The sequence below is a fragment of the Prinia subflava genome, chromosome 2 (genome assembly GCF_021018805.1).
Source record: "Prinia subflava isolate CZ2003 ecotype Zambia chromosome 2, Cam_Psub_1.2, whole genome shotgun sequence".
Taxonomy (NCBI): Eukaryota; Metazoa; Chordata; class Aves; order Passeriformes; family Cisticolidae; genus Prinia; species Prinia subflava.
Genome location: NC_086248.1, coordinates 12831016 through 12903104, shown reverse-complemented (window position 1 = coordinate 12903104; position 72089 = coordinate 12831016). Strand labels below are relative to the sequence as shown.

Sequence of the window (72089 nt, the reverse complement as noted above, 5' to 3'; positions counted from 1 at the left end):
TGGAGCAGAGATTCTTCTGCAGCCCATGGAGAACCCTTCAGTGAAGCTGGTGGTGCCTGAAGGAGGCTGTGACCCTGTGGGAAGCCTCTGCTTGAGCAGGCTGCTGGCAGGACCTGTGGCCCCATGAAGAGAAGAGGCCACACTGGAGCAGGTTTGCTGGCAGCACTTGTGACCCCGTGGGGTACTGAAACTGGAGCAAGCTGTTCTTGTAGGACTGCACCCCATGGAAAGGGATCCACAGGGCAGTTCATACTTTGCAGCCTGTTACACTGGAGAAGTTAACCCTCCATAGGAGCAACCCCACACTGGAGCAGGGGAAGAGGGTGAGGAGTCCCTCCCCTGAGGAAGAACTGATCACAGACCCCATTCCCTCTCCCCTTGGATCACTGGAGGGGAGAAGAGAGAGAATTTGGGAATGAAGTTGAATCTGGGAAGAAGGGAGGAGTGGAGACAAGATTAAGTTTATTTCTCATTGTACTACACTGATTTAATTGGTTTTTTTTTTTTTTTTCCCCTGAGTGGAGTCTGTTTTGCTAGTGACAGTCACTGGTGATCGATCTCTCCCTGTCCTCATCTCAGCCCGCAAGCCTTTCATGTTTTCTCTTGCCCACCCTGTCCATGAGGGGAGCAATGGAGTATCTTTGCTGGGTGTCTGGAGTCCAACCAGAGTCAACACCTACATTTCTGTTATGTGACATGACAACAATGATATGGTTGTGCAGCTTTTTGACTGTGCCTTCACCTGTCACACCAGAAATTTCTTTCCCTAATCTTGTACTCTTTATTCTTTCATTAGTCACGCTTCTGTGAGTTTTGATCCCTACCTCTACTTATTCACCAACTCTGAGAATTTGATATTTCTAAAAATAAAATCCAACCCCCTTGAGTTTAATCCCGTGCATCCTACAGCCCAGAGAGTTTCCCATGATTTCTGCAGCCACACATTATAGCTGAACTGGATTTCCTTCTTCCTTTCTAAAGATGTGATAAAGTATGTCTCTTTATCCTGTCATATTCTCAACAGAATACTTACCTAGTCTTATCAACCTTGTCTTAAAAAAAAAAAAAAAAAGAGACAGATTGCCGTTATCTTATCCCAGTACCAAATAAAATAATAAATAAGTGTACTTTCCTGTAAGTGTTAATCCAGAGTTTCTACAAATTCATTGTGGAAAGGATGTAAGAGGAATGGCATGGTCTGGATGTTATCCTGAGCAGACAGTGTTATAGTAGGGAACAAAATCTGAGACTACGTCTGTATTTAAGTGTAAACCATTCTTCTTTGTTAGAGAGAAAAGAAAGAGGCATTTATAAGGAATTGAAGAGAAAAATACAAACCTTCCAAATACCCAAGACAACAACTGTAATTTTGGTTTATCTCCTTGTTTACTGAAACTGACTTATTAATGTTTAAAATGCCCTTATAATGTCTGCAAGCAGTTCACTAGAGTTTTAAATAATGTATATGGTATTTGGCTAGAGCTATATCCCATATTTCTATTTGATAAATCTAGATTATATTTCCTCCATGGTGAGACCATGGCTGAAAGTGCCATATTGATTGACCAGAGAAAAAGGGAATTAAATAGTACTCACCCTCCTAAAGAATGTGAAATTACTGAATGGTGTCTTGCATCTTCCCACTTGTAATCTCCCAAGTGGTGAGATTCAATGTTTTCACATAATTTTTAATCATCCTTTCCAAAATTAGAAATTTATTTCCTTTTGGAGAAGAAATGTTTGAATAAAGACCTCAGAATATTCATTCTCCTGAGCAGCCCCTAGGAGTCACTATACACTAAATGCTGCATTAGAAATGGTGCCAGCCTGTAAATCTTTTTCAGGATCAAATGGTAATCCATCCAGTTCTGTTAACAGACGGTGGTACATGGTGTTGATAATGTGATCATTGTCTGGTGAGTCTAAAATAGGACAAAGGGTTTGTCTCATAAGAATATTCTGCCATTCACAAAGGTTATCACAGCTAAATGAAACATTTTTAAGAACCATTTTGTATTTAAAAATTAGAATTATATGAGAGTTAGGTAGATACTGGTAAACTATCCCATGTCCATGATTAGGAGGATTTTGTATTGAGTGTTTCTGAGTGACTGTTATGTTACAGGAAAAATAAATGCATCTACTTGAATTATTTTTGCAAACTTTAAAACAGGTACTTTGATTTTAACTGTTGTTTGTCTTAACTTTGTTTCTTCTAGCAAAGGTGTCATCATTGGCTGACACATTGCTGATGTGTCTCTTACTCAGCATCAGCCTGCAAGATCAGCTTTTATACAGCACAAACAACTGACCTTCCCCTTTCTCAGCACAGCCTGTTAATTTAGAGATGTCTAGAAACAAACCTGATAGTGGGAGGCAATCTCACTTAACTGAAATTACCTCATTATAATAAAAATGTCCTACCAAAACTACCCTTGGAGTTGTCTCAGATCTTTTGTCTTATTAATCTTCATCAGAATAAATGGAAAATATCTGGCAACAGCTTTCTTTGCCTGTTGCATTAAGTTGGTGTGATGTACTTCTGACTGAATTGCTGTAAATCAGATCATGCAAACAAGATATGTCAGTGATTGTCAGTAACTGCTGCAGCACAGGGTGCCCCACAAAAAAATGAGATGTGCTCCTATGAAACAGGGGAAGCTAACAACTTATTGCGGCTGTTCAGGGGGTGACAGTGGTGGAAAAGAAACAAGGAAAACAAGAGAACAAAGAAAAAATTTACTTACTAGAGCCAGTTCTACTTCCTGGTACTTGTGCTAATGTCACAGTTTATTTGCCTTGCTGTAGTCAGTGTCTTGCTGTCAAACTGTGTACACAGGTGCTTCATGGATGGAAAATTCTGCCTTGCCTGATGCTGTAGCACAGCACTATTTAGGAGGATTTGGCAGTACTATTAGAAATTCTACAGTGTGTCAAGTAAAACTGATCCTTTTCCCTTTCTCCTGAAAGTCCATTATAGCTGAAGAAACTGCACAAGGGTTAGCTGATCCTTTGAGAGGACTCTTGGAGACAGCTTAAGAGTGACAGAGTGGACATTAATGGAATAGACACATAGGAATAGACACCTGAAATGGAAGTGTGCACTACTGTTTTGTTCATAAGAGAACAGGGTGATTATTTCAGATAAGAATAAAGTTGAAAAACGTTTTCCGTTTTTTAAAGTTTGATATATTCATGTAAGAATTTTCTCATTGCTAAATACACATAAGGAAATTAATATTATTAAACTGCACAAAACCCTCCAAAACAGGGTCAAAATACATATTAACAGGCACATGTACTACCCAAATGGAAAGGATTTTGCTCATTATTTTCAATTTAGAACAATAACACCTTGTGGAGAAAGAAGTAGCATATAACAAGTGTAATCAAAATGGGAAATCATATTCCAACATCAGATCAGAGAGATGTGGCACTTAGAGACTTGGTTTCGTGGTTGACTTGGCAGTATAGCTTAGCAGTGGGACACAATAATCTCAAAGGTTTTTTCCAACCTAAATGGTTCTATAATTTTAGTAAAAATAAAATATTTCATCCCCCTGTGATTGTCTGTTACAGTAGTAGAGCTAATGGAGTGCTTTGCACGCTCAGTTTGCAGTATTAATGCAGTGTAGCAGCTGTAATATGTGAGGTGGTCTGGGACTGCACCTGCCACCTGCAGTGGGCCAAAAAACACATTTTGAAACAAACATTGTTAAAGTTAACTGCTGGAACTGCATTGCAGACTGGCAACCCAGATGCATGAAGAATTCTGCATGTAAATACAGATTGATCTGGCACGGAACTACTCTTTCTTAAGAATTATGATTTGAGAGAAAAGACCGTGCTGAATTTGGAAGACGATGAAAAATTAAAGGGAAAATTCAGTGAACAGGGAAAAGGGGAAGTAAGGCAGGACAAACAGGAGGCCAGATGAGAGGTTCAGAATCAATTTCTTGCCTCACGGCTCCCTATTTACTCTTTTACACTTGTCAGCCAAGCAGTGGAGTTCAGATTTCCGGATCATGACTAATGTGGAGCTGAGAAGAGAGACAGCCCATCCAGAAAAGCAGTGCTTCAGGAGTGCCAGAGGAAAGCTGTAAAACAGCTTGACCAGCCTGGAGAGCTGTCTCATGGTGACCAACAAGAGCCAGTGTAAAGCAATGGAGCTCTACAGTGCCGTGTGCTGCCTGACACCTCACAGAACTATACCCAACGTGTAAAGAAGCAGGAGATGATCCACTGAAAACATGAGAATGAAACTTTTATTGCCACTGTCAACTCCTGATGCTGGAAGTGCACTTTGGCACAATGTGCAGCACTGCAGAGCAGCAGCTCAACCCAAGAACCAGGGATGCAGGCACACCTGCAGTGTTTTACACAGCAGTGACAGCAGACCAAGGAACCATCAGATATTCTTTCCAATCTGTAAAGGATCTGACAACAGAGTGTCCATGCAGCTAACACACACTAACCTGAAAGTGATTCAAAAGGAGGCAGAGGATTCTCTTTTGCTCTTTTACTAGTCAGAATGAGCTTGCAGAAAAAAGAAATTACTTTTCTGGAGTAGAGGCAAAAGGATGACCAGTGTTGACAGATAAAATTATGTTCTATCTGGACATCTAATGAAGATGCTGTCAGAAACTGATAGAAGATAGAAACACAACTTGAAGAATGGTGGCTCATTAAGAACAGAAAATAATTGCAAGCTGAGGTATGTGAAGAGCATGAAGAGCAGAATGATGACCACCATCTCTTTTAACAAGAATATAAGTGGCTCAAATGCTATGTGTGCTCATGTTTTTAAACTGATCAACTTTGCAGGATATAGAAATCACACTCTTAAACTGCCAGCCAATTAATATACTGATTAGGAAGTGGAAATAAAAATGAAAACAAACAAACAAACCCACCAAAAAACCCAACCAACCAACCAACCAAAAACCAAAAAAAACCAAAAAAAACCCCCACAACCAACCAACCAACCAAAAATGAATAAAAGAATAAAAAACAAACAAACAAACAACAACAACAACAAACACCACCTAAACAATCAAAAAAGAGTGTAGTCCTTCACCTTCAACTGGAGGAGCTGACATTGTGAAAGCTGACCAGCTGGAAAGCCACGGTAACCCATGGGTGAGCTAACTGTTGGCATACAAGGTTCAGCCTTCCAGTTAAAGAACTAAGTCAGTGGCAAGCATCTGGAGAGGTATTGTTCCTATGCAAGGCATAGTCTTAAAGAGCAATCTGTTATTCCCCAAGGTTATTCAACAGAAAGAAGATCCAGAGACACCACAGATGGAAAAGCAGATTGCTCGGGGTGTACAAAAGACATTATACTGTTGCAGCATACAGTTAATCTGCCTGCAGATGGGTAAGGCCCCAGAGAAAATGTATGTTAAACTATCCCTTCGATGGAGCTCACAGTTCATTAATCTGTGACTTGGTTGCATCTTAGTTGAGGTCATGAGAGGAAAACATGAGCAGAGGCTCATTGTGTTGGGGGATACAAAGACAATTCTCTGCTTCAAAAATCAGGAGTACTGTAAATTCAGTTCTATGGCTAGCAAAAGATAGAAAGATTTTGTACAGACTTTATCAGGATAGTAATAATACCTTTGAATATGGATAGTTTTCTAAATAAAGATTAGTGAAGGATATGTTGACTATTTCAGAATTAATTAATTTCTCTAGGAAAAAATGCTGAGAAAACTGACCACAAAAATACAATTAGACCAATAGATGTGAATGAAGCTCAGTACAGACAGATTTAACATGATTTTTCATTACTAGAATTGCTAAGATGAGCTTTTTACTTCATTTTACATTTCAAAATGTAAAATAAACATTAACATCTGAAATTTACTCAGACCAGATTTTGTATGGTTTTTGATCTTGGCATGTTTTTAATAATGTTCTAAAGAAGTTTCTCATGCATATCTAAAATGAACATGTATTCAGGGTTTCCAAGAAACCTAAAGAAAAACCTTTTAAAGGTGTGATCATATTGAAAACCAGTGTAACATTTTATAAGTCAAAATATTGTTAAAGGTCCTTTCAAAAGACTGGAGAAGCCAAAATTGTTCTGCAATGGTCACAAAGAAAACAACACTTCACTTGTGTAGAACTAGCAGAGAGATTCAGGTGGACTCCACAGCCAAAATAAAAGATGTGTATTTAAAAGTCCTCAGGATCCTTTGTACATTTTTTTCCCCTCCAAATAGCTTTACACCACAGCAAATGAAGCTTGGGTAAATGAGTTATCTACTTGCCTTTGAATGTTAACAGTCTTCTGACATCTGTGATTTTTAAGAGTTTCAAGATTTAATAAAAATGAGCATTAGCTGGACAGAAATATCTACATTTAGCTCATTTAGTAATCATGTTTGTGACTTAGCCAAACCTGCAGTTATAAAAAAAGTTTATACCTAGTAGATGTTGCTTGATATCTTTCACAGTTACTAATGGTCTGTAAAGTGCTTTGTCATGCTTGTATGGTGTAATCAATCATCCTGTTATTTCTTAAACCCTGGCAAAAATATATTGAACTCTTGTGGCTTTTCTGAAGTATTTTAAGCAATCAATGTCCATATACTAATGAACTCAAATTTTCTTCATTTTTATTACTTAATAAACAAATAACAACAATTCCTCTTATTGTCATTACCTCTATTAGCCATAGGTTTCTTTGTTTGCTTATTGTGGAGAAATAACTGGGAGTAAAATTAGAGGAAACAGAGAAGTTATATTCGTATCCTAACAGAGGTTATAATGCTACAGAAATTATAGGGTAAATTACAGTTTCTGCTCCCTGGATGGAATGCATACCTATTCCAGGATGATTCTGCATATCCACAGTCTGCACCCAAAGCACATCCTAAGGGAGATGGAACTGAGTAGGAGCAGAGTGGAGGCACCACAACCAGGCTGAGCTGAAATCCTCTCAGGGCCAGGAATTCAATGGTACTTTGCAGCTGAAAAACCACATAGCACCTGTCAGCCAGGAGAGAGAGGAGGAGATGTCCTGCTGCTGAGCCAACAACTGAGGTGAAATCGCTCTCCTCAGATGGACTTGGTTCATTACAACTGTCTTGGGTTGAAAAATGTAACCAAAAATGTGTATTCTATTTTCATCTGTTGAAATCAGTTGGGAGATATTGTTCTTTATCTCTTGTAACTCTAGGGGTGGAAAGAGGGCGGATGCTTTCTGCTAATGGGACACCTGATAACACCAGATAAGGCAGGGCCTCCTTATCTCTTCCTCCACCCATCCTCCTCTAAGGGACATCCCCTGTGAATGGGCCATTGAAGGCCTCTCACATGACTGATAACATCACCTCATTCCATTGTGAGATGCTCCACCCAGGGGGAGGAGCCAAAGCTTTTCCACCGGGATAAAACCAGCAATCCCAAACACCAAGATGGGCTGTTTCCACTGGATTCCCAGAGGATGACTGGACCCTTTCTTAAGAATCATCTCTACTTCAGTGGAGCCACATCTGTCACTCTGGGAGGACTTACTTCAGGCTGATCCAACACCCTGACCAAAAGGGTGTCAGGTTTGCATTCTGACTCTGTTAGTGGTCCTTTGTACTATTGCATTTATCTTATTTTATTTTTACTCTTTTTGTTGTTTGTTTCTTCTCTCTCTATTAAAATGTATTTCTGACTTGGAGTCTCACTGGTTTTGCTTTCAAACCAGTACAACAGCCTAACTGTAATATTAACACACACTTCAACCCACAGGTACTCCCTCCAGGGCACAGCCACACCTCACTGGGGGTGTGCTCTAGATCTTACTGACTGTATCTTTCAAAGCAAAGCAAGAGAATTTTACACCAAACCTTAACAAAGGTCTATATTACTAGAATCACACAAGCTTCAGCTAAACACAAAGAAATAGTATAAAAAGTAATTTGAGAGTGGAGAAAAGTTAGGGAAGGCTGCATCATAGCTGCTAGGATCAGTCAAAGGGCTGTACCTGTCTGCTCCCCCATAGGGACACATATCGGATAAGAACCACATTGTGTGTACTGAATGCTTTCATTGGGGATTAAAGCATGTCTGTGTGTTTCTTTAGATATGTTTTTGCAGTCAAATACTGTCAATGACAGTCCTTGAATTTGAACCTGTCCCAAATTTGTATTAATAGTGTTATTCCATAAACAGTTGGTGTGAGTTCTTCACGAGCACTGGCAGTCACTGGCGGCAGGGAACACACCCAAAGGAAGAGCAAGACCTGCTGAGGGGTCATAAAGGGGAAAGACCCTGTAAAGAATCTCCCTTGTGCTGTTGGGGTGTGTCCCTGAATGAGTCAGTCCAGCCATCCTCTCATTCAGCAGGACTGTTCAGGGAAGTGTCCCCACAATGGGACACTGACAGACTGCACATGCACAAGGGTCTCAGCTTTCCTGGCTTTCTGACAGACAAAACAAACACCACAGATACAGAAAATCTCCCCACTCTAGGAGTCAGGGTCTCCCCTTTTCACATGACATTTATCTTCCCTTACCAAAATATTAAAATTCTTAACCTGTAGTTTATACACATTGTTGAATACATCTCTGCCTCTTTCTTTCATAAAATATTTTGATTTCTTACTGTTGCCTTTGCTTAATGAAATTTTATCTAAAGTCGTCCTCTCCCCTGATTATGGAATTTTAGCTGTGAAGAGATGCGATTAACTCTTCCTCAAAACTTGCAAATTAATACTTTTTTCTCTTTTGCTTGGTTGAATTATCTCAAGATATAGAAAGTTGCAAGCAATGAACACATATTTAGAGATTATTAGGATGTTTCTTTTTTCCCATTTTAAACACAAGTAGGTCAGGATCACTTGTTCCTAGACAACATTGAAATGACCAGCCAAGATCTTGGTGTATCTTGACCCCTCATAATGAGATCCTGAGAAGAGTTTTGATGGCAGAATGAGCCATCTTAGGCGTATATCAGTTCCCAATGAGTATAGAAGAAACATGCATAATAAATCTGCAGCCAACTTACTTTTGTCTGTACATCTGCATACTTGCAGAAAAAAAAAGCAATGAATTTCAACAGAGAAGTCAAATTTTTGCATTTGTCTTTTTTCTCAGTGAATCATATTCTCTAATCTCAATCATATTCTGTAGTGAGTGGTTATTAATTTTTATTGTTAATAATCCCACCTATAACCCTGTAAACTTAACTGCAAAATGGATGTTCTCATTACAAGGTCTAAAGTTTCATCTTTTACTGAAGGCAAATATGTCACTTAATAAAGTCATAATAATGATAGTTTATCCTACACAGTCTTGAGTTAAATCCATCATGGACTGCCTAATAGTTCCTGGCAGATTATTAAGGTTATTAAAATGTGTCTGGATTAGAATATATTATGGACTACATCATGCTACATCAAATGGATATTTTATATGTATTAAAAATATATGTATAAAAATAATATCGGTAACTGCAGTGCATAGCACCTCAAAACCCTTCTCAAAGAACCAGTGATGCAATCTCTCTGTGCTTCATTTCCTCCACTGCAATGATTTTTTCCAGTTTGAGTTGCCTGTATAAATGGAAAGTCCTTCAGGGCAGAGACTGTCTCCTGTTTTCCTCTGCTCACAAGCACAATGGACCTTGATTTTCTGTATCTCTAGGCTTGGTGACTAATAATTAACTAATTCACTCAATTTACAATAAGAACAGTTTTGAGCTATATAACATGGTTTCTGTTTAAATTAGTTTCTTTTACTGAAATAACCATCAAAACACCTTACTTCTTTCCTATGTGGCAAAGTTTGGAATAGATAAATGCCAAGTTTCCAGAAAAACTAAGATCTGATTTTTAAAATAGATTGATTGCAGGGACTCCGTGTATTAGGAGTCTTCTAAGGCAACTCTATTTTTTTTTCCAAATATTTTCACAATATTTTAAAGGTTTTTTTAAGAGGAGCTACTCTGCTTTCTTTGTATTGGTAAGTCGTTGCCAAGTATTTGCCTACAAATTTTGGTTTTTAAATTTCATTTAATAACTAGGATGCCTTTTCAATATAAAGTGTAAATTTTAAGTCCAAAAGGTTTTTTTTTCTATTTTCCAGTTTATTAGTCATTATTTCCTTTCATCTAAGATATGGTAAGTAGTGACTTTCAAGAAAAAGAGTTGGACCTCTGACTTATGACTTGAGAATTATATTCACAAATCTAAGAATATTTCTTAGATAAAGTGCTAAATTTTAATGGTATAATTATGTATTCCCTTGGCCTGGCACATAGATCTTGTCAGATGGGTTTGAAGCTTAATAGGGTCTTTTGTTATTTTGTTACCCTTAGCTTCTCCTATGGATAATAAAGGTCTTAAAATTTTCATATTAAAGAAATATGAAAAAATTTCACTTGCTGAAAGTTGCTTAGCCATATGAATATCAATGTCAACAGCAACAGAACTGTTGCCAGAGTAGGATGGATCAGCATAAGGAATGGTTCCACTCTTGGCTCAGAACTACACTGAGAGTGTTCTAGTGCAAATGACTAAAAACATATTTCTTTCTTTCAGAACATCTGACTATATCACTTTGTCCAACTGCAAAATTTCAGAAAAGACTTTTGGTCAGATTGTGTCATTAACAGATTATAGATTCTTGCAAGCTTTACTGAATGTTTGGGTCAGAGAAAACACAGAACTCTAGCAACAGTTCCAGACACCTGATTGACAGAGCCCTTTATTGTGCTGCTGATTTCAGGGGTGAAAGGAAATATGCTATGCAGATGATACCAGCTGTCTCTGGTTTTTCCCACTGAATATTGTTAAAGGTAATATAAATATTCCTTTTAATATTACTTTCCTGGGAAAGTAGTTGTTGTAATTTCCTTTAGGCAGTGATAAGAATAAGACAGAGTAGATAGGTTCAGAGAACAATATCCCTTTTAAAATGTGACCCTCTCCATAGATAATGTGCCTTTGCATTATAGATGGAGAAATACACAGTTGTGAAGTCTGAAATATATTTTACTAGTTACACAGAAGGCTCACCTTCCAAGTGTTTTTACAAGGATATTATCATAGCTAGTCACCTCACTGCAAACTTAGTTACTTCAACAGGAATCATTTCTGGTTTGTCCCTTTCTAGATGTATACAGCTTCTGCAACATCTGCACACACAATAATGTGCTTAGAGTGCTTATGCATTTTGAGCAGGGCCTGATTAAAACTCATGGAATAGTAGATGCCTCTATACAAAAATTCAGTATAAATCCTAGCTTATAAAGTCCTTCTGTGTCAATGTAATAGCTGCCAGTATGGGAACTGTCACGGTTGGAGGTGAGTCAGCAACAGCTTGCAGCATGTATACAGACCTCCCAATCACTCATAGAGACAAGACAAAATGCAGTAAAAAAACCCCAAACAAACCAAAAATGTTTTAAGGGGAAAAAAAGACAACATCCATACTTTACAAATGAGATTTTGCTTAAGGATCTGGAGTTATGATTCATAGCATCCTGGCAGGAATCCTTCAGGTGATGCAGCATGCTCCCTGCACAAGACTGAGAAAAAGAACTGCTTTAACAGATCTTTGGACTAAGAATCTTAGTTTTAAGACACAGACCTCTGGAAGTTTAGAAGGGGTGAACAAGCAGCATGAATTTTTCTGTGCAAGCAAGGTTACACTTCTAAGCAGATGGCAAAAGACTCTCTATGAGATTTGACACGAATACATTACTCCCAATTAATCCATGAAACCTCACAACAGTATATTTGAAATTAGTATGAGAATGTACTTTTCTTGATACTTTTTGGCTTGAAGTCTTTTATGAAAAGAGCATTGTCACAGAACAGCAACAGCAAGCAAAGTGCTTTGGGCTCTTGTGCTCTCCTCCTTTGTTGGTGCCTGTGCTCTCTGAGTACTCTAAGCACTATCATCAGCAAATTCCAGGCTTAATCTGAAGCCAAATAAAGTTATTACAATCTTTAACATTGACAATCTTTGGACACACTCTGTAAATACAGATGGGACCTGTCCCTTGTTAATTAAAGGACTTGAGACATTTTCCTACTTATCAGGAAAATTTTGGATCAGTAGGCAATATTTTCCCTTTCTTTCTCTTTCTTGCTGACTGTATTTGTAGGCAGAGACCTCTTCTCTTTCCCTCTTTATATACTGCACAGTTTAATTTTGTATAGTTACCAAGTTTCTAATTAACATGTGAGTCTGTGCTAAACTAATTGCTACATGTATTAGCTGTTTTTCAGATATTTAATTGGAGAATAGTTCTTAAAAAATAAAAAATAAGTGCTCCTAGTAGCCATATTCAACCACAAACTTTCTCAGGTCAATTTTATCTTCTATTTTCCCTCTCTACATTTATCCTTTTACCTTTTTAACTCTCACTGACCAAATGATTCTATTCTACTCTTCAAAACTACAGCCAGCTGCAGGGATTTCAATAAGCAATTTTCTCTAAGTGCTTTCTCCTGTGATGTCTGCACCTTTCCTATATACCTCACAATCTTTCATACTGAAACAGAAGTTTTGTGACCATTCTGGCTAACAAAAGAACAAGTGACAAATCAGACCTCATTTTGATTGTGTGCTTGCTGTGAGAGATTCACGTATTCAGAGAAAGCTCTGCACAAATTCGTACTTCATCCTTACTGGGAAATACCTCCCTGTATAAAACCACTGCTGAGCTAGGGCATGGGTGTATTCAACATGGTTCTGTGGCAGCAGACTGTACAATGGTAATGTCTCTGCAGTGGATATCTGCTCTTCTCCATGGCAGCATAGCTATAGCAGGCTGAAACAGCAGAGAATACCAGTCTTGGGACACACTTCTATCCCAGATTCTGAAGTGGTTTTGGATATGGCAGTTTTGGCCATGCTGTGTATGAAAACTGAAATATCAACCTGGATTGGTTTTTACTATCCTTAGAATACTACTAAAATGCAAAAGTGTGCCTCTAGATTATATTTTTGACATTATTTCTGGCAACGACTGAATTTCTACTGTATAAATCTATAGTATTCTGTAAGTATTAGTAAGAAAGTTAAACCATATTGCTTTTAAGTCGAACAGGTGTTTGCATTTGGATCCCATCCCAGTATTAAACCTTGAGGGACACCCCTTGTGCCAGCCTCCAAAACAACCCTGTGACACTGATTACAATCCTTTGGGATCTGCCATTCAGCCAGCTCTCAATCCACCTCACTGTCTAATTATCCCACCCACTGAGTTTGCCTGTGAGGTTGTTGTGTGAGACAGTGTTAAAAGGGCTGCTGAAGTCAAGGTAGAAAATGTCCATTTCTCTCCCCTCATGACAGATGGCAATCAGGTTGGACAAGCAGGATTCACCTTCAGTGAATCCGTGCTGATTACTCCTGATCACCTTCTTGCCATTCATGTGGATAGAAATGGCTTCCAGATTGATTCTTAACTGACTGAAAAATAATCTGAATTATTTTTCAAATACTGGATAGAAACTGACAGGTGTAAAGGATTAATGACTGATGGGAATGACACTAGGATCATTTTCCAGATCTATTATATTATTATGTATTATTTTGTGTAAATTTTAATGCTACAAAACTGGTGAAAAGCAGAAGATCAGAACCCAATTTAACATCCTTTTGTTATATTTAGTTTTCTGATCCCTCCCAAGGGTGTTTTCCCTCTGAAATAGACACAATATATAATAATATATTTGTTACATAAACTTTATTCATAGTTTTCAAACATCTTTAAAACTAGAGGTTTTCTTGGAATTATTTGAATCTGAAAGTATGTAAGCAAATACTTCTCCAGATGCAGATTTACTGGAGACAGGGGAGGAAGAGATGGACGGGACAGGGATATTGACCTCCCCTGCCGAGAGCAGCTGGTCCAAGCTATTTTGCCATGTCACCATGTGTTGCACTCCAGTCCTACTGTTGTGAAGGTCACTAGTAATTGGCCAGTAGGCAGACAAACAAATCAAAAAGTTCGTGCTATTACACACTCACATGATTTGCTGAATCAGGAACTTCAGCAATAAACTCAGCAAAACAAGTTTGTGGGAAGGTGGGAAGCCAGAAATCAATGAGCCTTGAGTATGGGTCATAAATATTTCTGTAGTTAATATCATAGTACCTTACAAAAAGGCACTAGGCTGTGGTATTTTTAATTCTACCATCATGTGCTGCCACCTGCCAGACATTGCCACATTTATCCTAACCAGCTGGACATTTCTGAAGCTGCTAAACACAGACCTGCATTTCAAATCGAGGACTGCTTCCTTTTGCAGGTGCATTGACAAGACTGAAATCTCAGAGGATGCAGAAAAAGGAGGTTTTTCAGGTTAGTGGTCTTTTTGCAGATTACTGGTCTTTGAATAAGCACAACACATGCTATTTCCTCAAGTGTGTTTAAAAGATCAGCGTCAAGTCAAAAACTGAGTCCGATTCTATTTTTCTATACTGATGCATTCACAGTCTTGATCTCGTATACCTCTTTGAATCTAGGAAGTTGGAAAAATGTTTGTAGGGATCATTTTTCATCTTATGGTGGCTTTTCTTCCATGTGCCTTTTTCCTCTCTTCTTTGGTGAAAGAAGAACCAAAAAATTAAAACTACCAAACAGAGAAAGGGAAATTTCAAGTACACACAGGCTGCTATTTGCAGTCATTGATTTGCTTTCTGAGAAAGATATGACAGCTATGAAAGAAATCTCCTGTCACTATTCCCTTTCTCCCTGTCACTATGCCCTTCTTGCCTGGTGCTCTATGTGAAGAAGGAAGAGAAATGGAAAATCTTGTGCAAGTTTCTGTAATGTGTTGAATTCTGACGAGATGTTGACTACGGAGCCTTTCTAAAATGTTTTCAACAGAGTACCACAGCAGGTATAACTTGGAAGGGACCTGAGGACAAGTCCATTGTGGAGAAGATACACCTCAAAATACCAACAGTTCATGTTGTAGCACTTTAAAGAATCACCAGCTGTGCATGAGACTAGCCCAAGGCAGGTCAGGTATAACCCTGGAGAGACTGCACCTTAAAGCTAAAGCTTCACTTGGAGCAGATACAACCCTAAGGGAGCCCCGGGCCAGAGCAGGGGCAATGGGAGCAGCTCACAGCAAGGTTAAACTCCATCCAAAGGGACCAGCAGTTGAGGTTTTTAATGGATATACCTCTAAATTTTTTATAATCCATTATTTGCGTTGTTATGAGAGTTACAGGTAATTCAGGAGCCACCTGAACCAGTGGGGGACAAGTCTTACAGGAATAGTGCAAGTGCAGCAGAAATGCCACCTGAGATGGCTTTGGTAACACATTAAAAACCCTTCAGGCATAGAAATAGGTGTAAAGAGTCTACAGGATGCCTCTCAGGTGTTCAGATATTATGCATGGGCTTAGTGATCCCCAGACCAGAGTTCTCAGGAGAGAATATTTTGAGCTGAAGAGTCACAGTCTCAATGAACAGTTTGATGTGTGCAGTGACACAGAGAAACAGCATTTTGTCATGGTTTCACACAATGGAGTGAGGAGAATTTTCAGCTCTATGAGCTTTCTTGTTTTTGGTTGGCATTGGGCAGAGACTATAATTTAAAGGCATTCCAGCCAAATTTGCCACTAAAACTACTCAGTATTCTCCCACTGACCTGAACCTCACTGATGAGAGAAAATTCTTGTCTCTCCTTCTAGCACAATGCTCTGGTACTTCTAATACAGTTATTGTAATCTCTGGCCCTTGCTCATATCTGAGGTTGACAAACTCACAGCAGGCCAATTCAGAATAGCAGGATGAGCTGAAGTCTCTGTTGTTTATCCCTGAAGCTACTGTGATTCTGGGAGGGTTTGCTGACATCTGTGAGGCCAGAGGGAGCCTTTTCCAACCTCAGCTTACCCAGCACCCTGCAGCACATAACAGCCCTCCATAGTATCCATACTCAAATATGCCTTTTAGGGAGAAAATTACCATTGCAAAGTTTCTGGCAATTTGGAGACCTTTAAATAGAACACCAATTTACACCAGGCTGAATTTCAGTCTTTGAAACATTATTATCTGCCAGGCTGCACAGAGAACCATCAGATTCCTTGCTCGGTGTCATTTATTGGAATAGTGTCTCTTCCTTGGGGAAGCTCATTTATTACTTTGGCTGAATCTGCTTTATTGTTATAAAATTGTACTTACTTAATGTGTACCAGCAAAGAGAACTTCTGCTTAGATGATATTAAAAAATGGGAATTAATCCCCAAGGGATTAATTCTAGCAAAAGTCTGTTGTGAAAGATAAAATTTTCGTCTTAGAGACCATACATAACCCATTCATTACAGGGAGTGAGTCTTGGAATGATGTATTTTCCTCATACTTGTGACAGAAAAGCAAAGTTTTCTGAACTTCTTCTGATAGCTGGAGAACATTTTATGTGTCTTCAAGAAAAGGCAAAAATTGAAGCATTAAGAAAGGATTATCTCTTCAACTGCCACTAAATTGCTAGTTCCATTTGCTGTCAAATTCATTAGAAGTCATGAGTCAGGCCTACTAATCTGGTTTGTATTGCTTTCCTGACATAAAACATCTGTAAATCTACCGAAACTGATACTATTCTATGAATTATTGTTGATTAATTCAATGAGCACTACCAATTTGCATTAGGGAAAAAGAGAATTATTTTCCCCTCACTGATTAGTGAAAAAATATGTTATTTGCTTAGCCTTTCATAAATCAAAATGAAAACCAAATCCACAAGATCTCCTTGTGTTTCTATAGCCTGAATTTACCTCATTCCACAGACACCTATAAAAAGAGTATAGCATTAATTTCTGATGAATTCCAGTATCAAGCTTCATTCATGGTGTCTTAATCAGCATATCAAAGCTATCATTTTATGTGATTGGTAATTATTTTTCACTCTCATATTTAAGACTATTCTCCTCTTTTCTTTCCATATGATTAAAAGAATAATATATCCTATTATTTTTCATTCTCCCTTTAAAGCTTTTCGTAGGGAGAATGCCAATATTATCACAATTAAAATGAAATGTTCAAGCAGAGCTGTTGCCTTCCACATCTCTGAGCTGTGTAGAGCTAATTGCTTTAATTGAACTAATGAATTCAGCCTTCAGTATTCTATGCAGATATTCCTTTACTTCAGCAGCTATATTAAAGGTTTTCTATCAAAAATTACATTACTTTGAAAAATTAATTTGTCTGCATATTCTGAAATATCCATGTTGATTTCTCCAGTTGTGTGTCTGATTGTATCACACTTTGTACTATTTACAGGAGCATGCACAAAGTGTTGAAAATCACAAGGATTTGTAGTCTTCAGTTAGAAAAGCAATGTTCTTGGAGGTAAAATCTATTTATTCTTTACACTGAATATTATTGTGATTTTTTTCCTTTGCACACTCCCTGCTGGTATTGCACTAAACACCACTTTGCTGGTAAGGTTCACAGAAGGGCCCAGAGCTGAGGGCAGATTCAGCTGCTATTAAAGCTGACGTGATTTGGGCTGTGGCTGAGATGAGCTTTTTCTTTTAGAGTTTGATATAACTCATTTTTTACTCAACCCTACCCTTAAGGTCCAATTCGACTATACTCTGAATTCCATCAACAAACAGACATTGTCTCCACCTGGGTTGGGTTGGGCCCTCGAGGGCCTGCTAAGCATGTTTACACCACGGGCACAGAGGACATACATTATTTTCTTTGAAGAAAGAGAGGACTTTAACTTTCAGAAGAGGCAGCTAAGACTGATATTCAATATCACCGTGTTAAAAAAATAAAAATGTGAAATATTTTTCTCTGAGTAAAGTTGGAATCTGCTTGTACTAGGGTTTTTTTTTTTTTTAAGATAAGCTTCTTATATAGATATCTACATTATTTATATTAAACTGAAACTATTTCATTTGGTTCATTTGTTGAAGGAAAGAAACAGCAAAAATCTTGAAAAAGTAAATCATGCAAGTTTCTTAGTACATTTTTTAATATAAGTAGTAAACACTGGTTAATTCAGGGCAAGATTGATTTATTTTTTAGAGTATAATGTATCTAGCTGACACAATGCTACCAAGGGATTTTATTTGACTTTACATTATTTTATTTTATTTGGTATTCTGTGCTGCCTAAAGGCTATAAATAATCTAAAAACTACAGTTTCTAGGAACCACGAAGCAACAGAAAATCTTTGAATTAAGGAGAATTCAGTTTAAATGAAAATAACTGTCTTTTTTTTTTTTTTTTAACTTTGTGGAGTGCACAAATTTCTGCTGTGATGTATGGGAACTAACTACACCAAAATTACTGTAATTCATAGTCTTAAACTAGAATCAAAGAAATGCCTTGTTGCATTTCTTCACAGCTGTGTAGAAGTGTATCCCACCCTCACAGGGCTACCTAATTCTCTCCAGGTATAAAGAGAGATGCATGTCTTGTGTATTGAGTTAGGTATTTGAAAAAGATATTAAAAACTGTAACATCAATCACATTTCCTTTTAATTTTATGTAATTCACAATATAACTTCAACACTTTTCTTAAATAATGAAAAAAAATTATGAAAGAGTGTGAAAGGGAAAAAAATCAGAATAGAGTTCTAACAGCATTTAAAAATTTTAATGGAAAACTTAAAAATTAAATTATTAATTCTGCTGTATTATTTATATGCTTGTGAACTATTTTTTTCAATGTGATTGAGTATAGTTCATATTAAATCATCTTCTCAATTTTTGATATGTAGACTTATATTCAACTGTTTTTCGTAAAACAGTGTTATACATCTTGTGACATTTCCCCCATCTGCACCTAGAATTTTGTCTTTTTCACATAAAACTGTGAATTTTTATTTCCATAAGGTCTTGTAAAATAAACAGAGCATTATGCCCACTGTATTAAATAAGACTTGTTTCCCTTTGAATAATTAAATTCAAGAGTTTCTAGAAATTCTCAGTGTCCAGTATAAAAAATATAGGATCTCATTTTGAAGAGTGTTTATATTGCATTTTATACATTCAAAGCACAATTCCTGTTGACTGCATTTGCACTTTAATAAATCAGACCCTACAGACTCTAGAAAATAAGAAATGTGCAGTTGATACTGCACTCTGAGTTTCACTGATTTAAGTACAATCAGAGAACTGTATTCCCATGCAAGTTCTCTGCTGCCTTTGTCACCAAGTAAATGCTTTAAGATTCTTCTTGTTTTTATCCAGAGTTACAACGGTGTAAAATTTATGTCCACTCTGTGGGTCACAAAAACTAATACAAAACAACTAGAGGCAGCTGTGAGTTGTCGTCCATTATGAAAATTAGCATGCTAGACAGATGCACACTTACTTAATGAGTTTCACAGGTATTTGCTTACAGGGGAAGGCAATCTCTGTGCTAAAGATGGCCAAAACCTCTTAGGAGAAATCTAAGCACAATTCTGTGCAAACGGAATAATTTCAAAATTTTGGCAGATTTTCATGGAAAATTGAAGGTATTTCATCACTCAAATTTCTCTATTAAAACAGGCTCTCTTTAAAAAGAGAAGGAACCTGTTAGTAGAATGATATAATTGTTTCATGGCTTTATCATTGTAAAAGCTGTATTGCTTAGGCTCCCTGTTTGGAGGAGAGAGTTTTTGCTCTTCTTAATAGACTGAGATAACATGCATTGCAAATGTCAATCAGATTTTTTTTTTTGTTAACCTATAACCAAGTATAAATACCTAGAGATCTAAATTTTTGCTGTACACTAATGACACCGTATTTATTGCTGATGTGTCCCTTCCACGGTGGAAAGTATTTCTAACTCTAGCATTAAATTAGAAGAGACTGGCAGTGTACAGCTTCCAGACACCATGGCACACAGTTTCCAGCTCTTTCTTGAAGTTATTAGGAATGGCTTGATTACAGCTCCAAGTGGCACCTTATAAAGATTCTGTTTCTATCATTTCTTGTACTTTTCTTGAGTAGTGTGTCTGGAGTGGAGAAAGAAATTTTGAAGACAATATAGCTCATTTATAAAAGCCACAAGAAAGTGCAAATGAAAACCCAGCACAGTGGCATGAGGCCATTGGTATATTGTTTTTGGTTTAGTTTAAACCTTCTCACCAGTCTACATATCCCATTGAAGGAATGAAATCCCAGTATGGAAACTTGGCCTGCATTCATTGTCAGGTTTAGGGAAAAGACATACTTCTGTCAGCTCTTCCTCATATCTTAATTAGTAATATAAAGCAACAGTTAATATGATAGATTTTCAATATACAAATGGAAAATGGCAGTGATTCAGCCACTGAAAACATCTGGGGACATAATTTGCTGCAAACTTAAAATATCAGGTGGATCCCAGCTTCTGCTTACATGAAGCAAGATCATGAAAAATAAATGACATTATCATTTCATCTTATTGCTTCTGTTTTATTGAATTTTATGCACTGAAAACACAAGTGTTTTTCATTTCAGATGCTTTTTGTCAGAATGCAATGGCAAACTAGAGTCTAAGACTTTGTTACTCTAGGATAGAAAATAAATAGGATATTACTCTTAGTTTCTATCTGTTAGCATTTTATTTTCAGACTAAGGACATATTATTTGGAGTAGAGCATTGACAACAGTCGATATCAAACTTTCAGGTTTATAAATGACTTCTGTGTGTAATGCCTTAAAATCTAGGGTCTTTATCTTGATTTAAATATTGTAGGGTAATGTGGTATAAACCCTTGGTAGTAATAGCCACTACATACTGAAGTTATGTCTGGTGTAGTATTCCTTTTGTGGCTTCTGGGAAGAATCAAAATAGATCTTCAGGTCTGAAAACCAGAACAAATAAAAATTTATTGCAGGTAAGCTGTAATAAAAATAATGTAAAGCTCTCTCATGAAATAGGTGTCTTTACTTGTCAAGGTATTCAAATTAGAGAGAGCCTTAATTTTCAACAGCATCTCTTTTTCAATATTCTGGGATAAGTTAAGATCATCATCTCTTATGCTTTTTTACTCTAATTGGATGCAGAACAAAAATTTTTGTCAATCTTGCTGACACCTGTACTAAATTCCTTTGTGGCTTTGAATGTGCTTTCAGATATAATTCAGAATATTAATGATGATTTTTATAGCCTTGCATAGTCTGAGATTTGAATTCTAAGAGCTTATTGTCATTCTTCTCGATCTCAGTTACTTAGATGGAAGGTTTGGACTAGCATGCTCTTAAATACTTGTGTAGCTTTAATATGTTGATTATTCTACAGTTATCTGTTATTAATTGTCTATGTAGTATAGCCATACATACGTATATTTTTTATACATATAAATATAAACATACATACACACACACTCTTTGCCATTCAAGTAAAGGCAACAACAAAAAATATATGCAAAGGCAGTGTAGTGGGTTGACCTTGGCTGGATGCCAGGTGCCCACCAAGCCAATCTATCACTCCCCTTCCCAGAGGAACAAGGTAGAGAAAATAGGATGGAAAACATCTCACAGGATGAGATAAGGCAGTTTTCTAAAGCAAAAAAGTGAAAGTTAGCACGTGCATAAGCAAGGGGGAAAGAAATTTCAATCTGTACCTCCCAGCAGTGAGGGATGTTCAGCCAATTCCCAGAAAGCAGGGCTTCAGCACGCACACTGGTTGCTATGGAAGGCAAACATAAAATAACAATTGCCCCCAGTTTCTCCTTGGTTCCCTAACTTATATATTTGAGCTGATACTGTATGAATATAAGTCGTATATTTGAGCTGATGGTTAATTTGGATCATCTGCCTGGTTGTGTCCCCTCACAGGATCCTGCCCAGCCCCTTGATGGGGTAGGAATGTTGGAGACACAGCACTGTGCCAGTGCTCAGCAACACCCAAAACACCAGTGTGTTACCAACACCTTTCCATCTTGTCTCCTAATATTCACTGGTAAGGACTTACAGACCAGCCTTGTCACCTAAAGGTTTATTTGCATCATCAGGCTTTGGGTCATCACTACAGGCCAGGTGTTCAATGGTTTCTTTGTTCTGTTTTTTCCCTGTGGTCACACTACTGCTCTGTAATAAAAATAATAATTAAAATACAAAAAGCTTATAGGTGTAAGTTTATGTTCCTGTATTTTTCAGCCCTATCTACATATATTCTACCTTTTTCTCTCTGTGTTCTCTGTACTCATTATGATGAATGCCTTATGCAAATTAAGAATTTCTAATCTCTCTACTTCACTGAGAAAGCAAAGTAGCACTTCAGAATTCTCATAATCAGTCATTTCAAACCTCATAAATGGGCATTTCTATTTTTAAACAAAACATACTTAGCTTTCTGGAATTTACCCACCCAGAATATGTTCCCGAGGCTAAGCACTATCTTATGCCAGATCCAGGCAGCCCCTGACTTTTGCACAGCTAACCTAAATACCACAGCGCTTTTAATATATCTTTGTAAAAGAAAAGTTCTGGGGAAATTCGCATTTTCACTTCTTTATTGTGAATTAACAGAAGTCTTTCCCCACTAAATATTATTCTACCCAGTCCTGATTGAATCTGTTGAACTTTCTGTGCTACATCTGCTGCGATTCCACAATTAGTAAGACACTACAGCAGTGACATAGTGTGAGGCAGTGTGAGAAAACTGCGCCTGCTGATCCCAAAATGCTGGCAGAGCTGTGCCAGTGAGCACACAGCTGCCCTGGCAGAGAGCACAGATCTGTGCAGGAGTGGAGAAGAATATTTTCATGGGATTGGAGATCTATGTGGTGTGGGAGCTAACAGGAGAGTCTGTGGATGACAGGGGGGTTATCACTGAATGGACACTGGGGGTGGTTGAGCTGGAAGGATGCAGAAGCTGAAGCTCAGAATAATGGTGGTACAGGAAAGAGCATGCACCCTATGAAAAAGCAGGAATGAGTACTTCTAGCCACTCTGTGGAAAAAATCAACAAGAGGAACAACAAAACCTCATCCAGTGCCAAGAGGTGGTTGACATCTATCCTTTGAAAGACTCAGTACTGTGTGTCCAGCATCCAGGAAGGGAGCAGGAGCAACATCCACCTATGGACAGCTGAGTGTGTGTAGGGAGCTGGGATTCCCTTCTCTGCCCTAGGGATGTGCCCCAATAAAAGACTTTTCTCCCATTCATTTTTACAGGGCTTAGTACAATTCTGGATAAGGATAGTTTTGCTATGGGTAGGAACTGAAGTTATGACTATTCCACTGCACATGATTTACATGCCAGCTTGTACCCACATTTTTTCTTTTCAGTTATCTCTGTGAAAACACTAGCATTATCTTAATGCACTCCATATGAAGTAGTTGCCCTTTCCAAACTGTTCTAAGAAAAGTCAGAACTGATCTAATAAGATCCTAGAATCCTGTCATAGAGTGATGCCAACAGCTACATCTGATGTGATTTTTAATTTAAATATCCCTCAGTGCATTTCTAGAATTAACATACTTTTAACAATATAGATTGCTATTAGATGTAACTATACTTCTACTTAATACAGAGCTGCTTGAGCAAGCAAGCACCCTATTAATGGAGCACACAAAATTGCTGTCAGAAGTGGAACAGAGTGTGCTTTATTTGAGACAGAAGTTTGGGTAATGCTGACTGGCCTACATTTCTGCATAGAAAATAGTGAAAAGGATACTGTAGTAATTTGTCTAAGGGCTACATAAACTTAACTAGAAATTTTTAGTCCCACAAGGGTCCAAAACTGTATCTGGAAACAGTTATTTAAATATTAATTTCTACCGTTGTTAAAAAAAAAAAAAAAAAGAAAAAAAAGAAAAAAATCTAATTTTGTAAAAGCTTTCATATCTATGGAAAAAAGATGATCATAAATTTATGAATTACTGGTCTGTGGTTGCCTCACCACCTCTTTTAAAGTTAAACTCAGCCTCTAAGTAGCACTGAATTAATGAATGTAAGTTTGAAACAATGAATGTGCTTTACTGTGAGGCTGAGTTTTACTTTTTGAATTATGTGTATTATCAACAATACTTAATTTAAGAAGAGAAGGTTTTTTCACTTTAATCCCTGAAGGGGTTGTTTTTCCTTTTAAGCAATAACAACTTTGAGATGTAATAATGGCTATCCATAAATTGCTCAATTTTGTCTTCATTTGAATTGTTTCTTACAGGTGTTAAAATAACCATGACTAGTTTTCTTTTATTTTTTTTTCCAAATTCTCTTTTTTGATGCAGACTGAACTGAGAAACTGGGGGAAAAAAGTGCTTGTTTAATCCTTTTTTCTATTATTTGCCAACAGCAAGTTCTTTTTTTTTTTTCTTCTTTTCTTTTTCTGGTGATATTGAAAAATAATAGCGAAAAGCATGTAATTTGATACTGAATGCTGTCAGATAAAATTGAGTAGCAGCTGCCAGATTAATTTCTTCTACTAGTTAGTAATCATAGTCTAATTCAGCCACTAGAGTTAAAGATGCAGGTAGCAATAATATTTGCCTTGGTTTAATACTTCTATGACTACATTGTCAGCATTTCATATAAGACACTGTTAAATCATTCCTTATCATCAGTCTATTTCCTTCCCTCCCCCCACCCCCTGGCTTCTTTCTTTTCCTTCCAGGATATTTCCTCTTTCTGTAATGACAAAAGGAAAAGGTAAAATGTGTCTCCGTTTCTCTCTTTGGAATAATCCCAAGGCAGTGTGATTGTGTTTTAGCTCAGGAGGTTTGTCTCCAAATTCTCAGTTTAAATTTGACCTCAGGCTTAATGGGGCTCACGTAACTGTGGGAACAATGACCGTAGGAGGTAAACAGTTTTTAATTATACTGTTCACAGAGCTGGTACCATTAGGGCACCATCCTTAGATTGCAGTTCTTCAAATGGTTTTGTTAAATGCTACATTTTTCATAGGTCATGCCATCCAAACAAGGAATAAAAGGAATTTTCTTGGTCAACATTTTACTGACAGAAAACTAGAAGTTAGTCAGATCTGAGGGGGTGTTTTAATGCATTGTAGTTATTTCACCTTGATGTTGGCATTATGCCTGGGGTACAGCTTTCTACATAATGAAGTGTTCTTTTATTATTACTTTTTTTCTTCATCATCATCATCATTTCTTCTTCTTCTTTGTCATTTTCATAACCATCAATTATGGTTTGCAGATGTTAGTTAACACTATTGTAAAAGCCAGTGTCCCTAAAGTGACATTTCTTTCCTATCATTACATGTATTGCTTTCCATTTGAATTGACTGAATTTAGAAAGGATTAGATATGCTTGCAGTTTGTGTATAATAGCAACATACCAAAATTTGTTGAAATCTCTTATAGATGTTTTACTTAGTGTTTCTGGTTTCTGTGTTGCTTGCTGAATTTAAAGTTCTGGATTACACATGCTTGCATCAGAAAACATTTGAAATTTCTGTGTATATTTTGAGAGGTTTTTGGAGTAAGCTACTTTCTTCCAAACAGACTTTTTCCTTCCCTGAATACCTTTAAGTTTTCTTCTCAGACATAATTCCAAGAAGAACCAGGTTACAAGTTCACTGGTAGCCAGAGCAATGCCAGGGCACTGGTGCAAGTCTGGGAACTGGACTGTCTTGCAGGTATTTACTATGATTTTAGCACTTTAAATAATAGCTCCATGTATTCATGGTCAGGTGTGAAGAGGTCAGGTAATTTTCTCAGCTTGTGATTTAAATGCTGGCACTTTCAGAGGTTAAGATACCTCTTTAAGTAGGCCACACGTCCAGGAATACTTCTGTTTTCCATTAAAGCTATAGCTCTTTTCAAGCAGAAACACAGAAGTCTGGTAAAGGTTTTTTTTTCTACTCTTTCAGACATAGTAACTGGTTACTGATTTACTTGCAATTTTGTAATATCAGCAGTACATCATATAATGATATGCTCTAAAATGGTAAGAGTCTAACCATCCTCTGTATACAGAATTGTCTATTTTCTGCTCCTACACCTATATGTTTTTAGAAAGGCTGAGTTATTCTGTAAGACCCTGTATAAGCCTGAATTACCTGCTCTGTGAGTAGCTCTGTTCAAACCAAAAGAGCACCTTCTTTGTTGTGCACTGTAAATTGCAGCATGGACCAGAATGCATCCTTCTCTTCTCAGCTCTTACTAAAGCTGCAAAGGAACTGATCACAGGAAAGAGCCTCAACTTGAAGAATTTTGTAGATAATCTGGAAAATTACATGCGTTCACAGATGTGCTGCAACCTTGATCTCTTAATAAATGATCCCAAAAGGTTTATAAAAATGGAAAATTGATAAATTCTTTTTTTTTTCTCCTTCCTCTTCTCAGCAGTGAATTCACAATGTCAATGCTCAGTTTGAAAATAGAGGAATGATTAGTGCTACTAGCAACAAGAATAATGAGAACAAAATACTGAATAGAGCAGAGGGTTTTTTTGTGTGCAGCACCTCTGATAAACCAACCATAAAACAGGGCTCTTATTACTCTGGCAACTATTTTAAGAAAAACGTTCCCCTGCTGAATTTTTCTTTTGACTTTAAACATAACAATAACCTCACATATTCAGCAGAATTCACCTCTCAAAGCCACAATGCTCTCATGCTTTCTGCTTCCAGGAAATAATGCACTGAAGTGTTCTCATGGTCTTGGCAATCAATTAGAAGAACCCATTCTCAGGGACTATATATATTTATATATAAAAGCTAACAAGTTGCTCCTTTACTGCTCCTTTAGAAAAGTGTTTCATTGGTTGCACTCTGTTTCAGATACTAGACAGGCTGCATTTTCTTTTTTCCAGTGGATCTACTTTTTTATATACTTCTCTTGTTCATGGCGCTCAAGAAGAATGCCATTGTCAAGAATACTTTTTCAAAAAAGAACTTGGGTCATTAAATTGTGCAGAGAATTCCACACCACAGAATTTGAGTGTAATGAAAACCACTTGACTGCAGACATTTAGCAGCAATATTCATAGCCAGAGATGGACAGCAAATTAGGCCTGCTGTGTTACATACATTGTCCTGCTAGAGTGAGGCACATTAACTGAATCCAGCTCTGCAGTCAATAGATGTCTTTCCTCCTCTTAAATGTATAACTCACTGAGGGGCAGCAGAGAAGGCAGAAAGCAGAAGGGGAAATGGAAAAAGAATCTAATAATTATGCACAACACATTTTAGATGCTTATTATCTATGAACTTTTGCTCATTCTGAATTTTAGATCTCAACAGCAAGTTTTGTAGTAAAAATAAAGTTTAGTTATACTTAAAATATATATGTATTGATTATGATGTTCAGAAAAATATACGTAGTTATATCTTTATTAAAAATTACCATTAACAGGTAAACTAAAAATCTATGTTAGAATAATATTAAAGCAACAAAACATTTCATTAAATGGCTGAAGATCATTATTTGTTTTTTATAACTGACTTAGAGAAGAAAACCAAAATTCAGACTTTCCTTGTTCAATTACATTTAGTAATGCAATTACATCTTGGAAGTGTCAAGGAGAATTTCTCAGTCATTTATTTTCAAAATAAAGTATTTTAAAAGTTTATAAATTGTTAAGTTTGAGTTTTCATGTCAAATTGAGTTAAATTTTCATGTCAAAGCAGACCTCATATTTCTTACATCAAAACAGCTGCCAGTCTGTCTTTCAGAAGTTATTTTCTTTCTCTAATATACAGCTTCTGCTTTCTTATTGATGCTACTTAAGCAGTTTCAAACCAGTTTCACAAAATCTCAGATGGTGACTTGGACAATATCTTTCTATATTTATTATTGGTCAAAGCTGCCAGCAGACAAAAAGAAATAGCCATCAGAGACAGAGATAGGAAGTTCAGATATAAGAGAGAGTTTTTAAGACCATTATGAAGTTTATACCAGCTTCCATCTTACATATATTATCCTACTAGTGGTCCTTTCACACTCCATTTAGCCATCCCTCGTGCAGTTAAGTACCTTGAAAAGCAGCGTGCAAACAGGACACAGGGCTACTCTGTCAGTCTGTGTTCTGCTCACAGTTCTGGGAGCCATGCCTGGCTGGGACTTTCAGGGACTCCAGAGGTGGCTGTCAGCACATTTTGAAATAAGTAAATAACACTTTCAGGATTATTCAGACATTACAGACAGAATTGTGTTATGCTGTACTTTTGAGGTCAGTTTGCCCACATAACAGTTCTCCTAAAACAGCTTTCCTCTTTCCTCAGTGCATTTTTCTCTATCAATATATTTCCTGCTGCAAGATTCACATGAAAGTATATATGAATATATGAAATCAATAAAAGTACTAGTTTCATATATTTGGCTGCTTTTCAGTGAACAAATAAATAAGAAAAATCTTTCAAGCCTGGCTACTTGTACTATAAAACTAGATTTTAAGGTGATGCAACTTGTGTAATATACCCAGGATGAAAAATATACATCTTAAAAATAAAATCTTGGTACAGGCATACTTTTAAAAGTGAAATATTTTCCAATTAACAGTTTCTGGATGGATGTTTAGAGCCACAGGTATAAAAGCAATGTCTTTGTTCTATTTTTTTATTCTAATTTCTTTCATGAGTGCCATTTTACAGCATTTAATTATTTAAGTAGTGAAAGATCCTTTCGCCATTCAGTTTACAGAATGGATGGTTGTCTCAGAAAGAATTAGGGAGAGGGGAAAGCATGACTCTATGTGGGTTGCTCAGTGTATTATAGAAATTGAGTAAAACATGATTGTCATTTAGCAGAAATTCCATAATGTTGTTTGGTGACTTAAAGGCCACTAAATTAAAGATATTGTTCATGACATAATTTGAGACATTAAGTATAAAGCTGAAACCTATTTTGTTAGCATGTCTTTAGGAAAGTTAGCTTATTCAGGACACACAGTCATTTGCACTGTCACTTTGGTTCTTGAAGGCTTTTGAGCTCTCTTCTGCAGACATGAGTATGCTGCAGTTCAACATGCCCTGGGAACCTCATGGTGATCCATCAACAGGTGGGCGAGGGTGATTCAAGACATACTGCTAAAAAATAAGGGTTTGTTAGCCCCTTTTTCATCTCAGTTTCATCTCTTGTGAAATGTAGACACTTCTATCTGACTTCTCGTATTAATATAAAACCCACCTCATAGATATACGTGAATTACAGGTCTGTCAAAGGAATCTATTCCTTCACCTCTCACAGTAGGAGCTATAAATAGTATAGAATTTCAGCATATAAGACACAACGTTAGACAAAGACTATTAATATTGACCTTAAATCTTACTGTTTCTTTCAGCTTTCTTAAGGTATGATTTTCATGTTCGTGTACTCTAGTGATTTAACTACAGTTGTGGAAAGAAATATACTTATGAGCTGCAACCACTGTTTCCAGTTTAGCACAGCAGTGTCATTTCTCTTTGGAAGCCAAGGTATAGTTGGTTGTCTTCTGTTGAAGTGTTAAAGACATTTATAATGAGTGAAAGCACATGTATGTCCTCAGTCTGTCTTCAGAAGTCAGAGTGGGGCCCTCAAGCAGATGATGGACTGAGATAATTTGCTCTATATTAGGTCTTAGCAGCTTGAAAGCAGGGCAAAGCACCTGATGGCAGGATCAGCATAGAGCACTAACAGTAATTATGTGACTGAACCAATGATTTTATGAGCAAAATGTGAGCAGTTTTTTCTTGTCTTGATGTCATGCTGCTCCACTACAGGAAAACTAAGTAAGTTTAAATCTTATCCATGTTCACAACATTATGAACCTACTCCAGGATGATTACTTCCTGCTGACTATGATGAATTACTTCAAAGTATTCAGAAATTAAGTTAGGTACATCCCAGGCTCAGAAATGAGCTTCTTCTTTATCACACTCAAGTTACACAGATTTGCTTGGTCAATAGTCAGACTCAATGATGTTGGAGCTCTTTTCCAACCTGTATGATTCTATGGTTTGTGAAAAATGGTGTTTTTCAAGGTCAAACTAAAAATTATGCCTTTCTTATTTAAAATCAGCCACACTGCTGCAGCACCAGAGCATCCTAAAATACCCAGCTGTGATCTAAACACTACCAAGTGCAAAGAAAGAAAGAGCAATTTCTTTTATGGTTTATGGTTTAAACTAGCAAGGGAAGTAGTATCCCCCTTCCTTCCTACTGCTTTTATTAGTGAGGGGTTGAAATAGCAGAAGCAGGCCTAGACCAAGGACAGCAATCCAGCTCTATCAGCATGATGTCTACACAGATATATTACCCTGGAAGGAGTGCCACACAAATGTCAATGAATTGCTTGTGGACCCTTACACCAGTGTGCCTGTGCTCTATGCTTGTAGCAGCAGATCAAGCAGCATGAGGGGTGACTCACAGTCAGAGCAGTCCTTTGCTGATCCTGCCCCAGGTCAAGTCTCCCAAACAATTCATAGGCACAGAGACAGACTAAAGGTTAGCTTCAGAGACAGCAAATGGCCTCTCACGCTGTTTGTTTTACTATTACAGGCATATTTGCATAAGCCTGTTTAATAATATACTGAGTACTTATGAGGATAAAATGGGGAGGATTCCCTCATTTACTAATTCTGGCAATACTTCTTTAGCCATAAAACTGGACAAACCAATTTTCTTCCTTGTGGCTCTTACCTATTAATGTCATCTCTCCAAAAAAGGAGAGTTCTGTTTGAATATCAACAATCAGATATTGCTGTAGTTGCAAATTCTTTCCAGTTAGGGTAAGAAAACTGTCATTTTAGAAGTCCTTTGAAGGGACTCATGTTATTGAGGTGTATCAAGAAAATAACCTTACCGGCAGCAGCGTTGTCCGGGCTTGACATTGGGTGTGAAACCAAAAGAGGTCAGGAAGTCAGAACTGAAGTCACTGCTCTATAAGCAAATTCAGTTCAACCACTTTGGCACAGTGGTAGGTCTAGAGGTTGATCTGCTCTTGAAAGTTTTCTACCTGTGCATTTTAATGCCTCATTCATGCAGTCAGACTCACTGGATAACGAAGAAGCTCTTACCTTTCCTATGAAGTGACCCCCAGAGGGTTCAAGATCTAGCAAATGGCACAAGAGTTATTAAAAGTCTTGATATGTTTCCTTCTCTTCCAACTTACCTGAATCCTGGCTAAAGTAGTTATGAATTCCAACCCTTTATCTCCACCTAAGGCCTTGTCCATGATAATTCTTAGAAATATGAAATCTCCTATGGAATTCTTCCCTCTGGTTTCATCCTGAAGTTTCCTTGTAACTAACCTGTTTTAATAACCTCCTTTTTAAAAGTATTAATTTTTATTATTTGTTTATTATTTGTATCTTTTACTACAAAGAAAGAAAGGTTGAAAAGAAATTAATACATTCTCAGAGAGATCTGCATAAAGCTGCAGGACTATTAAATGAAACAGTGAACCCAAAGACTAGTTTATGCCTTTAATTGTGAAATTAAAGTAAATTTGTGGGAACAGGTTTACAACTCATGACAAGACATCTGTTTTTCACAGTGGAAATCTGTTTAAATGGAAGAAGTCATTGTCTTAATAAGTTAGTGAGTTCAAGATCTTGGTAAGCTTTAAAACAACTAACCATTTACATGGATAATGGGAACACCCACTGCTATATTAGACAGAAAAGAAAGATTTTGTTCAGAATGGTAATAAATCTTCATGGTTTTATACCGAAACATATAATTAGCTGTCAAGCAATAAGAAACAATTTACATACAGCCCAATTATTCTGAAAGAAATGTCCACATGACTAGGATTTTAGTTTGTTGATGAATAAAATAGCCTAAAAAAACAACAGAACCCCAAAGTATATCTGCAACAAGTCAAACATGAAAAACAACTGAATGTTTGGTGAAATGAAAAGAAAATGTGGTGTGTATCAATCAGAATCTCCAGCTCTATTTGCAGTAATATTTAAAATTAAATTGATTCCTTAGAAATATTTAAAATAAAAATAGTATTAAAAATATACATATACACAAGCATCAACTTCTAGAGAGCTGTCTCTTATCACCGTGGGGCCTGACCAGAAAATGAGATTCTGGAGACTGATCTGGGTTCATCGGGCAGAGCAGGGCAGGAAGAGCCTTTATTTACAAAAACCCACTCTTATACATTTCCTATGAGGCCTGTGGATTGGAGGATGGAATTCCCACCTCCCCACCAGATTGGCCAAGGAGGCTGTCATTCAACCTCCCCTTCTCCTTGAGAAGGCATTCATAACAAGGGCAGTGTTTACAAAGACATTGGTCCTGTGTTTACATTTACGAGCGCGAGAAACTGCACATTTCTCCTTTAAAATGAACGCTCGGCAAACCAGGAAAAAACCTCATGGCAACAGTCTCTGAGGCTGACTGCTGAGGATGCCTCAAGGGCAGGTTGCTGGGTTCCTTCAGGACACCAAGGCTGGCTGCTGTCACATGTGTCCCTCCAGTGGCACACAGGATCTCCAACTACAAAACAACGCAGGAAGTGCTGAGGGATGAATGATGGGATCAGTCCTGGCTACCTGCAGAAGCTACTGTTACACAGCATGTGGTGCTTTATGTCATTGCATATTAGGCACCTAAAGCAGATCAGTGGGACATATCCTAATCATCCTTATTTATCTTCATCTGTGTCATTTATAGAACTTAGTGTTATTTTAGAAAGCATAGAAAGATATTTACAGATGTCCATGGTGTCATTGCATGGCAGTGAACCTACTACACTTTAATGTCAGATGTTTACTGTACTCACTGGTAAGAAACTATTACATACTTCAGCACTAGTCTGGTTTTGTTTAAATAAGATATCTTCGACCATCATAATGCATTCACCACAGTTTTGTCTGCATGAGAAGGCTGCAATGTGTAACATTTCTTAAATGCAATTATAGGATCTTTGTGTATGGGTCATGGAACTATAATTGAGTCTCCTTCAGTCAGATCAGTTGATACAATTTTTAGAGAAGATATTCTGCCTGATTGTAGTCTGACCAGTGTCCACCAGCATGCGGTTGTCTCCTGATTCTTCAGTTCTCAGTTTGCCTTGGAAAACCAGAGTACAAGCTCAGGACCAGGTTTTACATTTGAGCATAATAATTACCTTTAAGAACCCAGAGCTCAGTAAGGGGTTAGCATTGTATTCCTGCTAAAGATTATGGACTAAAAATAATCTAAATTTTAAATAATTTAAGTTTAAATAATTTCTTCAGCCAAGCATGTATTTTTTGATAGTTCTTATTTTAATTTCTTTTTTCTTTCTATTCTCTTTGATCATCTCAAAAATTGTGTGAACCACAAGACGGATATTTATTAAACTCTCCATAGGAACATAAAGCTGCAAGGGAGCAAGCTTGCTTTTCTGGAATCTCTCTGAATCTTCTCCAATTAGATATTCACATTTAACCATACTAATCAAATAAATTAAATGTTATTGTTTTGTGCTTTAGTAGTAGTAGTAGTAGTAGTAGTAGTAGTAGTAGTAGTAGTAGTAGTAGTAGTAGTAGTAGTAGTAGTAATATTAAAATATCAGGCAAAGAAACGTCTCCATCGTTTGCTTTAACATATTTTTAGGGAAATTACATTGAGCTTTAAAATGCTGTGAAATTTATTTCCATCATTAGACTGTTCCTCAAGATGCAGTTCAATTTTCTTTAAAAGGTAAACAAGCCAAACTCATTAGCATTTTGATGAAATTAAGAGGAAAGGTCTAAGAACTTGATTGTATTCTAATGTAAAATAGCAATTTAAAGAAGAAAAAAGTGTTAGAAGAAAAATTAGTACAGATTCAGAGACTTGAAAGTTGCACTGGAAGGGATCTATGCTTCACTGTGCATGATGTACCCAATACCTTTTTGATAAACTATTTTATAATTGGGTTTAAGATCAGGAGTCAGAACAATTAAAAAAATATTAAACTAAACTAAACAAATAACAGCTCCAATCCCCACAGTTATTAAGTATTACTTAATTTCACTTTTGAAATAAAGTGCTTGAAATGCATTTTTTAAAATTAAAACTGCTCTAAATAGACTCCAGTTCAGTAATGGCTATATGCACAGTCCAAATCAAACATTCAGGAAATCACATTGTGAGAATGCTTCCATTTCATTACATTCAAAGATAAGCAGCAGTCTACACAGGGTTTATTTGTTTTTTGAATTTTATAGATGGTTTAATTTCATAGATGAACTAAGAAGTGAAACAAAACATTGCACTTTCATTTTTAGACATTTTCTAGAATTTTTCTTTTTCCCAAACAGGAGAGAGGAGGAAAATGCCAGGTTTATATGATCAAAACTTGTAAATTCATTATTTTTTTCACCACAAAGGTAATTTTCAGCCCATTGGTTAAGAAATTTTTCAGAGATGTTCAGAAGCAGGCAATACTTTCCTTACCTTTTGCAAATCATGACTGATCTGCTCATGATTGTAGCCTGAGTTGGCTTGTTTCACATTTCCAAGCACTGTTCTCTCTTCTAACTCAGCTTAAATTCAATATTAACTTCGGGCAACTCAAAGATCCATTTGTTTTAGAAAATAGTCATTGTAAAATATTTGTTCAGACACAATGCTGAGCCCTCAGGGTTCAAACAGAGCTGAAGACAGTGCAAGAAATATAGACAACATTAGTAACTCACTGTGCCATGTTAGAGAAACACCTAACACCTAACCATATGAATGGTTACTATGGAGATCTATTCTAAAAGACTTGACTGGTCTGATATAGTTTAGGCCTTCCTTTATTCTCATTAAAGGCAACAGAAACTTTGAAACCAACTCTTTTCAAAGCGGTATTTTAGAAATCCCCCTTTTGAAACAGTAATCTAAATGTATATGCCAGCTGACTTCTCTTAACTTATAAAAAGGTGTGGTACTGAAGAGGGCTGAGTTTCTTGAATGGTTGGCTTCAGACTCAAAACATTCTTTTTTCTCCTGCACTGAACCATTGTTTGGGCTCTTAAATGGCAACTGCTAAAGAGCACCATCAGTCTGGGGAGCCAGAAGTTCTGATTTATTTCAGCCTGCTCCCTTTAACTGTGGTACCTGTCTGGAAATAATTTTCAAAATATTCTTCTTCCAAATTTCTTTTGTCTTTAGTCTTTTAAGAAGAGATTGCCATAGTTCATATTCAAAAAAATCTGACCTGACTAAAGATTTATAAATTCATATGAAGACACATACATTCACATACTTTAAAGTTCTGCAGTAATTTTAAACATAACAAACCTATCTGGACACGAATGACTCGAGTTCCTCTAGGAAAAGAAATAATTTGCAAGATTTAGTGGGTTGCAAATTCATATGCACAAGATAATGTTTAGAATAGAAATAGGAAAAATAATGATCATTCATTCAGGATATCAAAAGCAAAATTCACAGAATGAAATCAAGAGAAAGAAAAATACGTTCTGAAAGTGTTTAATGAAATGTTACAAATAGGGAACTGCAAGAAAAAGCTAACGGATATAAATCTAGTACGAATCAATTCTCCTTTCCAGTCATATTCAATCTTCATAAGATAGTTTTAATAGGCTCATACCTTTCTGCCAATTTCAGAAAAGACTTCTACTGATCAATAGCATTTGTTTCAAAGAAGAGAGCAAAGTGAGGGGGAGATGCTGTAACTGGAGGCACACTTTTTCTCAGAAGTAGGCTGAATAATGCTGTAAAACTGTGTGACACACAGAGGCAACATACCAGATAATCATCAGTGCTGTCTGTCACTCACGAAGCTTTCATTTCCAATGTACTGCTTTGCTTATTTTCCTATTTAGTGCCTTAAAGAACACAGACTAGTTCCTACTGTTTGGAACAATGTATTTTCTTGATTTTGGGATAGCAAACTTTATATGGAATTTGCCTCAGAAGAAATTTCTGTAGTATTGAGATATGGAGACAGGACCCTGGACACAGTACACTTCAGACCACATTCCCTACTGTGAGAAGCCTTTTTTTTCTCAAATCCAGACAACAGACTGAGACACTGCAAGTCCTACTTTTATGTCTGGCTTTCAGAAATGACCTTATATTGCTTCTGGTTCTGTTGCTCCAGTCCTCAGGATGTCTGTTTACATGGAAAACCCTGTGCCTTTCAAACAGTTTTTCTTGATTTATTTTTTTAAAGATTTTCCTCAAAAACATTCATTGTTGTTATTTATTTCTCAGATCATGCTTCAAAAACTTTGTGGTCTAAATAGAGAAATAATTTTATGAGCTTCATTTGTTACTCTCCAGACAGTTCCCATGGCTTTCAGCATTGAATTTTCTTTTTTTCATCATCCAATATTTCCTTTTGTTTCTCTTCCCAGACCAAAATTGCACCATTACTCATTATTAGCTCATTGAATTCACAGCTGTACCTGTAAATAAAAGAAAGCAGGGAGTGTTCCCTGGCAGAGAGGTGACATTAAAATTCTTTATATCCAGAACAAGGTGGCCATGCCCGGGCTCTTTATTAAAAGTGACTGCTGGGCTAGGAGACTGGGACAGTCCTAGCTGAAACCAGGCTAAAATGAGGTAAGGACCCCCACCTGCATGAATGATCAAATTCTGGGGCCCAGTACAGGACACTGTTTAGATTAGAGCCTCCTGTTCACCTCCTGTTCCCATGAGAATGGTGGTGGGATTTGGGTTTGGGAGGGTTTTGGTTGTGTTTTCATGGTTGTTTCCTTTTTTGTTTTTTTTTTTTTCCCTTTGTTTTTCCTTTCTCCCCGCCCCCCCCTTTTTTTTTTTTACCCTTTGTTGGTGTTAATGATACTTTGTTTCCCTTCTGTTATCTGTTTATTAATGAGTTCAGGAAGAGTGAAATACTCCCCATGACCCAGGCACTACTCTCTGCTCTTCCTGGAGAACAGATTGTGCTGCCACCTCTGCTCATTCAGGGATTACAGCTAATGATGAAGGAAAGCACAGATCAAAATAAAGCTTAAAAATCCTTAACCTGGGGTGTTTCCTTTGTCCAGGACTAGGAGTCACTCACAGATTTTCTGTAATGGGTTGTGCAACACCTGGGCAAAGTTCTTGTGTGTTTTTGAGATTTTACACTGCCTACAGACTGCAAAACAGGCAGCAAGCACTGTCCAGGGCTGGCAGCCACAATCTATCTTAGTCTCCAGACAGCCTAACAGACATTGATTTTGAGATCACAGACCCTGATTTATTGTGCTAATCATAGAATCATAAAGTTGTTTGGGTTGGAAGGAACTTTAAGATCATCTCGTTCCACCTCCCTGCTGTGGGCAGGGGCACTTCCCAGTACACCAGGATGCTCAAAGCCCCATCCAGTGGCCTTGAACTCTTCCAGGGATAAGGCATCCACAGCTTCTCTAAGACTTCTGTGGGCAAACTGAGTTGCCCAGTTTGACCTAAGAGGATAATGTTTCTCTTAAACTGAAGTTAATTCACATCCTGACTACCTCAGAGTCAAAGGAACTCAGATTTGCTTTCAGTTGCTCATGTTGCCATGCATCTTCAAGCAGTTAATCCAGGATGTCCTCAGCCAGTACCTGGCTCTGAGAAGTCCAAGTGCATGGCATTTGTAACAAAAACAATGCTTGAAAGTGCCTTGGATTAAAAATCTCTAAAATTTTGATACTTAGTGGTTGCCAGGCAGAATCTGCTGACATGCTAAATAAAAAGTCATGGTTGAACTATATAACACTTTGAGGGACATTGAATATTTGAGTACATCTGACTCATATGGGTCAAGTAAATTTTTGAAGCTTTCCTGCTGGCAGATACCCATACTTTCTAAGTTTTTTCAGCTTAAAAATAATTCTTGGTACCCATTTGTCTGTACAGTGTTTCCATTGTTGAAGCATAGTGGTTTGATGCCTGTAACATAACAGTTTATCAAAGAGCACAGTGTAGATATTTGTAAATAAAAAATCAAACAAATAAAAAACAATCAAAAGTTTATTCTAAAGACTAAATGCAGTTGAATCTGCAATGAAAAGCAGACTGTGGGATTCATAGAAGAAACTGACATGGTGAAATATGACAGTATGATCATTCTTCAAAATTATTTGAATGAGGAATGAGCAGCAGTGTACCCCAAAAGCCTAAAAAAGAATCTGTTCTAAAAACCAAAGAGGTTGAAAGTGTGGTCAGTGCCTCTTTTTTTGTGACACTGTGTTTATTGTAGGTAACATAACCATTTGGTGTGTATGCTATGTGCAGCACACAGACAGTACTTTTTCTTTTATAATATGTAGCATGAGGTAATTACAAATGAAATTAAAATAAAAGGCATAAATGAGTGCATAAAAAAAAAGGTTTTATGGTTTATTTTGGAACAGCTTGCTGCAATAGCATTGGAACTATCTTTTTTAAAAGTTACTTAAACATTTTCGTTGACTTCATGTCTTGATAACCCAATTTTCATATCCTTATTCATTGTATGTCTTTCAAGTTTTAGAGCAACCTAAAGGTATGCCTTTAACACTGTCTCCCAAAACACTGTCATAGCCCTCTAGCCCAGATAAGTGAACTACCAGATGCATGAAAAAATGGTCAGGTGTTTGGGCTTCAAGAGTAGTGGTTAAGTGATTAAATCCAAATATAGAAACTAGTGGTATAAGACTAGAATTTGATATTGGATAGAGCACTTTCACTCATTAACCCCCAGGTCTAAATTTTTTTTTTTTTTTACAAATTTTACAGACATAATGTGTATTTAAATTATGCGTCTCTGTTTGTGTTCCTGAAGACTGTTCAAAGAGATCTATAGGCATAGATTTCTCTCCCTGAAAAAATTATGCTTTAATATGAGAGACCTACTTTCCTACTTCAGGCAATGTAACTTTGTGCAACTCTGTGTTCTTACTGTGAACTCCAAGTCAACAGTATTTACTCAAGCTGCAAGGCACACATTGTAATTTATTGCTTAAGTGATTTACCAATGTGTTTATATCCTGTCTTTGTCTAGTTTAGTAGGTACAAGAACATCTAGTAATTATTGCTACTTAAAGATTAGTAGCTGATGGATGATGATGGTATTTTAGTAAATTGCTTCTTTACAGGAGAGTGATGGTGTTGGGTTTTTTGTTCCTCAACTATATAGGGTTTCTTTTCATTGGAAACATGGACTGTAGTAACTGCCCTGGAAAGAATGAGTAGCTGTCCCAGTGTGGGTATGGATGAAGTTCTAGTTATCAGATGATGATTAGGGCAGGCATAGCTGTTTCCATAAAGGATACACTATTCATAAGTAGCTCCTTGTTCCAGTGCGTTTGGGGTTCCCCAGGGTCCCCCAATGCTGTGGGTTCGTGGGTGGCAGCTGCAGGCAAGGAGGCTCCACACGGCTTCTGAGGGGGCTGGTTAGAGGAGGATTTATTGGGGACCCACCCCCGGGGAGCAGCACAGTTTGTGAGGGGAAGGGGGAAGGGAAGGGAGGGGAGACAGGGGAAGAGAGGAAGAGGTTAAGGAGCAAGGGGACCAAGGAGGAGAGAGAGCAACAGAGCAAAAGAACAAGAGAGCTTCTCGTCTCCTCACACAGCTTAACAGGGAGATTCAAAACGGGCACAGAATAGGACTTGTGCCAATGGCATTGCAGATACATGATACTGCAGGGGAAGGTTACAGACTTGGAATACATTTCCGAGGGGTGAGACAGAACATACCATTTCACAAAATGTAACAACTTCTGTATCACTGGAACTACACCCATTGCAAATTTGTGTCCAAACTATTCTTATTAATGCTGGGATCTGGCATCATTCAGATTGGAAGGGACCTCAGGAGGCTTCTGGATCAACCTCATGCTCGAAGAAGAGACAGCTGAAAGGTTGCTTAAGGCTTAGTCTAGTTGACTTTCAAAAATTTCCAAAGATGGAGACAGCCCTTAACTCTCAAGGTAAACTGTTCCACTGCATGATTGTCTTACAAGCTACATATATAAACACTCTTTCTATCCTTCCTTCCTTCCTTCCTTCCTTCCTTCCTTCCTTCCTTCCTTCCTTCCTTCCTTCCTTCCTTCCTTCCTTCCTTCCTTCCTTCCTTCCTTCCTTCCTTCCTTCCTTCCTTCCTTCCTTCCTTCCTTCCTTCCTTCCTTCCTTCCTTCCTTCCTTCCTTCCTTCCTTCCTTCCTTCCTTCCTTCCTTCCTTCCTTCCTTCCTTCCTTCCTTCCTTCCTTCCTTCCTTCCTTCCTTCCTTCCTTCCTTCCTTCCTTCCTTCCTTCCTGCCTCCCTGCCTCCCTGCCTCCCCTCCTCCCTCCCTACCCTTATCATCATGATTTTTCCTAATACTTTCTTCCAACAACCTGTCACTGCTGCATCCTCATCAACATTTCCTAGTATATAACAATAATAACGCAGCCATGCTTCTTGTATCTATCAGACATATTATGTACATTGACTTTCAAATTATTGAATTCATTTAAAAATCTGTCACTTTTGTGGAAATTTGAAAACATAGCATTGTGAACATAGCATTTCTCAACACTGAAATTATTTTAATTTTCTTCTTGCAAAAATCTGTATAAAATATCTATACAGATTATCTGTATAGAATATCTATATATTTTCTTCTTGTAAAAATCTGTATAGATTTTTGAAATTTTATTTTTTGTCGTACTTATCTTGTCGTAAGTAGTAACTGAAATAATACTGCAACCTTTCCCTAACCATGTATGGGCTGCACTGTTTTAAACAGTAATGTAAGAGTTAAACTGAGTTTAACGCTATCAGAGGCCAAGCACCATGATTTTGTCATCTCTTCCAAGTGGTTTTGGCACATTTTTGGCCTGGGCCAGGAACCATGCTACCATGGACTACATTTATATGTGTCTGGAGATATTTCAAGCAATTGTGGATTGGTTTTGCAAAGCAAGGTTTTGGCAGTGAGGGAATACAGGGGTGGCTTCTGTGAGAAGCTCCCAGAGGCTTCCCCCATGTCTGACAAAGCCAATCCCAAGGCGCTCCACGTGGGATCTGCTGCTGGCCAAACCCATCACTAAGGGTGGCAACACCTCTAGGATAACATAGGTAAGGGGTAAAATCTGCTGCAGAACAGGAAAAGGGGAGAGGAGTGAGAATATGTGAGAGCAACCACCCTGCAGACCTCAAGGTCAATGAAGAGGAAGGAGGAAAATGTGCTCCAGGTGCTGGAGCAGAGATTTATTCATCTGCAGCCCATGCTGCAGCCATGGTGAGGCAGCTGTGCCCCTTCACGGGGTGTCCACAGTGAAGCAGAGATCCACCTGTAGCACATGGGGGTCCCCATGCTGGAACCCACATCCCCCCTCCCCCTTCATCACCCAGGGTGGAGAAGGGAAGGCAGAGAAAAAGAGCAGTGAAGAAGGGAGGGGCAGGGGAAAAGGTTTTAAGATTTGTTCTTATTTCTCTTTATCCTACTCTGATTTGGAATAAATTGAATTAATTTCCTCAAGTCAAATCCGTTTTTTCTGTTATAGTAACTGTTGAATGATCTTTCCCTGCTCTTATCTCAACCTATGAATGCTCCACCATATTTTCTCTTTCCTGCCCAGTTGAGAGGGGAGTGATAGCATGGTTTGGTGACCACCCAGCATCCAGACTAAGTCAACTACCACACAAATTATTAGTTTTCCATAGATATCTTGAAGTCTGTCATCTTATTTTAGAAGGTAAGAGCATCTATCTATGGACATCTGTCTTAGGAATATGACTAGCGCTTGCCTGCTATCTTCAAACCCAAAGGGACACAAAAAGTGCTTGATGTGTTAATACTGACATCACTTAGAACCTCAGATTATCACAAGAGAGAGTATTTCTCTCACAGTGTATATTTCTCCAACCTTCATTATTGCTTGGAAGGCCCACAGAGAATTATTTTTCTGATGGATGCTGTTGCTTTGTATTCCTTCAGCTGCAGTGCATAAGATGGGCTGTGTGGACACACTGAGTATGGCTTGGTTTCTGATTCTAATTTTAATGTCATGCTCAACTCTTTTTGCTTTTCATAAAATTATATCTCTGGAAGCTGGTCTCGGTTTAAAGTCCCTGATATATCAAACATAAGGTTAGTTCCTAAATTACTTTTTAAATTTTAAATGGTATTGAAAGCTCTGTGTTATTTTTACTAAGGCTTACACTTGTTTCTAAAAAAGTTTGGATCTTTCCTTTTCCTTAGGGCAAAAAATTACTGGTTTGGTTAAAAATATTTTCTGTCATGCCCTACAAAGTATCAAAACTTGTGAAATACAGGGTTGGATTTACAAGAATCTTTAAATTCTAATAGTGTCTTTGTCTATGATTATCTAGTCATCCTATTATGCAAACAGGGCAATTTCATTATGACTACATGTTAAAATTAAATCAAACAAAACAAGATTTCTGCAGATATAACTTCATTCAGTACCTACAAATACATGTACATGTATTGTGCATGTGCACACATACCCACCTGCCTACAGGCGTGCACATGCAATGCTTAGAGAGAGGTCAGATTCCCTCTCTGGAAGCACAAAAAGCTTTTGATAAACCAGTGAACTCTGCTTGGGGACCTAACAACATCTGTGGAAGTATCTTATTCAGAAAAAGCTAATAAACCATAGTTTGTCATAGCTGAATTTGAAAAACACCCCTAATTACATTGACAACAGGAAGGCTACCCCAGTGTAAACCTGCAGGGAATGTGACTCAAATTCACATTTCGAGGTAATTTCTATTTGACATTTGTAGCATGCCAGGTAATATTTCAGGTCCAGCTAGTTTAATAATCAGGTCTTTCACAGGAACTGTCAATATATTATGTCAGTCTAGATGTGCTTTTATATTAAAGAGCAATGTGCTTTTCTTATTTTAATGCAGCACGTAGGCAGCCTTCTCCTAAACTTGTGAGTGAGTAACTCATTCAGCAGAAATTATTTATCTCATGGAAGTGAAAAACAGGATTCTCTTTATCTGTTTCAGCCCTCATAACTAAGTTCAAATTTGCTATTGGCTGCAAAGGTCAACATGGAATGTGTCAGAGGACACAAAGCACTTTTACTTTCTTAGCTGGCAACATAGAAATTACTGCAAATAAAGAAATCATTAGTGCCACCTATTTGTGAGAGTCTAAAACTGCAAATAATCCCTGCAAAACTGCATCCAGTTAATAAGAAAATATGTCTACCTCTGCCAACTCTGGTGAAAGAACAAGACATGTAGGTCAGATCTAAAAGACTCCAAGGAATTTCTTTCAATTTTATGTTCAAAATTCAACATGTAAATCTTTAGATGTACAAAAGACACAAACGTAAGAGGAAATTATTTATGCAATATTAAAAAAGATATACTTATGTAAGTATATAAGATTTCCACTTACAGCTTAATCTACATCTCTTCATTTACAGAAACCCTGGTGCAAGAAAGGCAGACAGGACAAGCCACTGAAGTTATGGGAATGTACTGATATGTAAAAAGTAAGGATTTCCAAGGAAAGATATATACTAAAGAATGAGGTGGAAAAACATTTTAGTAAAAGAAATGTTTTTTTCTCTTCTTTATCAGTTATTCAGTATTGTATTAGATGAAGAAGGATTATGTAAAATGTGATGAATAAAACAAACCCAACAAAACCCCTTGGAGTATTATTAATGTCCTTGCCTCAGCTCACTGTTGAAGCAGTGGATATTGCTGAAACTGATGTAATTTTTGTTTTGCTAGTTAAAGTCCAACTGTCTGGAGAGTTTTTTAAGTTATCTTCATTTCATTTTGAAATTAGACACCATATTTTCAAATTCCTAAAGAGGCCTTAACCTCTGAGTGGCAGAAGGGAGGTTTATCATTAATACAGAGTAAATTTATGTTGACATACAGCTTAACACTTCAGATGGACATCTGTAGCCTGAGGTATAGGACCTGGAAGTGCAATTGTTATATAACTATTTGTACACATGAAGCATTTTTAAATATGTTTGCCTGATTGCAAACACGCACAGATTTTTCAAAAAACAGATAATCAAAGCATAGATTATGACAATATTGTTCATTATCTGTTAATTCCTTTGTTGTCATTGACTTCCCTATGAGAATGACAGTTTAATTTGAAAACATGCACAGGCATGTGTTGTAAAAGTCCTTCGGCTGACAATATGTGTGCATTGGCAGAAGTACATAAATAAGCAACTATGTAAAAAGGGATGAGGCTTCGGGGGCAAAAATCAATTTAAAAAAATCTGTAATTTCAAGCATCTTTCAGTTGAATGATTCCTTTAACACAGCTTGAACAGAGCAGTTCAGATTTTGAATCCATATAGAAAATTGTTCACAGTTCAATTGTTGTTTCCACGACAATGAAGATACCACATACAGGGAAATGGAAGCAGATGGTTTTTAAAAAATGCTGAGAATTTTGCATGTATTTTCTGTCAGAAGTTCTTCAAACTTTGCCATAATAATAACTCCAGCCTGTCACAAAAAAAAAAAATAAAAATGGAAGTGCCACCAGTATTTAAAAAATATTTTAAATTCAGCAAGATTAGTTTCATTTGAGAGATGCAAGGGGGGTTTTATCTTTCTGCCATAATGCTTACTATAAGGCTTCACGGCCAGGCTGGATGGGGGTCTGAGCAGCCTGGTCTAGTGGAAGGTATCCCTGCCCATGGAAAGGGGTTTGGAACTGGATGATATTTGAGGTCCTTCACAACTCAGACCATTCTATGTTCCTATGGTTCTATCAACTTGCATAACAAGACCTCCGTTTAGACATTAAAAATTGCTTGTGCATCTTTTCTTCACATAGCTGTAGATGAATTGAGTATCTCAAATGTAAGGTTTTTCAGTCATCTTACATTTGTCTTTACATCAATTATATTTGACTGAGGGGCTTATTCTTTCAAGTATAAGGTGTATTCTTTAGTTTAGTTGTCGGCAATCATGTTCTTTTATATCCATGGCTGGGTGGTTTTGGTATCTGATCTAAGACTCAAAATCCTGACTGAAAACATTGCAACTAAGCTCAGCCAGATGACGATCTGAGGAAAGCAAACACAAAATGGTGATAATTATACCAAAAGAAATGAATTTGAAAAAATATTATGATGATCCAGAAAATATTTCTCTAACTTAGTATTCATCAGTTCAGCATACAATGAGAAAATAAACATTGACAGTCCTACAAGTCTCTGTAGAAGTAGAATGTTGCAGGTGGTTCTATATGCTAGCAATAACGCCAAGGTATTTGACAGAAGAAATGTAAATAATGTAACAGTAATATGCCCTGAAACTTATCTAGGTTGTGTCTTACTGAAGATAAAAAGTCCAAGTCAGAAATTGGAAAAAAAAAAAAGAAAGTTTTCAGTTTCTCTTATGTGTACTGAATTTAAGGATATAATCAAAATATGATTCTATTTCTCAAGACCCCTGACTCATTCAATGCGTAGGTTTGCTGAGGATCATTTGGGAACAGCTGTTCAAGATTTTTTTTCTTTTCATCGTTCGCTATGCAGTTCCATGTTTTATTACCACATCCTAATCAAGCCCTCTTTTGAAGACAAGATGCATACTCATGGCTTCAAAGTACTATTTGAGCTTCCAAGGCTGTTTTCCACCTCCAAATCTTATCAGAAATAATTTTAAATATTCATGTCCACTATTTTTAAATGCCCTTTAAATACGAGTTAATTATTCATATCTTTTAATATGTAGTGGATATTTATGTGTCTAGTTATGAATTCAACCTCTAATGAGGTATACTTCAGGAGGAATATTAGATTTTTTTAATTCTGTTTTTTTGGCTTTAGTTGATTGGTTATGTGAGAAAACAATTGACAGATAATTTTTTTTTTAGAAAATGGATTTTATATTTTATTTTTTCAGATATAAAGCAAACACAAGGAAGATGCTGAAAAACCTTTTTTCCCTAAGACAACTTAGAGAAAACATTGACATCTCTGAAAAAATTAACTTGTAACACATCAATATAAGGATTGTAGTATTACTTTAATGATCAAACATCTAACTATTCCCAGCTGTATAGACATAATAGCAATGGCATGGCCTACAGGAACCATATTAGCTGTGAATCCAATGCCTAGCATGGGATAAGGATTTGTCTCAGCACAGAAGGAAGATTGCTTAGGTATAACATCCTTTTGAATTCTCTTATCATTATCTGCCTGCTTCTTAGAATCTCTTTCTCTCCTACAGTGCATACCTATTAGAAATTCCTAAGATAATTAAATCATCTATTTTTACTATTACTGGCACTCTAATGAATAAAGAGCCTTTTGTGTAGCTTTTTCCACTATGTGCTGTGATCCAGTGAGATACTTCAATTCAAGCTGATCCATGCTTGAATTGCCTCTGAAGATGAAAATATACAGTGTAGCTGTGGTAATTCATCAGTGGCACACCTTCATCTGAATTACTCTCATCCATCCCTCCAGCTTCAAATAACAATTCCAGATGTATTTTCCAAGCAGTTGTGCTTAACATTTCTAGATGTATTTCATACAAAGAATGAAATGCTGCATAAACCTGATGTTTCAAAGATGTTCCTACATCTTATGCAGATGCAGAAAAACAGTTTTCATTTTTGAAACTTGAAATGCAATGGCACAATCTTATTTATACATTTATTTGTTTACTTATTTACATAGTGCTGCAGTCTGCCAATCAGATTTCCTTGCTGTTCTTTTTGAAACTGGCAGTTGTGAAATGAAAACTTTTTCATTCTTTTGAGAAGCTGCTCAGTTTCAGAGTAGAATGAGGTTGGCTTTCCTAGTTTCTTTATAAGTTAATTAAATAATTGTTAAAGTTCTGGTCTGCTCTGAGAACCTCTAAGAAAAAAATTTCCATACAATTGTCAGTTGTTATTGTTTAAAATTAATTGATGTGGTATTTGTCTTGTACTTAAAATTCAGTATTTTTTTTTATTGCTTTGCCCTAGGGAACAAAGTATAGCATGGACTATACAATAGCACTATAATAAAGTCAATAGCATGTATTATTTTAAACCTTAGAAGTGCTATAATCAAATTGCAGACATGAAGTTACAAGAGGGGCCATTATACTGTTATATTTTCTGCTACATATATCACACAGCAGCTTGCTGAAACAAACTCAGTACTCTCCTCCTTTGCAAGGGTAAAGCACTCCCACGGTCAAACCCACATAGTTTTCCAGTACAGTGTGTTTAACAGAAACCTAAAATCCTCTGCAGATAAAGATGTCTTTGTTCCATGTTGCTTGTCTTTTTACTAGTATGTTTTACTAAGTGTATATCCCAGGTTTCAGACTGAACATTAAGAACAGTAAGGGACAGGAGGATGATACAGAGAGCCTGTGAACTCTGTGATGTATCTCTTGCATGAACACCCCTCTATAATCTTTAACTTGAGGCGAGTCTGTGGGAAGATGATAGCAGAACACACATTGTTATTTTGTAAGTAGATTTCTGTGATTCATTCCACTCTGGTATGTTCTGCCAAGCCTTTTCTCAATAAGTAGTTGGTCACTACAGAAGCTGTTCAGGTGACACATGATATAAAAATCGACCTACCAAAATCTTACCTGTTAGACATTCATGAATAAATCACCTAGTCATGCAAACTTCAAAGAAAGATGCTGTCCAATCCCTGATCTAATCTGCTGCCAATCTTACAGAAAAATCTTTGCAATGTCACACACTAAAGCAGAAACTTCAAAGAAATGCTGATTGCCGAGAACTGCAAAAATGGGGGATTTTTTCCTTATGCTTTAAGTTTTAGAAATAAAAAACAAGGTTTTTTTTTTCTTCAGATGCAGTCAGGAATTTGGTATCTAACCACAAGGTTTCTGTATAAGTAATATATGTGTAAAGAAATCATTGCCCAAGTGTAGGGCATCACAGGGGAAATCTGTTAAATTTTTCTAAGAAAAGACCAGATAAAAAATTAGACACAATGGTTATGGTTTTGGCATCAAAACACTCTGGATTGTTGGAAGGAAGGACAAGGGAACAAACAGCAATTTTTTTTGGTATTAGGAAGGCTTAGGTAGGGCTGCTGCATCCTGGTTTGTTCAACTGTAGAACTTAAAATTCTTAAATTAAATTTGATCAGCTAGAATTGCATAAATTATGTAGGCATGGGAGGCACAGTGATTACCCAGAACTTCTGAGCACAATCACAGTTTTAAAAAGACATGTTCAGATCTGCTGCAAAGATTTTGTTTTCTAGTTACCCACAGTCGAAGTTTTCACATGACTGATGCTACAGGTCACCTTCAGTCGCAGTACAGCAGAGATCAAAAACATTTGGCTATCATATTTATTAGTGATACAAATAATCTGGGGAATTCAGCTAGATTTAAAAGACATTAAATAGCAAAGACAAAATATTTCTGATTCTGCTAGAACCCCTTTTTTCCAATCTGGAAATCAAATGGCATGCACTAACCAAAAGGTCAGTTCTTGGCTTATGATGATTGTGAAAGAAAGCATTAGAACAAAACATAGGACATTTTTTGCTGTTTACAAGATATTTGTAAGAGATGATCCTTTTTGTCAATTTTGAACTCATGTAGGATGCAATCAGCAGGATTATATCATAGAATACTTGTAGAGTCTGGAATACATAAAGAAAATTTACAAGACTTGGGTATAAATTTTCTGTTGTGCCTAGCAACAAATATGATTTGCTTTGCTGCTTGGGCAAGATTCAGTGAGAGTGTATAACAGCAGCAAAAGAACCATAAGCTGCTTTTGTCCTACATATAGGAAGTGTTGAGCTCTTTTAGAATGAAATAGAGAAAGGAATGTATGTATAATCAGTATAGGAAAACTTGATATTAATTTAGGTGACTGAAAAGACAAGTTTGTACCTATTATTATCGGTTGGAGACCTGAGACTCAGAATAAGTTTATTTGATGCCACATGTGAAATGCCCTACACCATAATCATTTATTAAATAAAATTCATTGAAATGGTGAAGGAAGATCATCCCTAAGTTGCAGTTCAGAATTTAGCAGTGATATCTCTTTTATATGTCCAGTAAAAATCAGAGTCTCTATTTTTTCCAGTATCAGAGAAACACTATTGCCTTTTATCTCAGGGTGAATGATCCTATTTGAATGGGAGAGAAAACAATAGAATTATTTTCATAGGTAGCTGTGAAAATATCTGAAAATATGTTCATGATTTTGCTTCTTGTTTCCAGTGCAGAATAAAAGATATTTAGGAAGTAGGAAACAAATTAAACAAATAAAACAGCTGTACGCTGAATTCCATTTTGTGACTTCATGCTGAAATAACTGTGACATTACGCAGACAAAAAAATCTGTATTATTCTATGATAGCTCTTAACACTCAGCTTGTTTCTACAGCATGACTTCAGCATGATACCTTGTTGTAAAACCAAATGACAAATTTTGTTAATGAAAAAAAGGCCTGCAGCTTTATATAGCTGAAACTTTTCAAAACATGATTTGAATTTGCGATCTTTTTTCTGACATACTGGAGGACAATACTGCATCTCATTCTGCAGTGCAAATATTTTCAGAGTTTAGTCTCTGTTCCTTGAAAATTTTGCATAAGAGTTTTAGAATTTGGAGCTAAATATGAACTTATTGGAAACTTTCCTTAGTTGAAAGCTAAAGAAGTTGAAGCTTAGCATGACATTCAAAATGTGTTTTGACAAAGCAGTAAAACGTCAGAAAGAAAGGAGTGAAGTTTATGATCCTTTTAACAACACTGATCAAATCTGCATAAACCAGTACAAATCAAAGCTGGATATTGCTGGAATAACTTAGCGTGTTTTCATTTTTTTTAATATGTAAACATTAAGATTAGTAATTTAAGCAACAGAATATTTATTTCTAACTGATTAAAACTTCATATGTTTGGAGGCAATCGATTTATTTTTTTAATGGATATTATTTTTGTGTAGATAATAGAATAAGTATTTGAAATTGAAGCAGATTTACTCTGAAGATCTTCATGCATTTGCAATATGAAAATAGCAAGTAGAGAGGGCTGTGTATTTGAAGACTGTAATTGCAGTCAGAGCAGCCTGCACGGCCCTCATTGGAATTCCTGTGTACATCTTCAGCTGATGCACCCTGTGTATATTGTATATATGCAGGCTGACTGATGCAGGCTGCCCACTCCACTCTGAATGTCTTCAAGGCATCTTTAATCTTTGACCTCAGAGACAGACAGTTGGTCAAGACAGGATCTTGACTGAATTTTTATTTTATGAAAGAAGAGTAAAATATCTCAGCATGCAGCACAGGCCAGTAGCTCCTTGGGACTCAGAGAAGCAGGATCTCCCCAGGGATGTCAGGGCAGGTTCTGGCAGCCAGGACCCACCACACCAGGCCAGAGAGCTCCAGGTCAGCTGGGGGGCAGCCAGGGACATTCCCAGCCTTGGGCATTGGGAATTTTCCGAGGCTGGGGACAGGCTGAGGCCACCAGGATGTCAGCCCTGGGCTTGGGACTGGCTTGCTGGTAGATTGTACACTATCATGTCATCATGGATAGCTAGCCAATATCTTTAGACAGGAAACAAGCAGAGCCAAGAACTGACAGCCCATCTTGAGGACTCAATTTCAGAGTGGTAGAGACCAAGCTGTGGTGCTCACTGATGCTGCTAAAATCTGGCTCTGCCCTTAGTCATTCAGTATCTTTCTGTTGAATGACATTGGTTTGAGGGGAAGTGAATGATTATGTGGGCAAAAAGAAAAAAGGAAAATGGGAATATTTTAAAGCTGCACATAAGAGAATAAAAAAAAAAAAAAAAAAAAAAAAAAAAAAGAAAAAAAAAGCCTCCAAAATTGCTGAACTTTAGGTTAAAACCAAAATGTCTCATGATGGAATCTGCCCTCCTAAGGAGTGTATTTCCCATGGCTGTCATGTCAGGTCACTGCATAGGAAATATTAAAGGTTTTCTAGCTCACATTTTCAGCCAAGAGGAAATTCTCAAGAGGATGGCCAGGAACTTTACAAATTCAAAATCTATGAAATCAAAATGCTGGTGTATATTCCATGGATTCTGGTCAGAATCATCTTAGAAGAGATAAAAAGGGACATCGACAGAAAGGGACATTGTGGGTTGACAGTAACTTCCATGGAATTAAAGTACTTCGTAAATTGTTGATTAAATGCAATGAGCAGCAGCATCCTTAAGTACATGAAATATTATTTTCTGAAAGATTTTTTATTCTATTTGAGAGCCTATCGGCTTTGAGAGTTATCCGTGTTGGATAGCATTTTTAACTGGAATAAATTTTATTTTTTTTTAATACAAAACTACGATGTGTCCTTTAGTGTTTTAATGCTACAGGGGACAAATCATGGAGTTTAGGGATTCCAAGGCAGATGCCCTGGGTTTATTTCTGTCTTCTGAAATAAAGGAAACTAAAACTGTAAGGGTGATTGGGTGTCTATGAAAGGAGTACAGAGATTCATTTATGAGTGGAAAAGCTTAGGCTTTATTTCACAGATATGGAATAACTGAAAACAATTAATATTAGAGGACAGCTGCTTCTTCTTCCCCTCAAAGAATAAGTGAAGCATATTTACCAGTCAAAGTCAATAGCTGAAATTATCATGCATTACTAATTTCATAGCCAAAGGCAAAACTTAGACCAATAAAACTTCCTGGCAGAAATTGAACAGCCTATTTTCTTCACATCATAGTCATAGTCTTCAGTCACATTAATATTCTTAGCTTGTTTCCTATTACCTTTTACCTTGGATTTATGACTGGTTTTCAGTCTTAAGTTTTAATTACCATTCTATTGTGAGGAAAATTTATAGAAAAAATATAATGAAATATTTTTAAATAACATTTTCAGATATTCATTCTATAAATTTTGTGTACTTATGTGTGTTGTTTAATTTCTGGGTGTTTTTCCAGAACCCTTCTCACATAGACAGAGTTTGAATTATAGTTTCTTTCAATCCTTTGATCCTATTTTTCTTCACTATCAGTTTTTAGCCTGTCTAGTATAATTATGTATCATTGCTAAACTTATCATGAAATAAAATGTAAATGCATTGTCCAAATATATTCATAAACAGATCCCTAGCTGCAAAACACTTTTTCAAATAAGATATCACAAAGGGCTTTAACCTTCTGCAACATCTATATTTAATGACATAAATGAAAGAGATGCCATTAAAACTTCAAAGCAGCAAAGATGATACATTTCCAATCATGCTGTCGCAGTGATCTACAAACAGCAGATTGGTACTCAAAGAACTGCTGTTTCATTTACTGAAGTTCAAGCAAGCAATCATCTCAAATAATATCTTATTTTTTCTTCAAATCCACTAAAGGCCATTAAAGTGCCATGACAAAAATATGTGGTATTTTGGTAGATTGAACTCTTAATAAAATAGAGTTAATTGTTGTTTACTCTTTGTCTCAGTTTGCTGATCTAAATTTACAAGACTAGGATGTTAATATCTTCTGATATGACTGCATCTGTATCAAAAAGACTGTGTATTTAACAGAAAGCCAAATTCAATTTAATTTCTTCAAGTCAACATTCTAAACTGCCCTCTATCTTGTTAGTAGTTGAGGCTATGGGTTGTTTAAAACCACTTAATCTGACCGGACTGAAATTTTGACTTGGCTTCATCTCACATAGGTATGTCAAGGAATGTTGTCTAAGGCAAAACAGGTGGTATGAGATTGCCATGGGTTTATTCTGTGTGAAGAAACAGGAATTTACAGATACCAGTTCGAGTTCCCTTCAAATGATGGTTTAGAATAATTGAATTGATCCTCACAGGTGCTTTGATCTTCCCATCGTTAATTAAGAAGCCGAAAGTATATAATTTGAAATTAGATGTCCAATTTACAGAAGTCTGAAATTAGAGGAGATAAAAAACATTTTAGAAGATGAACTTCTAAAAAACAGAAAAAATGATGAGAACATTCCTAAATAATGCTATGATGGTTATATATCTTTTTTAAAAGGAAGTGAGTGCCACGTTAACTCTTCAATATGCTTCACTTTCTATTTTTAACCTGCCTTTTGTTGGGCTGAACTTTAACCTATTTCTTGTCCATAAATTGATCTCTGTACAGCATTTTATTACCTCTGTGGTGCTCAAGTGCCATAATTGACAAAATAATCACTCTGAATCTTGTATTTCTCTCTTAAATATTGAGTGTGAACACAGTGGAAGGGGTTGAGAGTATAAATTGACCAGAACATCCTCAGGACTGGGCACAGCATCTGACTTAATAATGGAGACAGTTTCATATAAAATGACATCTGTTTTTCACCTAATGGCTTTATTATTTTATGAAGTTCTCCAAAATCTATAAAATACATATATAAAATATGACAGGCTGAAATAGCACACTTTTCTGAAACACAAGAATTCCATATCAGGCTGTCTGAGCCAAGTGTATCTTGTAGGAAATCCTTCTCCATTATTCAGCACTGCACTAACCTCTGTTTCGTTTTGGCTTCCTGTGCCCATAAAGGTTGAGATTAATAGAATAGACTTCACAGGAAAGATCAGAGTTCTGGAGAACATGAGCAGTGAGGAAGACTTAAAGACTTAAAGTTGTTGATTTCAGTTTAAAGAGAATTCAAAGGAGAGTATGACCTGTAAAATTGGGGTGGTATTGGAGAAATAATACTCCTCAAATAAATATTAAAATTGTTTTAAAGTGTATCCTCAGAGCTGTGTTCTTGACAGTTTGGACAAGAATAAACTGACACAAACTGATATATAGAATAATAATTCATAGAGATAAAATCTGGTAACACTAGTGGTAGATTGCTTTAGGGCATCATGGGAACCTCAGAAAATGTTCATCTTACAGGAAAGTCTAATCAGATGTCTATTAATAATGAAATACATAAAGCATATTATACTTAGGCCTAAGGATAGACTCGGTAATATAATTCAGGTCTTTCCTCATCATATGTTTCTGTGATTCTATGCAATTTAAGTGTTGTAACTTTACATATGCAAGTTATATTTAAATATGCAACATAACTTACTAAACATATTTTCATTCCTTTCCAGGTTGTGCAGGTCAAATGAAATTATCTCTAGCAAAGAACCTACAGCAAACCTTGCTCTGATAAAAGACTTTAATCATTACATACTGAATTTGGTCAATTTAATAAGTATGAAATAGAGAACACAATGGTGAAAAGAAATCATATGGATTTGCTCATAGAGTAAGGTGCTGCTCAGTGTAAGAATAACAGAACTAGGCTCAAGAGAGCTTTTCATTGTGTTACCAGCTTTAGAAAGCTTTAATTTGCAGTTAAATGAACTATTCTTAGGAATTTCTTTTCATGTTTGGTCTTATATGATTGCAAATAATTTTAAGAATGGTTATGTAATTTTGAGGCAGAGTCAGCAGAACATAAATCTGCTTTGAAAGGGACTTCATTCTGGAAGTGTTTGGAAAAAAATTCTTAAGAATATCTAAAAATTAAGATATAATATTAAATAGGAAATGGTCCCTTTCCTATTTAATTTCAAATGCAGAAGCAATTTATGTCCTTTGACAAAGCGCAAAGGAAATAATTAATGGATACATAAGTGCATGAAGGTCAGCTAGAGGGAATATTCTTCCTAGAGAAGTGTAAATAATGTGATATGTCTAAGGGATAACACTGTTCAGCTGGCAGAAAAATTGTTTCCAATGAAGAAATCTGATTAAGAAGTTGCCTTTTCTTTTACTGCCTTTTACAGTGTAGTTTATTTATGTGATCTGTTCATGGACTACTGTCAGTATTATGTTGCAGCACTATTTCTTCTTTTTTTTTCTTCTATTAATTTCGGGAAGTGTATACATTGTTTGATCTGAGTGGCACCTGGCTAGATTTCATGGCACTAACCTTCTCCCGAATGCTAACTAGTGTCCTCCAAAAATTCCAAAAAAAGTATATGCAATGCTGTTTATATTATAGACATGGACACAGAACACATTACAGTACAGATCCTGAGACAGAAGCATTTAAGCATCCATCAGAATTGTATGCAGATAAGAGTTGTTCACATACAATTATTTTCATCACAGAAGGAAAATATTCAGTGCATTTCAACAGCCTGAATGAACAGGTCATTCACCAGGTTCTGTTTGTGCATACACTGTAAAATCAGTCTCCCACTTGTTAACATAAGAGCTCTCAAGACACCTTACAACGTAAGGACTGGAACAGAATTGTACACAGAGTTAGACAGATAAATACCTGAGAGCTGCAGGCATACACAAAGACCAAAGTGAGTAGCTTTTATTGATGAAGGTTTTTCACTCAGGACAGCAGTGATACTCACTGCACCTAGCATGAAATCTTTTCTCAATGACCAAAATGAATGCCTAGAGTCAAGTGTAAAATGAAGGCAAGGACATTTCTACTGAGGACTATATTAGCTTTGAATAATGTGCAGCTTAGGAATTTCTTCTTCCAGAATGGCTTGTCAGTATATTACAACCTACAGGAGGTTTCTATGCCATTAATTTTTCCAATTGTCCTGTGAAATGTGTAAGCTTTTAGCAACCACAGCACCCAGAGATAACAATTTCCACAGCTGCACACTATGTTACAAACTACCAATACAGCTAATGCCACCCAAAAACTTCCACCGAGTCACAAGAAGGGTCAGCATTTTGTATGTTTGGAAAATTCAGTCTTAATGTAGTTTGAGTATTATTCAAACCAGTTTTGCACCATAAATCTTAGAACTAGAGTTATTTAAATTAGGTTATAAGCTGTGCTCTGAAATGATGACAGTTTATGAGAACAGTATAGAATGCAAAATTAGCAAATGTTTCAAATGAAATTTCTGTCACAAAGAAAACAACCCATTTAAATCGTGTGTATTTTCTTGATAGTGTACCCTTGTACAGCAGCTTTATTGTTCTGTAGCAGGCATTTTGGCTGCAGAAACACCTAAGGCTGTAAAAAAACCTAGAGGAAAATGGTCTGTCACAAGGTAATGTTTATAGAAACAAGCCATTTTGCAGCCAATGTATCAGCTTTTAATGTATCAGCTTTATTCTTGTGCACTAACTACAGTTAAGTTGCAACAAGAAGCCTCCTTTACCTGTGGCATATCTGACAGGAGACAGCACCAACAGCTTGTAGCAGCCATAACATACAGAACACAATGAGTAACTGATCTGCTCAATCTCCAGAAGAGAGAAACCCTTGCCTGAAAATTTTAAAACACTTGATGTAAGTCAGTTTGGAAACCTTTGAGGTCAGCTACCTCTACAGAAAAATCAGGATTTCCCATTCTAATCCTTTCTCTGATATTCACACACAGCCCTTAAAATATCTTTAATGCAAATGAAACTCACATATTAATTGCTTCTTTGGCTTGCTCAGACTGCTGCCTGAAGGGCCCTATCTATTTTTTATTCAAGTCACTTTTTAGATCCCCAAAGATATTAATGGTGCAAGATGAAGCACTAAAAGTCTTACCCTTTAAAGTTATTTCCAAAAATATTGCCTAAGTATTCTGCTACAGTATATTCAATTTCCAGATTTTTACAGATTTTTTTTCTACTGAATTTATATTTCTCAGAGTTAATAGCCTATGTTGATGGTAAAGGAGACACTACAGTAAATAATGTTATAATAACCTCTGTAACTCTCATTCTTTACCTCTGATGTATTTTTATGCAGTTATATCACTCTTTATAGTATTTCCTTCAAGCAGCAGCATAGTATATTAAATTGTCTTAATCTTGTCTCATATTCACAGCCTCTAATTCTTCTCTCTGGATTTTTTTTCTAAGTTTCTAAAATGTTCTTTCCATATTGTGCATATTCACAGAAGATTCAAAGTGCAGTAGCAGCAACAGGCTACAGCTTACTGAGACCTATAAAGGTTCACATGTTCATTCTCATTTAAATTCACTGAAGAATGACAGCTACATTTTGTTGAAGCAACACACTGGAAAATAAAGTCTTATCTGCCAGTCACAGTGTCCATGATTCTCTTCAGCTCTTCCTGCACAGAGAGTTCTCTGATAGGGCAGAGGTACAAAATCAGGTAATCATTCTGCCTGGCATTCACCCACTGCATTTTTATGTAAGATCCATCTAAATCCATTTTTTTGCACAGAGGCTTCTGTTTTTCCTGAAAACAGGTATCCTTGCCCATGAAAAGCAGAAAAAGCACTTGAAAAAGTGATATACATATCTCCATATTTTTCCCCCCTTTTGTCCAGTTCCTTGAAGATATTTAAGAGTCCAAAACTTGATTTCTGGCACCATTAAATACATGACCTAAAATAGTGTTAGTAACAAAAAAAGGATATTATTATCTCTAGAAACTCTTCCCTTTTGCTTATAGTGTTATTGTGAGGCTGAATGGGGTGGTTTAGAATATGACAGATACCAAAAGCAGTATTGCACATAAAAAGAACTGAGGCAAATAATCCCCAGAGATACTGAGAAAATGATTGGAAAATATTTTAGCAAAAAAATCCCCAGCAGCTGTCCTCCATGAGGCAACCCTCAGGAAACTGCAAGGTTGTTTAACCTGTGTGATCTGCTGACACCACTGCTCAAAATACTGCAGCTGCAAGTTAAGGGTGAAAATGCAGAGTGCTTTGTCACCCAACCAGATATGAAATTTGCCAGCACTTGGTTGCAGCAGTGCTTGGTCATTTTTGATGCATCCATCAAGGATGTAGGACAGTATTGAGTCCTATCACTTTCTCAGTAATTGTGGTCTTCTCTATAAACACACTAACTTAGGATGCCTCGACAATTTCACCTGTCTACAGATTTTCCTGTACAAAGAAATAGAGAGTCTTACAGGGCTGTGTTGATGGCACTTGCTAAAAGTCGAACATCAACTAAGAAACTTAATCTTACTTTAGCAGTACAGCTAGAACACTGAGCATTTTAATAGAAAATCTGAATTCTCAGAATACCAGGACTGGACCATGAGGTGGTTTAAAACCAGTTGGGAATTTAACTCAAAAGAAGCTGCTCCCCTTTCCCATGCACTCCATCTGGTGAGAGAGGGACAAAGGCAGAGGCCGTGGCTTGAGATGATAATTTACTAAAAACAAACAGGAATGGAACAAGAAATGTCTAATAGCAGAAACAGTATTAATAACAAAAGAGATGATTTACAGACAAAAAGGTGTTCGCCATGTTAATTCAGTTCCACATGGCTGACAAGACAAAAACCAAGATAGCAGCTAATCCTGCAGCTCTGCAGCGACACGCTGTTATTCCTGAGACAAATACAACTTGGTGGGTGCTCTCTGCAGTTGGTGTTCCCCTTCCTTGAGCCCAAGACAACAAAAACAACAAAGAACTCTCCCCCAGAAGAACAGATTTTCTGCATTGAGACTGCTCTGCTCCTCTGGGCTCGGCTCCTTCCAGCTCCACTCAGCTCCACTCAGCCTCAGCCGTGCTCTCCTGGAGCTGGGGTGGGATGGGCACCACTGGGAGAGGGACAGAGGTGTAGTGTTGGTCCTGGCAACTTTCCTGAGGAAGACAGAGAACAAAATGATGCACTTGTGGTGTAGAGCCACATTTTCCTTCCCCTGAGCCCATGCCCCCAGCAATGATTGTGGGTGGAACAGAACAGCAAATAAGCCGTGCCCACACAGTTCTAGGCCATTCCCCTTTCTGCAGCCAGGAGAGACCATGTCCCTGTGGAGCACCTGTTCAGACAAACAGTTTGCTAACAACTCCCAGCACATGTACAGTTTCTTATTTCACCCATATTACAGTCCTTTCGTTCAATTCCTGGTTTTAGTCACCTGAGTTTCCTGAGTAGCATGAAAATATTATTAGTTTATGGTAGGAATAAGGAATTTAACTTATTTCCCTTAAAAGTTAACTTTAAAGTTAATTAGTGTCATTCTTTATTATTCTATTTGTGTTTGATTGTTTGTGAGGGACTTCCAAAGAAACCTTTACAGATGCAACAAGACAGAAAACAACTAGTGAAATGAATGCTTTCTTTGTACAAATAAGTTTCTACTTTTCATGGCTGGTTCATAAACAGAAAACACTATATGTTATTTTACTCCTAAAAGTCACTAAAAAGTGCTACTACTTTTAATGCACTATTCTTTTTACCATTTTACTTCTCACTTCAAAGTTTAATGTCAATGGTTCAGAAGCAGTCTCTCCTTGTATTGCTTGTTTTTAACACATTCCTTTAACCATGTCTGTGGTTATTTCTGCCAGTCCTGATTGAAATATATTTTCAACTCCATTATTCACCATTTTATCAGCTTAATGTCAACAATGCATTAAGTCAGTATGAAACTGTGGTTTCCCTAATACTCTTGTTTGCTTCCTGTGTTACCACATGCTTTGATTGATGCCCCAGTGGTCTGTTGGGCTCTCTTTTTCCATTCTTTTCTGTACATACTGTATATGATTCCCCATCATGTTTCAATTCTCTATAGTTCTCCCACATTCATCCTCTGTTGCTTATTCTTAAGGGATTGCTTTACTTTTCTGTCTTCCTTGTGAGTTTGTTCACTCTAAATTTATCAATTTATTGCTTAACATCCCATTAATATGAGATTTGGGCCATTTTTAGTGTCTAACATAATGAAGTGCAGGCACAATTAAATGAAAATATTGTAAACACCACATCAACTCTAGTGACAGTCCAATATTTTCCTCATAATGCTTTATGGATTTGGGCTCACTGCCTCTCATCCTACACAATCCTAGTATTGACAAAGAAGTTTTGCATTTCTAATTATTTATCTTTTAAAGGCTTTGAAGAGAGAATAATAATCAGATTAATCCTGTCCTTCTCCTATCCTCCCTTGCACAGGGGATGAGGACAGGTAATATTCAAAAGGGAACTGCTCACTGCCTAAAACTTCTTCCTCCAACCTTTGCTAGCTTTATTTACTGATCAAGAAGCAAAAATCAGCAATTATACCAAGAATCAGAAATTGCATAAACTGGAACCAGAGATCCCATTTCTTCTGTGAGAATCAATTATTTTTAATGATCTATAGTTCGAAAACAATCTTTCATATAAGTTCCTAGAATCCTGGGTTTCATCAATAGGAAAATTGCATAAGGGAGATGTTCACCTTATGCTTTGCTCCAATTATGGAAACAGCGACAGTTCACTGGTGTTTTATGGATTTGGTTTCAGCATGTTTTTATCTCAGAAACGCCACTCTGTTCTACAGGTGAACCTGCTTGTGCCCATCATCAAAACTTCTTGTAAGGAGATAATGGCTAAAACTAGACAAGTTAATGTGCTGCAGTGATAAAGCTGAGAACTCACTACAACACATGAAGAACTAAATGTCCCTATCCTCTTGCATCTATTTTAAAGGACAAAATCAAGGAAAACTTTTTCACACTTTGAAATTCCTGCCATTGTTTACACACAGCTGTACAGAATTCTCCTCTTTCGTGACGTAAAAATTCATGTTTTCATTCAATTTTTCTTTGAAAAAAATTACTTCATGTCTATTAATAGACTAAACATATACATTATTTTATTTAAGGAATAAGATGGAAAAGGGAGAGTGTAAATCTGAATTTACATAGTTTTTCTAATCTTTTTTTTTTTAATTTTATTTTATTTGTGAAAAGGAATGAGAACCATATCTTATTAAATTCTGTCCAAGCAGGTCTACTTCCAGTTCTCTGTTGCTTCTGCTTAGGGCTAACATTCATTCTGGACAAAATCTGACTACAGATTCATTTTGAGCTAGGTTATTGCCATAGTTATATTTCTAAAATACTTCTTCCAAAAAATGGAGGATTTACTAGGCAAAATGATAGGTTTTTAAGATTAACAGGGTTAAAAATTTAGTTTATGACTAAATCCTTTAACAACACAGGAAAGAGTCATAGTCAGCTATGACTGTGAACTCTATCAGGATTTAAATTTTTTATCTTCTCAGAGCTTGTTTTGCATGTAGCAGCAGATACACATACAGTTTTTGTAGATCTGAAATCTATTTATGTGCCAGTTTAAAATGGCTAACAAATGGATGGAGAGACAAGATACTTTAAATGAGTAAATATTTAGTGCAAATTATTGAAAACAATTATTTAATTACAAGTGTTTAAAACCCTTTATTCTTCTTCTACAGAAATGGCCAAAGAAAGTCATTGCCACCAATTTTCTGGATATAAACATGAATGTTTAGGTTTAAGGCAATATGCTGCAGTCTGTCCAGCCAGGAGGAAGCATCTCCTCTCCCCAGGCTGGAAGGTAAAACATGATAATTGTCTCATATTGTTCACTTCAGACATATGCACAGCCAAAGTCGCTGCCAATATAGAAGGAATTGCACAGTGATGCCCTTCAGTTACTTACCTGGTTCTTGGATAAAGGCCAGATGCCCAACTCATTGAAGTCCTCCAAAGAAAGCCTCTGAGATAACTTACTTCTAACATTGCCATTTAGGATGGAGACAAAGGAAACATTTCTTACTAGAGAAGGGTTTTTTCCAAGGTATAATTTTAAAAAATGAAACTGGTCAACATGGGAGGAGAAAAAATAGGTTTGTTTTAAATATTATGTTAAGGACTGTGATTGAGCAGGATCTATTTTAAGGTACTATTGATCTTTACAGGCTTGTGTTTATGTGGCAATACTTGTTGCTTCTTCCAGCCTGTGTAACTAATTTCAGTTAATCCTAATTATCAGGTAAACTTAGATGTCTAAAGGCTTGTACATTTGGTTTGGTTCTCAAAAGGCTCAAAGTCAACACCATTTCTACAATGAGCTAAAATAGATAAGAAGACACTTACTGAGGCATTAAAAGTATTTCTATTCAGATAACATCCAGATAGTTAATCCAGGACTCTAGAAAAACTTTGAAATTTGTGATTGAGGTAAATAGGAGCCCTGAAAGGTCACATTCTGATATGGGGCATGATCCAAAATTAATCCAGATTGCAGGTCTTCAACATTTAAAAAAAAAGACATGGCCCTGGAGGACATCAAAAAGATACAGAAACAAAAATTAAAACTCTTGCCACGTTCTTCAAATAAAAATTTTGAATTCTTAGGAACCAGAAAAAAACCCATAAGAAATATCTTTCTGTGGCTTTCTTATTGATGTAGTGTGGTATAGAAACTACTTTTAAAATATTTTAATTAAGAATTCCGGCTTAAAGGAATATATCTTAACTTATTTTTCAGCAAAGACTAGCAAACAGCTGGAGAATCTACATATGTGTACTCTCCTGTCACTTTTATAAATTGCTTTTGAAATAATTTATAGCTGGTACATGTTGCTACAGAAGTTTTCATTAAATTGCCTTTGGGTCAAGCTGTTGCATTAACTTTTATCTTGTTTTTTAGTGAGAACATCCATACTTTTAAAGCTGAAATGTCATGAGGAGAAATATTCGTCTGAGATTTAATGTGTATTGCAATATCCTGACTTTTCCTTCGCAGTTAGGAAAGGACTAGAAGATCCACCCAGATATATTTATTTATTTATAACATTAAACACTTTATAATTCACACATATACAAAAGACATGTAATTTGTACCTACAATGTTTAAGCAAAATTTTACCTTTTTTTTTTTTTAATCTGATAGCTAAAATACAGGCTGAATAACATTATTTGATCTAAAGCTTTTCAGTCTAGAAAATCAAAACAGAATCATTGAATATATTGTCAATAAACAATTTGAGATGCATAGCATATATTTTTATGACTCAGTGAGAATATTTTATAACTACTATAACTCATTTGATTATAAAAATTGATTGGAAAGAGTGTTTTGTATATCTATCAACACTGATATCAATATATATCCTTCACATTTATATATGTATATATATATAAAATTTATATTTCTAAAAAGTATTCAAACTCTTGAAACATGTATCTCATTAGCTCTGTTATATTTAGAACAAAAATTGTACATCTTGGAAAGAAATGTCATGCAGCATAGTACAGAAAATATTTAAATGTGTTACTTTTACAGATATGAATGTACATAAGGAGATAAGAACATAAATCCCTAATCAGACAAATTTATAGAGTCTGGACTATGTTTTTGACAGTGGCCTGTTAAGTGGCAGCAGAATAGCACAAGTATTGGGTTATATACCCAAAGTACCCAATTTCTGACAAATTGCAGTTTAAGTACAGAATGACATTTTTCCTTTTTTTTTTAAATTTAATAACCTTTGAGAACTTTGGCATTGTAAATTGGCTTAATCGCTTTTTAAAACTCAATTATAATTTTGGTATCTGTAACATTTCAACAGTGAATTTGACTGTAAAAGATTAATCATGTAAAAAAAATTCATTTTGTGTTTACTTGTTATTCCTAACTAAATAGCTAATTTTTATGTGGGTTACTGACTGTGGACACAATAAAAGAACTGGAGACTGATACTGGCACTTCAACATATTTTATTTGATAGTTAAGGGCAGGTACAATGTCATGGACTTAAAGTCAACTGGAGCTGTAAGTCTCAATATCTTCATAAAGAAATGCATTGATGTCATCCTGCCTCTTCCTTGCATTCATACAGTGAGACAATAATGATTGTTTACTACATCCCTTGGAAGCAAGGTTCGAAGCAGTCATTAAATTTATAGCAGGAAAATAATGAATAGCTTAATTATGAGGAAAACTGAATACCATATAAAGAGTTGCAGGAATTAGAAAAGAAAGCTAAGAGGCCTTTTCTTGGCACATCTATGCAAGAGCACAGAGATCACCTCAGTCACCCCATAGGGTCCCTTTCAATCCCATGGACTTGTTTCATAAGGCCTTTTAGTAAGCTCAAGTTGTTCTTTTTCATGCTCTTTAAAAATCAACAGTAAAGAAGTTGTGATAGTGTACTTTGATATTCCAGAAACCCAGTGAGGTGCCTACAGAAAGGGAAAGTAATTTTCTATTAAATTAATAAGGATTATCTAGAACATTCTTCACAACAGCATAATTAAAAACCTGATATGTGTTCACTCAGCATGGAATAAAAAAACTTGATCTTAAATACCTCAGAACAAGACCAACCCTAGTATCTAGTACAAAACTAAATGGGGGCAAACATAAGCTCTTGTTGTTACTTTACTACTATAAAATTGGACTGTCTTGGCATGTTCCTGTAGAGTAATATCTTTGAAGATGAAGATTAATCAGAAAAGTGTTGCTCAGTCAGATTGCAAGGGGTAAATATGATGCATGGGTATCAGGGAAATGCATAAATGAAAAGTATTAGATTGAATTAAGGTAGTGATGAGGAAAACTTAATAAGTGCTTACCTTGTGCTATTGTAACCAATGTTGCTCTTATTTAAATAGAATAAAAAGTGACACTCCTGGTTTATGAAAGTAACTCTACACATCCTTTCCCTTAAATTCACACCCAGACTCTGTTGTTTTACACTAACTTTTTGCAGCATGATTATACAGTCCCTACGTATTCATCTGCTTTGAGGCCTTTGTGGTTTAAAAAAATATGAATTGGCCCATGACATTTTCTTTACCACAAAAATGAAAGCTTTGCTCAATAGTCTCAAAATCAGTAATCACAATGATTTCTCATTAGTAATCAATATCAATATATAAAAAAGCAGCAGTCCACAATTAAACAGTTCTCATCATTGGTATTTCACAGTTCTGCATCTTCAGTAACAAATTTAACACTAAATTAGTAACTAATGCTCAGTCTACAGTTTTTTATAATATGCTTTATCGTTTTTTAAAGATGCTTAAGTGATAAAAGCAATCAGTTAATATTAGAAAAGGATCGTCCAATTCCTACCTTCATCCAGCTCAGTGAGCAAGATCCTTCTGGGCAAGTGTCGTGGTTTGATGCTAGCTAAGCGCCAGATACCCACAAAAATCATTTGCTTACTCTCTTCTCCTACAGCTAGGCAGAGAAGAGAAGGAAAAACAAAATTAGTTGAGCTAAGGCCTGGGAGGAAACACTCTAAGGGCAAAACAGGCTCAAATTTAAATATATAAAGAAAAAACACTATTAGTGAAATTAAAGGAGGCTAATGAGAACTAAAATAAACTTTCAGGGGGAGCACCTTTTGCCATGGGCTGTGAGTGAATCTCTGCATCTCCCCATGCACTTCATGAATTACTGAGGGACAATTTGTTGCATTACAGTCTTCAATACAGCTTGCAGAAGAATCTCAGCTTTAAAGTTTGAAGCATCTCCTCCCTCTCCTTCCTTTCACTGACCTTTGTGTTGTCATGTTGCCTATCTTCACACGTCCTCCCTTTCTCCTCTTTCTCTGACTACGAGGAAAGATGCTGCTGCTCGTAAGTACCATTGCCGACAATTTCCACCAGTTCAAAGATTTCTGCAGGACTTTGCAGCACTGAGAAGTTGATTTTGCCCAGGCCCCATGCCGGGGAATGGCTCATCACGCCCTCGCCACCACCGCGTGGGCGGTGCTGGCCGCCGTGGCACTGACCAGGAGAAGCCACTACCGCCCTGCCCTTCTGCCCGCGGCACCGCTGGGTGAAAGTGGCCAAGCAGGCACAGACCGTGCCGAGATGGCAGCGGCCACGGCATCCACATGGTCACACAACAGCACTGAGAAAGGGAATCCCCTGCCACTGCCCCTGCCTGTCTGTCTGCGGGTGGTGGGCTAGAAGCAGCCAGGCAGGCAAAGTCCACCACCGGCTGTGCCGAGATGGTGTCACAATCCAACCAACATGGGCTCAAATCGTGATAGTTTGTTCTTAATCTCAAAGCGCAAAAGACACACACGAGGGGACTTCAAATCAATCACATCAGCAGTGCACTTTATTGAGTGCCAACAATATCAGTATGCAATAGATGGAGAGGAAAAAAGAAACAAAGGATAGCGAGAAAAAAGGTGGAGAGGGAATAGCTACCAACGTAGAGACAAGGTCCTCGTGGCTGCTGCCAGTTGATCTTTCTTCTTCCATGGGGAAGTCTAGGAGTCGGTAGAGTTGTGGGGGCTTCTTATAGTCTTTTTCAAAGTGACAGGCAGTTTGCCAAGAGGTGGGGAGCAGGAACAGAGCAGGTACGATCGGTACAGGACAGGCCAGTCCCGCAGCAAGCAGCCAGTCCACTATGCCATTGTTCCTGCACGGGTTTCCATGGGGGCACTTACCAATTCTTGGTCCAGTGCATGCACCTGTGGGAGAAAACCTTGCAAACATCCTGCCTCAGTCAGGCCAGGACTCCTGTGTTGTGGTTTTAGGGTCCTTGGGGGTTTCAGCCTCTGTCCTTGCTCGACAGTCGTGAGCAAATGAGGGATCTTTGGACCGTCTCTTATTGATGGCGGCAGCCACATGGCTGCTTGCAGCACCAGGATGGCCCCACCCCTTGGAAAAATTGCCCAAGTTTTGATTTCTTTCTTAAATATGTCATCACAGAGGCGTTACAAATTTCCCTAATTGGCTTAGCAGCATGTCTGTTCTCAAAGCCAGGGTTTGGCTTTACCAGGCACAGAGGAAGCTTCTAGCGGTTTCTCAGAGAAAATCACTTCTGTGGCTGGCTTCTTCGCTCCTCACCAAAAACTAGGCCATGCAAATCCAACACAGCAAGTTAATTCTGCAGGCATCCAAAGGAGAAAAGGGTGGCAAAGATTATTAATCAGGTGCATTTTACACTGAGTATTTATATTGAACATCATATTGAGTAATTCAGATATTTTTAAACACTAAGGCTAACCCACCTGTTATTTTGGCCCCTCAGATTGGCAGTTTTATACAATCCCATAAAAATGTTTTATAGATATAGTCCTAATGTCTGTGATCAGAAACTTACACTGTCATTGTTAGAGAAAAAAATTAACTGCTGCTAATTTGGCTAAAATTACATGAAGCTTGCAAGCAAAATATATGGCTCAGTTACAAATTAAAATGCGTAATTGCAAATGAGCTATCGTCATGCATGTAAAAAAATAAAGGTTGAACGGAAATTGTTAAATAAGCATAGTAGTAATGGAGTAAAAAAAAAATTCATATGGAAACAGAATTTATGTATTGTAAAATCACACTAACCTTTAGGCAATTTATTAAAAGTACATATTTTAAAATCTTAATTGCAGGGTGGATAACTGGCTGTTTAAGAAGAAGATATACGCTGTGGTATAGCAATACAAGTACATTTGAGGTATGGTGAAACCCACTTTTCTGTATGACAAGTAAGTTCAAAGTACGCTTATTTACCTGTTTCTGGAACTATAGATGCTAAGATCAGTTCACTGATGAGTCCTAAGTACTGCTTGTAGAAAGCCCACACAGCTTCCATCCTAACTCTAATATTAAACTGTTATTGACATCCTAAATGGCACACAAGACAGGATGAAAACTGGGACTTTTTTCTCCTGCCTCCACACTTATTTAGTCTTAAAATGGATTTCAGGTACAGAAAAAATCCCTTGAGCCAGAAAGTTCAGAAAATAAAAACTGAGTTTTATTTTAAGCCATAAGTAAAAGATTTAAAATCAAAAAAAATAAGACAAGAAAATTCGTATGAATTTTCAGCTTCTCAAAGATTTAAGTTTTAGCACATGCTCTTATGGTCCAGCCTTGTGAACTACAGCTGCACTCACAAATCTCCAATCAATACCAGCTCACATGTCTAATGGAATTAATGGAATAATAAAATGACAATGCAGAGAATCCTGTTGTGTTTTTTGTTTGGTTTTGTTTGTTTGTTTTTTATGTACTGGAAAAGTTTTTACTTCCTAGCAGGAAGGACAGAAATTACTATCCTGTATAAATTTATATAAACTTATACTCCTAAAAATAAATCTCACCTCACATCAGATGTTTTTAAGCTCCTCTTGTTCTCTACTAACTATAATCTCTTTGTGCCCCTGACTGTTTTTGTAGGACACTGGGGATTGCTTTGGCCCCAATGCCTCAGTGTTTTAACTTGCATAGAGCTGATTTGGGGTGAAAATGCAGTGAAAATGCCTGCTAAACTAGAATGTGCCTCTCTTGTCTTTTAAAAGTTTTGCTAGTCAGAACAAATGCTGCTGTTGGAGTACTAGAAGGGATAAAAAATGGAGAAAATCATTATGGGACTGCAGGCATCCAAATATCCATGGGGATGGTCAGTACCGCAAAATGGGTTCAGTAAAAATGGTTTTGACTTCTTAGTTATTCTTAGTGCAAAAATGCCCATTTTTCTCTTTATTAGACAATAAAGTTCATTGGACAGTTTTATCTTATTTCTCTTCCTCTTTTCTGCCATTATCAGCTTCATGGAAATAATGATTACATTGTCACTGCAGGCACAAAGACCATACATAAAAAAATAATCCAAATATCTTATAAACTGATGTAAGTACATGATATTCCATCTATTTTAGAGGAATAATGGGGGGTATCTACCATAGAATTAGTTCAATCCCTTGCTGCACTCATTGTGTAGAAACCAAAATCTCAGTGGGATCAGTGAAAAGACTCTCAGGGTGTGACTATATCTATTGAAGACATGATTTTGCTAAAAACTGCAGCAAATTTATGAAACACGGCATCAGAGACCACTGAGAAAAAATAGTTGTTAATGACCATTTTTCAGTCTTAAAGCATATGTTTTTCTCTGGTACCCCCTTCTCCAATCTGTCTGGTAGCCTGATTTGCCTGGGCACAAAAGAAATTTTTTGTTTCTTTCTTTATGCTAATGTATTGCATATTCCTCTTAACGATAAATGCAGCTAGATTTTTAATAGCATACAAATTGAAGGAGAATAAAGCCAGACCATTAAGAGAATGCTAAATTCAGATACAGACTGATGATATAACTAAACCCTCTAACTAAGCACTGAATCTAAGGACAACAAGGAAACCAGTTTCTTCTGTATTTACTTTGCACAAGCTTTGCCCTCATCTGCTGTGAAGAAAATTATCCTATGTAAATGCTATCATACAGGTATACTTGCAAGCAAAAGTTAAAGCTGAAAAAAAATTCTACCATAACATCAAAGTAATGTGACTTTACAGAAAAACTATTTTAAGTCTTGAACATAAACCATAAAGACTATAGAATTATTTTTAGACCATAAATTTTAAATGTATAAAATACTTATTTTAACCTCATAGTTTAATCACAAAGCTGTGGGTTGAACTCCATTTGTACAGTTTAGCATATTAACATATTAGCCACACGATTTAAACTTGTAAAAGTAATTAAAATACTGCAAGATACTCTTTTTATGTTCTGCCTACTTATATTTCTTGGGATGCCATGAAAAGATAGAGATTTTCAGCTAAACCAGATGTGTTTAAATTTTCTTTTTTCATTGGAGAGGAATATGTAAACAGGTAAATATCTTGGGTCCCCCTACCATTATCTTGACAGATTACATCTATCTCCAGCAGCCTGATTTCAATGTAACCATATAGATACCTTTGTATACTTACTTGCCTCTTCTGTCTAGATTCAGTTTATTACATCTCTTGTAAATGGAAAGGTTAGGAAGCAAATATTTAACAATCTGCATAATATTTTCCCCTGGTTTCACAGAAATTCAGAAACAATTGTTTCTTTCAAATGTCTCTCATATCCCATTTATCAAAACTAGTCCACTTAAGCAGCTTTAAGGAAAGATAGTGATCATCAACATTGTGAAGAAATGGGTACTGTTTACTCCTACTAAAGATGAGAGTATATTATCTTTCTCCAAAATGGTCACCAAAATGTTCACTTTCACCTTTTCTTATGGAAAGGTTTAGAAAACTGGAACAGTTCAATTTTTTTTTCTGAATTCAGTTTCATATCATAATGTTGTCCTTTGAGAGATAGATAGATAGATAGATAGATAGATAGATAGATAGATAGATAGATAGATAGATAGATAGATAGATAGATAGATAGATATTTAAATCAAATTTGGCCCAGAACAATTTAACCAGTACTTAGTTCTACAGCTCTGTATCCTAACACTAACATAATTAACACTGTACCATTTTAACAAGTTTCTTTTGTTCTCAAATTGAAGAACCTAACATAAATTGGATATATGTGACAGGTAGCACAGGTCCTGTGGTCTAGTTTTAGTGACTGCTACAGTCTGAAGAAGGGGGATCTCTCTCTCTACAGAACCTGAAGTATAGATCTTATACACAATTTTATGCACTGGACTTACCCGTTATCAATATGTTCATCAGTGTCAGACTGGAAAAAAAGTTAGTGGAATGAAATTTAAATGCTTGTAATGACAAATTTTCAGAGAATTCTTTAGTATAATTTTTGGCCTGGGCCACTTACTTCCTAAAAAAAGATTCTAGGCACGGTTCAGAGGTTAGCAGAAATATGCTAGTTACAGACTAAAATGATTTTGTAGTGTTGATGTAGTCAAATTCTGCCAGCTGGACTCAGAGCTGGAGAAAAACTCTGGCACTGCTGTGATTCATATAAATATATCTATGAATAAATATTAATAATCCCTTTTCCTGTACTTTTCAAAACTGAAAGAGGAATGAATATAGTTTAAAAGTATTCTTGGTGGCACCTTGATTCTAAGGGCAAGTCTTAACGATGTCTGAAAATGCTGAGAACTGCACTGATATGAATTGTAGGCAATCAGAAATGACCCTTCTTCCTGAATATATCTTGTATGATATGAGATCATATAAAGCCCTGGTGAATGGTAAAGTTTGGTGAGTTCATTTAAAAGGGGCTTAAGGTACTACTTTTCCTTGAGGCAGAGGAAAGGAAAACTCAACAAAAGTTCTCATGAGGTTAAAAGAGCCCAGACTTTACTGACAAGCTTTCGAACATCAGCAACTTGGCCAAATTTAAATCAAACATTCAATTGAGATAAAGAATTTTGCAAAGCATTGACTTAGCAAATTCTAACCCATCCAACCTTAAATTATCCAGATTTCAAGAGGAAATTATGAGTAGAAAAAGAGAGAAAAAGAGGAAAAGACAGAGAAAAGCATGATATAGCTATGGTCTTGGATGCAGTGTGGTGTCTGCTGCCACAAAATCCAGGAACAATAGGACCTTGTGAGTGTCTGTGCAGTGGTTTTTATCTGCTCTGGTCTCCTGTGGGATGTGGAGCAGTGCACGTCCTCCCAGAACAGAACTTGGCCTGCCTGCTCCCACATACACACACACATTTTCATTGTTTTGAACCAGTAATCATTTCCTCCAGTCTCTCACAGATGATAAGAGGGAAAATTTCTCTGAAAAGACTTTCACTTAAATATTATCCTATCACATGTTTTTTGTACCTTTTTAATAGGGGCTCTTGGGACCATTATTTTGTGGTGTTGCACTGAAAAATGTGATGGTGTCTTTTCTAGCTTTCACAACACCTTGAGATTTCTAAAATTCTGAACCCATCCTCCCCATTCATGTTTATTTAAACAACACTTTTATTTTAACTAAGCAGAACTCAGTATCAGCCATGAGGGAACAGGTCTGGGTTTTTGTTTGTTGAGATTTTTTTTTCTAATCCCCAAATATTTTTTATCACATGTACAGTAGAATAAAAATGGTGTTTCCAGTGGGAAAAAAAACCAGCATTTACAGCAATTTCTAGACAGACCTTTGTTTTGTACCTCGTAGTATTTTATTTTGGTAAAGATGTCATGTTCAGTGCATAACCAAACCCACAAACCTGGTCTGATCCCTCACTGAGGTTAATCAGATGCTCTGAGATAAAGAGGACTGGAAATCATTGAAAACCTGTGATAGAACATGGCAAAGACAGGTTGCAGTCTATTTTGAGTCAGAGGCATGGAGCAAAGGCCATGTCAGGCTCTAAAACAGAGATAAATAGATGGGTAAGTAAAGTAAAGTGTAACAGCCAAAACTTGAGCAAATCAACATCTTGGGCTACTTAAAACTGCTGTTTGGGGGTGGGGAGTAGTTGGGGATTATTACAGTTGTGCTACCTGCAGTACCCAGAGAAACCCTCAGAAGGACTCTGTGTGACACTGCTGATCCCTTAGGCTGGTAGTAAGATGTGCACATTGGTTTCAGTCACATTTCACACAGGCAAGCTGCCCCTCACAGGGGGCAGAGGATGGCTGGCTGGCTCCATAGAACAGCATTATTTATGGTTCCCTAGACTACAAATAAAAATCTCAGTAAAACACTTACACAGAAATCCTTTTACTGCACCTGATTCTTCTGTAAGTGGAAGATTTTGTAGCTTATTTTGAAATGGAGAAGGTTACAAATGGGCACATATCAAAGTTATTTTTTCTTCCCAATCTTAAATCATAACAACGGACAGATTACTGACCCTTAACCTTGAGCATGTTATTTTCCTAATGCTCAGCTGTTTGGTTTATTTTGTGTTCCCATGTTCTATTAAAGAGTTACTATATAAAGCAATGATTTCAGAGGAAAAGAAAGTAATGACTTTGAAAGGCACCCTTCAAAATTGTTTCACTCCCACTGAATTCAGAAAATGTTTTGGTCCCAGTAGAT

General features: G+C 36.7%; 3 long non-coding RNA genes across 3 annotated transcripts; 1 reads left to right on the top strand and 2 right to left on the bottom strand.

Moving 5' to 3' along the window:
- Positions 1-14194: 14194 nt before the first annotated feature.
- On the top strand, positions 14195-21977 carry LOC134547681 (uncharacterized). Its single transcript, XR_010079542.1, has 3 exons — positions 14195-14316; positions 17245-17313; positions 21733-21977. It is a non-coding gene; the product is annotated as an uncharacterized LOC134547681 (long non-coding RNA).
- Positions 20512-34433, bottom strand: LOC134547682 (uncharacterized). Its single transcript, XR_010079543.1, has 3 exons — positions 34224-34433; positions 27840-27948; positions 20512-20756 (listed from the first exon to the last, which is right to left on the bottom strand). It is a non-coding gene; the product is annotated as an uncharacterized LOC134547682 (long non-coding RNA).
- A 16745-nt stretch (positions 34434-51178) lies between these two features.
- LOC134565228 (uncharacterized) lies at positions 51179-61611 on the bottom strand. The gene is made up of 2 exons (XR_010083825.1): positions 61478-61611; positions 51179-58210 (listed from the first exon to the last, which is right to left on the bottom strand). It is a non-coding gene; the product is annotated as an uncharacterized LOC134565228 (long non-coding RNA).
- Positions 61612-72089: the final 10478 nt, after the last annotated feature.